The sequence below is a fragment of the Rutidosis leptorrhynchoides genome, chromosome 8 (assembly GCF_046630445.1).
Source record: "Rutidosis leptorrhynchoides isolate AG116_Rl617_1_P2 chromosome 8, CSIRO_AGI_Rlap_v1, whole genome shotgun sequence".
Lineage (NCBI taxonomy): Eukaryota > Viridiplantae > Streptophyta > Magnoliopsida > Asterales > Asteraceae > Rutidosis > Rutidosis leptorrhynchoides.
The window spans coordinates 160,757,516-160,829,604 of record NC_092340.1 but is presented as its reverse complement, the minus strand read 5'-3'; positions in this window follow the sequence as shown (position 1 = coordinate 160,829,604).

Sequence of the window (72,089 nt, the reverse complement as noted above, 5' to 3'; positions counted from 1 at the left end):
GTAAAACAGTTATAAAGTATGCATGTATTCTCAGCCTAAAAATATATAATGCAAAAGCATTTAAAAAGGGAGCTATGAAAACTTACATATCAATATTGTGGTTCAATATTGTAGGAAAAGTGTGCAGACGCAACGGAAATGATAAATGCAAGGTTGGCCTTTGATTCACGAACAATACCCCCGATCAATACCCAAAAACTCCTTATTTAATACCTATGAATTCCTTAGCTTTAAACCATTTGAAAAACCCGTTTTGAAATCATCCGAGCATACCCCCGTCGTAGTATTTTATGTATAATACTAATAATAATACTACTTAATAATAATAATAATAAGATTGATAATAAGTGTAATAATAATAATAATAATAATAATAATAATAATAATAATAATAATAAAAAAAAAAAAAAAAAAAAAAATAATAATAATAATAATAATAATAATAATAATAATAATAATAATAATAATACTAATGATAATGATAATATGCGGAGTAAAAATTAAATGAGCCAGAATGAGAAATCGATCATTCATATATATAGATTAATAAAATAATAATATAATAATTTTGAAATAAAATATAACAATATAAAAATATAAATATAATATAATAATATAATAATAATAATAATAAAAATGTGTGAAATTCATTTTGTCAATTTCTGTCGATAGTTTTCACGGACCGGTATTTCGTACTCTGTTGTTAATAATTGACGGGTAAAAATATGGATAAAAATATCACTTTTTATATTTGAATATATATATATATATATATATATATATATATATATATATATATATATATATATATATATATATATATATATATATATATCTATTTTGGTCTTAAGCTTTATAAAATTAGTTGTAAAAAGGTTTGTTTATAAAGTTTGTATGCGTAATATGTGTTTCCTAGTTCTTGACTGAACAAAGATATATAAAATAATATTAATTTAAATATAATAATGTAATAAATATAATAATATTGAAATAAAATATAATAATATAATAATAAATTTAGAATCAAATTGAATCGTAAATTGTTAAAAAAATCGTATTTATTAAATACTTCAGGAGTATTTTATGTAACTTATAATTAATAATTTCTATCGTATCGCTTTCATGTGAATAGTAAATAAATTAATTTCATTTCATTTACTATTCAATGAATAGTAAATGAATTAATTTAAATTCAACTATTTAAGTTACATGTTGTTGTACGTTGAGCTTTACAAATTGTACATTTTTAATTTAACTTCGTTTCTTAAAAAAATTACAAAAATTATATCATAAAAATAAAATGATTTAATACGTAAAAATTTTAATTTGAAATAGCATCGTTTAATAGTAAATTTTGATCATTTCATATATAAATCATGACGGGTTCGAGTTTTAAATTATAGGTTGTTCGTGAATCGTACGGTAAAGTTCAATGGTTAATTAAATGTATGAAAAAAATATTTTAATACAATACATCAATTTACTTATCTTGTCGGAGTTATCAGAGTTTAAATTTGACCAAAATTTCCGAGTCATGACAGTACCTACCCGTTAAAAGAAATTTCGTCCCGAAATTTGGCTAAAGAAAGTTGATAACGAAAACGAAGATATTTTCGTATCACGAAATATGATATAACTTGAATTATTTAAATGAATTCGATTGTTAGTATAATCATTATCAAAGAAAATGATAAGATCGATGAATGGAGTATTTCGAGTACCCTAAATGGGTCGTGTTCCGTTTTATGATAAGCATCAGTTCAATAAATAGATAATTTCTCACTATTGAGAAATATAAATGAAATGATAAAGATTTCTCCGGAAATACGATAGATATGATTTCAAATGAGCATAACTAGTGTTATAAGCAGAAAGAAAAATGTAATGGCACGATTATATTAGCAAGCTACTGGAATCACGGAAAATATAGAACTATCAAGAAAATACATTCTTGGTATGTTCAGATGTTAAGTAAAATAAAAGAGTCGCGTAACATGGTACATGGTGAGGGTAATGTTGATCAAGTACTACCTTCATCATGTGCCATTAGAACTTCCGCATAACTTACTATAATATAATCACGTTGATCGGGCATCATTATATTACACTAACTCATGCTTTCATTCCAACACTACTCTATAATATCAATGAACTTAAATTTGAATGTTACAAAAATTTTGAAACTAAAATAGTTTCCGTTATGATGTAATACAGATAACGCGAATAGATAATTAATTTTAGACAAGAATAGTTATGGAGGTATTTTTCAGAAATATTGAGGATATTTATAATGGAAGATACGATGATATCTTAGAATTAAAAAAAAATTAAAATCAAAGGATGATGAAGAAAATTCTTCCGCAAGGATTTAGAATACGTAATGAGATTGCATATCTTCTGAGATTTCCATCAGAAACTGAATTATCTAAATTCTTTAGGTACGGGTTTAGTCCTTGTGATTTATCAACTGCCTCCTTCATAGTTTGCTCAATCCATTTTTTAGTTCCAAATTTCTTTTCTAACATACTTTTCTTTATTATTAACTTTTGACTATTAAGACCATCAACAACTTTGGCTGCTTCATCCGCATTCTCATATATAACGAGTCCGATTCGTTGATTTTCAATCTGAGGTGCTTTCAAGAATTTTGAATTGGAGTGTTTGAACGCAGGTTGTATCCGTTAGTATATGATGGTGGAGGTGAAATCATCACGAATTATGAAAGATACGAATAATATTCTCCTCAGTTTTATGAATAACATTTTGAATTCAAAGTATGGTTTCGAAGGATGTATGAATTTAAGATTGATGACAATTCTTAAATCTTGACTTGGATTTTGATTTGTCAAAATTAGAATATGTAATTGAATTGGCATGGAAAATGGTTGTCTTGATTTTTGTGAAATGATGTATATTGCTATGAAAGGGGAGAGTATAATTAACGATTGTCGAAACATCAGCGTAACATATTAATGTGAACTTAAGAATTTCTCGGGTATTACCTACCCGTTAATAATAATACTACTTAATAATAATAATAATAATAATATTGATAATAAGTGTAATAATAATAATAATAATAATAATAATAATAATAATAATAATAATAATAATAATAATAATAATAATAATAATAATAATAAAAATAATAATAATAATAATAATAATAATAATAATAATACTAATGATAATATGCTGAGTAAAAATTGAATGACCCAGAATGAGAAATCGATCATTCATATATATAGATTAATAAAATAATAATATAATAATTTTGAAATAAAATATAATAATATAATAAAGTAATAATATAATAATATAATAAAGTAGTAATATAATAATAATAAAAAAATGTATGAAATTCATTTTGTCAATTTCTGCCGACAGTTTTCACGGATCGATATTTCGTACTCTGTTGTTAATAATTGACGGGTTAAAATATGGATAAAAATTTCACTTTTTATATTTAAAAATATATATATATATATATATATATATATATATATATATATATATATATATATATATATATATATATATATATATATATATATATATATATATCTGTTTTGGTCTTAAGCTTTATAAAATTAGTTGTAAAAAGGTTTGTTTATAAAGTTTGTACGCGTAATATGTGTTTTCCTAGTTCTTGACTGAACAAAGATATATAATATAATATTAATTTAAATATAATAATGTAATAAATATAATAATATAATAATATTGAAATAAAATATAATAATATAATAATAAATTTAGAATCAAATTGAATTGTTTAAAAAGTCGTATTTATTAAATACTTCAGGGGTACTTTATGTAACTTATAATTAATAATTTCTATCGTATCGCTTTCATGCGAATAGTAAATAAATGAATTTCATTTCATTTACTATTCAATGAATAGTTAATGAATTAATTTAAATTTAACTATTTAAGTTACACGTTGTTGTACGTTGTGCTTTACAGATTGTACATTTTTAATTTAACTTTGTTTCTTAAAAAAATTACAAAAATTATATCATAAAAATAAAACGACTTAATACGTAAAATTTTTAATTTGAAATAGCATCGTTTATTAGTAAATTTTTATCATTTCATATATAAATCATGACGGGTTCGAGTTTTAAATTATAGGTTGTTCGTGAATCGTAGAGTATAGTCTAATGGTTAATTAAATGTATGAAAAAATATTTTAATGCAACACATCAATTTACTTATCTTGTCGGAGTTATCAGAATTTAAATTTGACCAAAATTTCCGGGTCATGACATATTACCTACCTGTTAAAATATTTTCACCATTAACAGTTTATACAAAAGAATTTTTAATTACAATCTTTATGAAAACATATATACATATATATTTTCTTCAGATGTAATCATGGATTTAATGAGTTAATATGATATTAATCTCATTTGGTTTACCATCAGAACTAGAATACATAATCTCTAAAACATTAGAGATTACATAATCGCCATGAAGAACGAAGATAATGATGTAGAACGTCATGTAGAACGATGATTATACTCGAGGTACAGAATGAGATATTGAGGCATGTGATGTTGAAACTTAGGTTGTTGGTGGTACTGGTGTTGATGTTGGTGGTACTGTTGGTGCTTGTGATGTTGCTGAGACTGATAAGTTTTGCACCATATTCTCCAAATTGATTACTCGAGCGCGAAGTTCGTTGACTTCTTCTATTATTCCGGGATGATTGTCAGTCAAAATGAGCGGATGAATAAGGTTTAGAATTGTGGATAGAAAATAATCGTGTCAAGCTACTCTGGAAATGAGGCTGAAAATGGTGTTTCGGATAGGTTCGCCGGTAAGTGCTTCAGGTTCTTCACCAAGAGGTGAATTCGGTTGGTGGAAATGATCGCCTTCTTCTTGTCTCCAATGATAATGTAGACTATGAACCCATTTCCAATTCATCCAGAATAGATGATGGCTAATTGGTTAATTCATTCCGGTGACGCTGCTTTCGGAGCTCGAGTGTAATTCCATATCGGAATCCGAGGAACTTGAACTAGTGGTGAGTTCCATTTCATACGGTTGAATAAAGGATTTTTCGATATGAAATGATTTTCGGCTATCGGATGGTATTCTAATTACATAGAACATCCGTATATATAGAATAAAAGATTTCATAGATTACGGAGGAATTTACAGAATATGTCAGGAAAAGTTTACAGTAACAGATACGCTAAGATATGTATTAGCAGATACGCTAAGATATGAATTTTATCTATACACTATTCATGCAATCAATGCAATAAGATGTGTCTAGACTAAGAATGATAAGCATATAATTTCCGACAAGAAATGATAAGCAAAAATTTATGACATGCAACTAAGGTCGAAGTCCAGACTCACTAATGCATCCTAATGACTATCAGTTAGACACACTAATGCAGACATGGTTCGCTAAGACCACCGCTCTGATACCAACAGAAAGGACCCGTTCAAATACATTATAAACGATTCACAATAGTTGATTACATCGTGAGGTATTTGACCTCTATATGATACGTTTTACAAACATTGCATTCATTTTTAAAAGACAAACTTTCTTTACATCGAAAGTTGACAGCATGCATACCATTTCATATTATATCAAACTATCAATGACTTAATAATAATCTTATTGAACTCGACAACTCGAATGCAACGTCTTTTGAAATATGCCATGAATGAGTCCAAGTAATATCCTTAAAATGAGCTAATGCACAGCGGAAGATTTAATTAATACATGAGAATAAACATGCTTTAAAGTGTCAACCAAAAGGTTGGTGAGTTCATTAGTTTATCATAATCGATCATTTCCATAATTTTAATAGACCACAAGATTTTCACATTTATAAGCAGAACCTCTCGTCTGCATAAAGATAAAATCATTCATATGAATTGAACACCTGGTAACCGACTTTAACTTTAATGCATAGAATATCCCCAAACAGAATCTGTCGTCTGTATAATATAATCCCGAAGTACTAAAGCCATCCATAACCTGAATGGGGGTTGTTAGGCCCAATAGATCTATCTTTAGGATTCGCGTCAATTAGGAACAGAACCTCTCGTCTGCCTAATTCTTAGGTTACCAAGCTAAAAGGGGCGATATTCGGTTTAATAATCCAACCATAAAATGTAGTTTTGATTACTAGTGTCTATTTCGTAAAACATTTATAAAAGCAGCGCATGTATTCTCAGTCCCAAAAATATATATTGCAAAAGCATTTAAAAAGGAAGCAAATGAAACTGACAATACGATATTTTGTAGTAAAAATATGCATACGACGGAACTGAACAATGCAGGGTTGGCCTCGGATTCACGAACCTATATCATTTATATATATTAACACATATAATAGTAATCGAACAAATTTATATACTATTAGTGATATACTTGTTATTTTAATAAATTATGTGTTTCATTAATAAGTTAATTAAAGGTATTTATTTTATATACTCTAAATAAATAAAAATATTAATATTGTTTAGTTAAGTATATTTCTATATGACTAATTTTAATTGTAGTGATGATAATAATATTAGTAGTAATATTGATAATAATAATAATAATAATAATAATATGGTTTTTATAAAAATAATTATGATACTAGTAATAATAAAAATGATGATGATAATAATAATAATAATAATAATAATAATAATAATAATAATAATAATAATAATAATAATAATAATGTAAAAATAATAATATAAATGTTTAAAAAATAATAATAGTGATAATAATACTTAAGTTAATAATAAGAATGATAAAATTAATAATAATAATAATAATGATAATAATAATTATGATAAAATAATAATATAATAATTATAATTATAATTATAATAATAAAATTACCTCTCAAAATCAGCTTTTGAAAAGAATTTCCACAACCCGGGCTCGAACCCGTGACCTCTCACTAACCCAACACGCACCCATACCATCCCTCTGTTTCTGTTTTTCTAATATAACCCGTATACCATATATATTTAACTATTTTCTTTCGGCCCAAGTAGAATGGCAGCACAACAACAACTAATATACATAATAGTCCACTAAGTCTTATGGGCTGCAGCAGCCTTCTTTTGTGTTTAAGTGACAGCCCAACAAGCCCAACAACCCCACACAACTTTTATTAAAAAGAAAAAAAAAACATTTCCTTGTAGGCTCTTGGTTTCGAACCTACAACCCCTTGTTAAACTAAACACCTTTAACCATTGAACTGTCATTACTTTTATGTTATAATTAATACCCGAAATCAATTTAACCTCAATATTCCTGCTGTCTTTTTCTATTAATACCCAATTAGTAATATTCACATCTAACTTTGGTTCTTCATTCTCATTGTTCATTATCATCATCATAAACAAATGACTGTCATCATCATCTTATAGTGTCAAAAACAAAAACAAGCTCGACTAATATAAATCAATTTCATCATCCTCGAACATAATCTTGCTCACCATATCACCATCTCGTCATCATCGTGATACCATCCTCATCATCAACATGCCATCCTCAACATCATAATCATCATCACATGATCATTCGTAACATCATCTTCATACTTCCTTCATTCATAGTTTCATAAAAATAGAAAAAGGAGTTGCAATAATATAACTTACGCGTAACGCGTATTCCATCAAGCGAAGAGCGAAATCTTGATTTAAATTACGCGATACGTGGACTAAGATACGAGTAGCGTGTAATCTTTTGGCCAAATTACTGTAGCTTTCATCTTCTTCCTTCAAATCTTAACAGAAACATAATGATTGGAGCTGTAGCAGTGAAAAGGAGGTTGTTTGGTTTGATTATTGAAACAAGAACGTACGTAGTAATAGCTACAATTGGGTTTTAAAAAGGAGATGGGTTTCATTGTTGCAGGCTGTAAATATAAACTGGAAACACTAAATAACTCATACGTTTATAAACATGTATTCAATAAAAAAATGAGTTTGTGTTGGGTTTCCGAAAGAAAAAAATTAAACAGACGGTTTGATGGTGGAGATGGAGGGTTGTAGGGTGGTTGTTTGATCCAATAATAACAGAAAACGCTTGTTTGTTTTAATGGTGGTTGTGTTTGAATGGTGATGGTGTCGGGTTTAAGTGGTGATAGTGGTTGTTCATGGTTCCCGGTGACAAGGTTTAGGGGGAGAGAGAGAGAGAGAGAGAGAGAGAGAGAGAGAGAGAGAGGATGAGAGAGATGGTGACTAGTGGTTGTTGTGGGTGGTAGTGGGTAGTCGGAACAGCAGCAGAGGTGGCCGGAGGTGGTGGTACAATGTGAAATGTCCCGTTCATAATAATTATAAACGTTTCATATTAATTGATTTCATTACGAGGTTTTGACCTCTATATAAGACGTTTTTCAAAGACTGCATTCATTTTTAAAACAAACCATAACCTTTATTTTATCGACAAAGGTTTAAAGGACATAACCTAGGTTATCAAGTAATGATAATCTAAAATATCACGCTTACAAACGACCATTACATAATGGTTTACAATAAATATTATGTTACAACAAAGAAAACTTTCGAATGCAGTTTTTAGACAATATCATACAAGCATGGACTCCAAATCTTGTCCTTAATTTAGTAAGCAACAGCGGAAGCTCTTAACAATCACCTGAGAATAAACATGCTTAAAATGTCAACAAAAATGTTGGTGAGTTATAGGTTTAACCTATATAATTATCAATCATAATAATAGACCACAAGATTTTATTTTTTTAAACACATCTCATATCAGGCATTTCGCAAACTGCATAGAGATAAAAATCAATCATATGTTGAACACCTGGTAACCGACAATAACTTAATGCATAGAATATCGCCAAACAGAACCTCTCGTCTCTATAATAAACTCGAAGTACTAAAGTCATCCATAACCTGAATGGGGGTTGTTAGGCCCAAGAGATCTATCTTTAGGATTCGCGTCAATTAGGGGCCATTTCCCTAATTCTTAGGTTACCAGACTTGAAGGGCGATATTCGATTTAATAATCCAACCATAGAATGTAGTTTCGCATACTTGTGTCTATTTTTTAAAAACATTTATAAAACTGCATGTATTCTCATCCTAAAAATATTAGATTTTAAAAATGGGACTATAACTCACTTTCACATATTTTTACTTCGTCGGAAATTTAAGACTTGGCCACGGATCGATTCACGAACCTATAACAAATATATACATATATATCAAAGTATGATCGAAATATATTCACAACATTTTTTATTACATTTTAATGATTTAAGTTTATTAAGTTAGCGGTCCAACGTTAGTAATCTACAACTAGTTGTCCACAGTTAGATGTACAGAAATAAATCAATATATATTATCTCGAATCAATCCACGACCCAGTGTATACAAGTCTCAGGCTAGATCACAACTCAAAGTATATATATTTTTTTGGAATCAACCTCAACCCTGTATAGCTAACTCAAGCATTACTGCATATAGAGTGTATATGGTTGTTCCAAATAATATATATAGATTGTAGTAACCCGAACTTTTCCAAATTTATATATATTAAATGAAATTGATATTTACATGATTAAGTGTTTCCAACATGTTAAGCAATCAAACTTGTTAAGACTTGATTAATTGAAATAGGTTTCATGTAGACAATTGACCACCCAAGTTGACCGGTGATTCACGAACGTTAACAATTGTAAAAACTATATGATGACATATATATGGATATATATATATATATATATATATATATATATATATATATATATATATATATATATATATATATATATATATATATATATATATATATATATATATAGTTAAAATGATATTATGATAAGTATGTATCTCATTAGGTATTTTAACAATGAGTTATATACATAAAAATGAGCCTATTGAATTAAGAAACTCGAAAACGGTATATATAACGATTATCGTTATATCAACATCTTACTAATTACATATGAATCATATTAAGATATTGATACACTATGTTTAACATGATAAAATTATAATTAAGTATATCATTAAGTATGTTAACAATGAACTACATATGTAAAACAAGACTACTAACTTAATGATTTCGAAACGAGGCATATATGTAACGATTATCGTTGTAACGACATTTAATTGTATATATATATCATATTAAGATATATTAATACATCATAATATCATTATAATGTAATAATTTAACATCTCTTTAGATATAATATGAAATATCCCGTTCTTATTGATTAAAAACGTTCCATATTAATTGATTTCGTTGCGAGGTTTTGACCTCTATATGAGACGTTTTTTTTCAAAGACTGCATTCATTTTTAAAACAAACCATAACTTTTATTTCATAAATAAAGGTTTAAAAAGCTTTACGTATATTATCAAATAATGATAATCTAAAATATCCTATTTACACACGACCATTACATAATGGTTTACAATACAAATATGTTACATCAAAATCAGTTTCTTGAATGCAGTTTTTACACAATATCATACAAACATGGACTCCAAATCTTGTCCTTATTTTAGTATGCAACAGCGGAAGCTCTTAGTATTCACCTGAGAAAAAACATGCTTTAAACGTCAACAAAAATGTTGGTGAGTTATAGGATTAACCTATATATATCAAATCGTAACAATAGACCACAAGATTTCATATTTCAATACACATCCCATACATAGAGATAAAAATCATTCATATGGTGAACACCTGGTAACCGACATTAACAAAATGTATATTTAAGAATATCCCCATCATTCCGGGATCCTCCTTCGGACATGATATAAATTTTGAAGTACTAAAGCATCCGGTACTTTGGATGGGGTTTGTTAGGCCCAATAGATCTATCTTTAGGATTCGCGTCAATTAGGGTGTCTGTTTCCTAATTCTTAGATTACCAGACTTAATAAAAAGGGGCATATTCGATTTCGATAATTCAACCATAGAATGTAGTTTCACGTACTTGTATCTATTTTGTAAATCATTTATAAAACCTGCATGTATTCTCATCCCAAAAATATTAGATTTTAAAAGTGGGACTATAACTCACTTTCAAAAATTTTTACTTCGTCGGGAAGTAAGACTTGGCCACTGGTCGATTCACGAACCTATAACAAATATGTACATATATATCAAAGTATATTCAAAATATATTTACAACACTTTTAATACATTTTGATGTTTTAAGTTTATTAAGTCAGCTGTCCTCGTTAGTAACCTACAACTAGTTGTCCACAGTTAGATGTACAGAAATAAATCGATAAATATTATCTTGAATCAATCCACGACCCAGTGTATACATATCTCAGTATTGATCACAACTCAAACTATATATATATTTTGGAATCAACCTCAACCCTGTATAGCTAACTCCAACATTCACATATAGAGTGTCTATGGTTGTTCCGCAATATATATAAAGATGGGTCGACATGATAGGTTGAAACATTGTATACGTGTCTATGGTATCTCAAGATTACATAATATTTAATATAAGTTGATTAGATTATGGTTGGAATAGATTTATTACTAACTTTCACGTAGGTAAAATGAGTAGTTTTTATCAATCTTGTTTTACTCGCCATTTCTTCGTTTCTAATCCGTTTTGAGTGATTCCAGTGGCCACGGTTTCGTATTGAACTTAACTTTATGAATCTAAATAGAAAAAGTATAAGTTTATAGTCGGAAATACAAGTTACAAGTCATTTTTGAAAGAGTTAGTCATTTCCGTCGAAAGAACGACATCTTGATGACCATTTTGAAAAACATACTTTCACTTTGAGTTTAATCATGATTTTTGGATATAGTTTCATGTTCATAATAAAAATCATTTTTCCAGAAGTATAGCTTTTAAATAAAAGTTCTTCTTAGCTTTTAATTATCCCAACCAAAACAGCCCCCGGTTTTACTACGACGACGTATATCTAGTTTTATGGTGTTTATCGTGTTTTCGGGTTTTAAATCATTAAGTTAGCATATCATATAGATATAGACCATGTGTTTAGTTGATTTTAAAAGTCTAGTTAGAAGGATTAACTTTATTTGCGAACAAGTTTAGAATTAACTAAACTATGTTCTAGTGATTACAAGTTTATAACGTTGAATAAGACAGCTTTTTATGTATGAATCGAATGATGTTATGAACATCATTACTACCTAAAGTTCCTTGGATAAACCTACTAGAAATGAGAAAAATGGATCTAGCTTCAAAGGATCCTTGGATGGCTTGAAAGTTCTTGAAGCAGAATCATGACACGAAAACAATTTCAAGTAAGATTTCCACTCGAAATAAGATTGTTATAGTTATAGAAATTGAATTAAAGTTTGAATATGATTATTACCTTGTATTAGAAAGATAAACTACTATAAGTAACAAAGGTTTCTTGATCTTGGATGATTACTTGGAATGGATTTAGAAAACTTGGAAGTAAACTTGCAATCTTGGAAGTATTCTTGATTTTATGAAACTAGAACTTTTGGAATTTATGAAGAACACTTAGAACTTTAAGATAGAACTTGAGAGAGATCAATTAGATGAAGAAAATTGAAGAATGAAATTGTTTGTAGGTGTTTTTGGTCGTTGGTGTATGGATTAGATATAAAGGATATGTAATTTTATTTTCAGGTAAATAAGTCATGAATGATTACTCATATTTTTGTAATTTTATGAGATATTTCATGCTAGTTGCCAAATGATGATTTCCACATGTGTTAGGTGACTCACATGGGCTGCTAAGAGCTGATCATTGGTGTCACGACCCGAAAAATTTCGACTAAATTTAAACCAAATTCTCGATACGATTCATTATCTTTGACACGATAAGCTAAGTCTGGTAGGTTGAGTCTCAAAATTTTTGAATTGTTTCATTTATCCAATTGACCTTTGACTGTTCTCAATGATTCACGAACCATTATTTGTAAATAGGTACATATATACTTAAATAGATATATATATATATATATATTAAAATACTAAATGATTTAACTGTTAGAATTAATTATGTAAATTGATTACGAAGATTTTAGAGTTGTTAAAGTATTTTTGCCTTTTTAAGTTTAAATAACAGTACTCCGTACATATAAATCGGAACAGAAAATAAATAATTTTCGAACCTTTTTGATCAGGTTTCAAATAGGTAATGAGTGAAATAGTTTAATATGCTTAATCTAAAAATTTGGGATTTTTTTTAGGAACATTTTTATCCCTTAACTGTTTAGCAATGGACACGAAATAATATCCCAAATAAAGTGTCGGCAGTGTATAGTGTTAGATATTTAGTTTTAAACACGTTCTTTAATTATTAATATTATTATAGTATTATTTCTTTGTTTTAAACTTTCTCCATATGAATATATATATCATACAATTACAATTGCATATGACATGATCAAAACCCATTTACAGTTTACTACTACACTTTAAACAACAACTATAATCATAGAAACCCATGAACAAACCACCATCTTTCTTTTTACTCGATCGACTTCACCATCTGCAACCAATATTCTATTTGCACTGTTAATATTATTCTTCTTGTTCATCACCTCATCATCGTCTTCAACTCTTAGTCATCACCATAACTATCACCAATACCATCGGGAACTAATCAACCTCACCATCGTTACCATCCTTAACCTACAACCACCAAGGTCACCACTTGATCACCATAACCACGCCACCACAAACCTCAGCTATCACCACCCCTACAACCCGCCATTAACTTCATCAACCTTCATGAATATCGTTCACCACCACCCTAACCCTTTTGATCATCACCAAGCCAAAACACTAATTCCTTTTATGCACCGCTACTGTTCCAGGGATGATCTCGATCAACCACCACGATTAACCACCACTTTCTTTGCTTTCTTCTTCGTGGCAAACCACCACATCACCATCACCTTACACGACCCCATAACCTTACCACCTAACCCATCTCATTTTCTATTTTCGTAATCAATTACCAAACCATTGTCACCCACCTCAACCACCATAGTAAACCACCAAACCATGAACCTTAAACCTGCTACCGCTACAGCAACTTTTGCCATTCGTGTCTGTTTCAAATCATCATCAATAACCATCCATCACCGAAAACATTACACAACGAGAACTACCACCTTGGTACCACCTTTACGACACCATTAACCGTCACTATAAACAATCACCCCAAAGCGTTGATTAAAATTTTGTTGTTGATCTTCTTTCTCGCTGAGGTGCGGGTCGAAGGAAAACCCATAACCTCCACCATATCACCACCCAATCGAGAACCACTGCTACCAATTCCGTTTACAAATTCAAACCACCATAACAAAACCAAACCGCCACCTTTTGACACCACCATCAACCAACAATTGATACAAGGCTGCGTCTGTTTCTGTTTATAAATCAAACCCCATCATCTTTCTATAATTTTACGAGTTAACACAAAACCCACGATTTATGAAACTGTAAACGAAGAAGAAAGAATGAAGATATCATACGTTGCCACCACCTTTGAGTGCTCTTATAGTTTTAAATCAGATTTAGGAGCTAGGCTAACCAATTGTATTGTTATTCCTTTTTCTTTTGCGGACATTTACCAAACCAACTACCCCACTTAATAATTCTTTGTGGCTAGTGGGTATCAATGAAGAGTGCTAAAAGTTAAACACATGAAAGGTGGATTACTTGTTCCTTTATTTCTTTGGATGACCCACTGATTCGATTAAGAAAAGGAAAGTAGATAGGCCGATATTTTTTTTATTTTATTGGACTAGCATGAAGGTGGGGCCAAGATGGTATCCAATGATAAGTTTATTCCTCTATCATCCTATTGTTTTAAACTGATTCAAACAGTTAGTATAGCAAAAAGGATCGGATCTTCTATTGTTTAAACAAGTTGGGCCGCTTTTCTTTTTCTAGATGGGTTTTTGTGCTAGTTAGGTATTGTGTGAGTGTTGGGCCGTGTTCCATGTACTAGTCCCTATATTGAGCCGTGAACTATTGTGTTGTTGGGCCATATAATCCGGTATCTTAGATGGGCCGAGACTCAATTTAGATTAGAATGGTAATTTTGGTACAACGAGGAATACGGAAGGTGATGATAGTAAGCTGTGATGATTGATGACAATGAAGATGAAGTCAGGCATATAATGGTTAAATAGATTTAATTTAAGAATTATAACAAGAAAAACGGTCACAGAGGAGTGGATAAGCGTTGGTTGTTGAGCAGGAGGTCGTGGGTTCGAGTCCCGTTGTTAGCAATTAATTGTTTTAGCCTTTTTGAGGTAGTTATCTTTATCATTATTATTATTATTATTATTTGCATTTTTTTAAAGTATGTTGTATTATTATAGAAAACTAAATTTTTTACATAAAAATTATCATTTATATTATTAGAATTATTATTATTATTATTATTATTATTAGGATCATCATTATTTTTATCATTATTACTTTTATTATCATTTTTATTATTTTTAACACTAATATTATTATTTTTATCATTTTTAGTATTAAAATATCAAATAAAGATTTTCTATATAAAAATATATTATTTACATAAAACATAACCATATTAAAAATATTTGTAATAAAACTTGTATATAAAAATAAGTATAGTTAATTTAGTTATTAATGAAACGTACAAATTACTAAAATAACAATTAATAATAATACCTAAATCTATTCGATTTCCATTATATGTGTTAATATATATATACCTGATATAGGTTCTTGAATCCGAGGCCAACCTTATACGTGTTCAATGATGTTATATGTATTTTTACTACAAAATACAGTATGGTGAGTATATAGTCCCACTTTTAAACTTTAAATATTTCGGGATGAGAATACATGCATTTTATGATTTACGTTATGGACACAAGTGACCAAAAATAAATTCTACGTTGAGTTGTACCATGGCATATCTCTTTATACTTGGTAACTGCTAATTACGTGAGGAGCGTAAACGCGAATCCTGTTGATAGATCTATCGGGCTGACATCCCCAACCGGGCTGGACGACCAGCATTTAACGGTTGCACAGTACTTCGTTCTCATTACTACACTTTGGTACGGTGTAGGGTTTATTTAAGAGTATGCTGCTGTGACTTTTAGTTAAGTATGGTTACCAAGTGCTCAACGTCTTTTCTATACACGAGGAGTGTATTATGTATAAACTTAAAATCTTGTGGTCCATTGTTATAACGCTGCTAGCATCAAACCTATATATCTCACCAACTTTATGTTGACGTTTTAAAGCATGTTATTCTCAGGTACGAATTAAGTCTTCCGCTGTGCATTTGCTCATGTTAAGGACATTACTTGGAGTCGATCATCGCAATGGAACCAAATGTGGAAGATTTCGTCCAGATGGATAAGGATGGGTCTTTACAGGTGGTATCAGAGCGGTGGTCTTAGTGAACCAGGCCTTACATTAGTGTGTCTAACTAGTAGTTGTTAGGATACATTAGTGAGTCTGGACTTTGACCGTGTCTACATGTCAAAAAGTTTTGCTTATCATTCTAGTCGGAAATCATCTGCTTATCATCCTTAGGAATTACCTGCTCATCATTCTTAAGTCTAGACACGTCTTACTGCATTTAGTGCATCGATAGTGTAAAGACAAAATTCATATCTTAGCATATCTGTTACCTTTGACTGATATCTTTTCAGAGATTCTCCGTAATTTACGGGATTTTGGTATTATATATATACATAAGTAAATTATGTATTGAAGAGTACCAAACCTCACTTCTATAATCTATTTCATACCAAAAATTTATTTCCTCGATTATACAAGATGAATTCCTCATCTAGTTCAAATTCCTCCGATCCCGATAACTATTTCGATATGGATTTTCATTCGAGCTCCGAAGGCAGCGTCACCGGAATGGATCAACCAATTTCCCATCATCTATTCTGGATGGATTGGGGATGGGTTCGTAGAATACTAAATCACTGGAGACAAGAAGAAGGTGATCCATTCCATCCACCAAATTGTCCTCTAGACGATTAATCTGAAGCACTTACCGGCGAACCTGTTCGAGAAACCATTTTCTCTCTCATCTCTAGAGTATCTCGTCACGATTATATACTATCCCATATTTCGAATCTTATTCATTCATTCGTCCCAACCGCCAATCATCCTGGCTTAATAGAAGAAGTTAACGAACTACGCGCTCGTGTGACGGCTTTGGAGAACATGGTGCGAAGGTTGCAAACACCAGCAGCAGCACCAGCAGCATAATCAGTACCACCATCGTCAACGTCGACAGTGTCCTTATCACCCCCAAACCACAACCGCGCCATAAATCTCAACATCACAATCTGTACCTCGAATATCAACATCACACGCCTCAATATCACCATCTGTACTTCGAGTATGATCTTCGCTCTATATATCGTTCTACATCGATTATCTTCGTTTTACGTATCATTCTACCTCAATTATCTTCATTTGACATGATGATTATGTAATTTCTAAAGTTTTAGAGATTATGTAATAACGATAAATCAAATGAGTTTGATATTTTATTGACTCATTAAATCTATAATTACATCCGGAGAAAATATATATGCAAGTATATTTTCATAAAGATTGTAATTAAAAAAAAATTTTCGTACAAACTATTAATGATGAAAATATTTTAACGGTTAGGTAGTACCCGAGGAATATTTAAATTTCACATTAATAAGTTACACTGTACATTCTTCGAATCTGATTCAACGGTCATTTACTATCCTACTTACAACTACCGATATACGTATCCGTTCACCACAGAACAATCATTTTCATTCAAATTACATATTTGGGTTCTGACCTATCAAAATTCAACAAGTGGCATAATGAAGAAACATTGGATAAAATAAAATTTGTTAGAAACAAACGGATTAACTAATTGAAATTTGGTTAGGATTCCACGCTAACTGTTCCGGCTAACTGTTCTCAGCTAACTGATTAACATTTAATTTATCGCAATTTACATTCTCCCAATTTTATTTATTGTCATTTAATTTCTGCATACTGTCGGGACACATGTACAACAATACGTCGGATTAATTCTGAGACAACACGTTATATAATGGGTCATGATATATATTTATTTATTTTACGCACTTTAAATAACGGGACACGTATACAAGGTTTCGACTTATCATATTGACCCATCTATATATATATTTCGGAACAACCATAGACACTCTATATGTGAAGGTGGGAGTTGGCTATACAGGGTCGGAGTTGATTCCAAAATATATATATACTTTGAGTTGTGATCGACATTGAGACCGGTACACGGGTAACGATACGTATTAATTAATTCGAATATTATATATTTAATTTATATATATGAATATATTGGACCATTGGACAATCGGACTATTGGACTGCTAACTTTGGACGATTAAAATGAATTAAAATATTGATTATAACATATGAAACTAAACAGTTCTTCAAGTTTGCCACTTGATTTCATCCTAAACCTCATTGGTACCTCGACAATTACAATTCGCATTCAAATCTTTCATGATTCTTGAAACACCTCGATCGAGAAGTTGAACCAGCTGCACCTCGTCTATGGAAGAAAGATTCATGCATACAGTTATGCACCTGAAAAACTTTCGAAACCAAAAGTATAGTTAAAACGTATCCGCGTCGAATTCCTTATCATTTATTAGCAAAAACAACCTCACAATTCCTTTTCGAAAAGCTGATTTTGTCACAGCTCCACTTCGACTTCTCAGTAAGACTACTCTTATTATAATCTCAATATATATGTATCCTTTCGCCGTTGTTACCAGAGAACCTTTTATATTCCACCATACTACCATCAACGTTTAATCATCTAAAAACACAATTCTCCTGAAACCACCTTGGGTTGGTAACCTATGATCTAAATCCATTAACTTTGAAAATGCTGACGAAGCAGCATGTAGTAAATGGTCTTAATGGCCAAAAGTTGATGATAAAGAAGGAAGTGTTAGGAACGCTCGATTGAAAATTCGGTACTAAAGATCGGATTGAGCACACCATGAAGGAGACCATGGACAAATACAAAGACCAAACCTTATATTCATAGAAGCCAGGTAATTCTGAATCTACCGAAAACTTTAGAGAATATCTTGATCCGAAGTCATGTTAAAATCTTGCGGAAAATCTTTCTTCATCAACCTTCGAACTTAGAAATTCCAAAATATCATCATAAAATATCTTCGATATTTCTGAGGATATTTTCATAAGTATTCTTGTCCGAAATTATCTACCTCTTCGTGTTTTCAGTATTCCATTATATTGAAAACTTCTGTAAAATCTAAGTATAAATTATGAATGAATTGTGGAGAAGTGTTGGAAATTGAAGCATAAGTTAGTATAATATAATGCGCTTGGCCAACGTGATTATATTACAGTAGTTCATGCTGAGTTTCTAATGGAACGTGATGATTCACAGTACCGTCATCATGTGCCATGTTACACGACTCTTTCATTCTACTTAATCTCTAAGTATATCACGAAAATATTTCCTTGATATTTCTGTTCTTCCGTAATTCCAACAGTTTGCTAATAAATCGTGCTATTACATTTTCTTTCTGATTAGAAGATTTTCTTTAAAATCCTTGAATTCTGAAAACCAACCTTGACTATGTCAGAAGTTAAGACGAACCTCTAATCACTTCATTTCACTCTTTTGTGAAAGCTTCACTCGTACGCTTCGCATGATCGAATCGTTTTATCCATATTAATCCAAAATGATAAAACACTATTTATATTCGTCATGAAAAACATTCTTATTGTTAGCCATGACGACCTCACTCAAATTTCGGGACGAAATTTATTTAACGGGTAGGTACTGTCACGACCCGGAAAATTTCGACTAAATTTAAACCAAATTCTCGATACGATTCATTATCTTTGACACGATAAGCTAAGTCTGGTAGGTTGAGTCTCAAAATTTTTGAATTGTTTCATTTATCCAATTGACCTTTGACTGTTCTCAATGATTCACGAACCATTATTTGTAAATAGGTACATATATACTTAAATAGATATATATATATATATATATATATATATATATATATATATATATATATATATATATATATATATATATATATATATTAAAATACTAAATGATTTAACTGTTAGAATTAATTATGTAAATTGATTACGAAGATTTTAGAGTTGTTAAAGTATTTTTGCCTTTTTAAGTTTAAATAACAGTACTCCGTACATATAAATCGGAACAGAAAATAAATAATTTTCGAACCTTTTTGATCAGGTTTCAAATAGGTAATGAGTGAAATAGTTTAATATGCTTAATCTAAAAATTTGGGATTTTTTTTAGGAACATTTTTATCCCTTAACTGTTTAGCAATGGACACGAAATAATATCCCAAATAAAGTGTCGGCAGTGTATAGTGTTAGATATTTAGTTTTAAACACGTTCTTTAATTATTAATATTATTATAGTATTATTTCTTTGTTTTAAACTTTCTCCATATGAATATATATATCATACAATTACAATTGCATATGACATGATCAAAACCCATTTACAGTTTACTACTACACTTTAAACAACAACTATAATCATAGAAACCCATGAACAAACCACCATCTTTCTTTTTACTCGATCGACTTCACCATCTGCAACCAATATTCTATTTGCACTGTTAATATTATTCTTCTTGTTCATCACCTCATCATCGTCTTCAACTCTTAGTCATCACCATAACTATCACCAATACCATCGGGAACTAATCAACCTCACCATCGTTACCATCCTTAACCTACAACCACCAAGGTCACCACTTGATCACCATAACCACGCCACCACAAACCTCGGCTATCACCACCCCTACAACCCGCCATTAACTTCATCAACCTTCATGAATATCGTTCACCACCACCCTAACCCTTTTGATCATCACCAAGCCAAAACACTAATTCCTTTTATGCACCGCTACTGTTCTAGGGATGATCTCGATCAACCACCACGATTAACCACCACTTTCTTTGCTTTCTTCTTCGTGGCAAACCACCACATCACCATCACCTTACACGACCCCATAACCTTACCACCTAACCCATCTCATTTTCTATTTTCGTAATCAATTACCAAACCATCGTCACCCACCTCAACCACCATAGTAAACCACCAAACCATGAACCTTAAACCTGCTACCGCTACAGCAACTTTTGCCATTCGTGTCTGTTTCAAATCATCATCAATAACCATCCATCACCGAAAACATTACACAACGAGAACTACCACCTTGGTACCACCTTTACGACACCATTAACCGTCACTATAAACAATCACCCCAAAGCGTTGATTAAAATTTTGTTGTTGATCTTCTTTCTCGCTGAGGTGCGGGTCGAAGGAAAACCCATAACCTCCACCATATCACCACCCAATCGAGAACCACTGCTACCAATTCCGTTTACAAATTCAAACCACCATAACAAAACCAAACCGCCACCTTTTGACACCACCATCAACCAACAATTGATACAAGGCTGCGTCTGTTTCTGTTTATAAATCAAACCCCATCATCTTTCTATAATTTTACGAGTTAACACAAAACCCACGATCTATGAAACTATAAACGAAGAAGAAAGAATGAAGATATCATACGTTGCCACCACCTTTGAGTGCTCTTATAGTTTTAAATCAGATTTAGGAGCTAGGCTAACCAATTGTATTGTTATTCCTTTTTCTTTTGCAGACATTTACCAAACCAACTACCCCACTTAATAATTCTTTGTGGCTAGTGGGTATCAATGAAGAGTGCTAAAAGTTAAACACATGAAAGGTGGATTACTTGTTCCTTTATTTCTTTGGATGACCCACTGATTCGATTAAGAAAAGGAAAGTAGATAGGCCGATATTTTTTTTATTTTATTGGACTAGCATGAAGGTGGGGCCAAGATGGTATCCAATGATAAGTTTATTCCTCTATCATCCTATTGTTTTAAACCGATTCAAACAGTTAGTATAGCAAAAAGGATCGGATCTTCTATTGTTTAAACAAGTTGGGCCGCTTTTCTTTTTCTAGATGGGTTTTTGTGCTAGTTAGGTATTGTGTGAGTGTTGGGCCGTGTTCCATGTACTAGTCCCTATATTGAGCCGTGAACTATTGTGTTGTTGGGCCATATAATCCGGTATCTTAGATGGGCCGAGACTCAATTTAGATTAGAATGGTAATTTTGGTACAACGAGGAATACGGAATGTGATGATAGTAAGCTGTGATGATTGATGACAATGAAGATGAAGTCAGGCATATAATGGTTAAATAGATTTAATTTAAGAATTATAACAAGAAAAACGGTCACAGAGGAGTGGATAAGCGTTGGTTGTTGAGCAGGAGGTCGTGGGTTCGAGTCCCGTTGTTAGCAATTAATTGTTTTAGCCTTTTTGAGGTAGTTATCTTTATCATTATTATTATTATTATTATTTGCATTTTTTTAAAGTATGTTGTATTATTATAGAAAACTAAATTTTTTACATAAAAATTATCATTTATATTATTAGAATTATTATTATTATTATTATTATTATTATTAGGATCATCATTATTTTTATCATTATTACTTTTATTATCATTTTTATTATTTTTAACACTAATATTATTATTTTTATCATTTTTAGTATTAAAATATCAAATAAAGATTTTCTATATAAAAATATATTATTTACATAAAACATAACCATATTAAAAATATTTGTAATAAAACTTGTATATAAAAATAAGTATAGTTAATTTAGTTATTAATGAAACGTACAAATTACTAAAATAACAATTAATAATAATACCTAAATCTATTCGATTTCCATTATATGTGTTAATATATATATACCTGATATAGGTTCGTGAATCCGAGGCCAACCTTATACGTGTTCAATGATGTTATATGTATTTTTACTACAAAATACAGTATGGTGAGTATATAGTCCCACTTTTAAACTTTAAATATTTCGGGATGAGAATACATGCATTTTATGATTTACGTTATGGACACAAGTGACCAAAAATAAATTCTACGTTGAGTTGTACCATGGCATATCTCTTTATACTTGGTAACTGCTAATTACGTGAGGAGCGTAAACGCGAATCCTGTTGATAGATCTATCGGGCTGACATCCCCAACCGGGCTGGACGACCAGCATTTAACGGTTGCACAGTACTTCGTTCTCATTACTCCACTTTGGTACGGTGTAGGGTTTATTTAAGAGTATGCTGCTGTGACTTTTAGTTAAGTATGGTTACCAAGTGCTCAACGTCTTTTCTATACACGAGGAGTGTATTATGTATAAACTTAAAATCTTGTGGTCCATTGTTATAACGCTGCTAGCATCAAACCTATATATCTCACCAACTTTATGTTGACGTTTTAAAGCATGTTATTCTCAGGTACGAATTAAGTCTTCCGCTGTGCATTTGCTCATGTTAAGGACATTACTTGGAGTCGATCATCGCAATGGAACCAAATGTTGAAGATTTCGTCCAGATGGATAAGGACGGGTCTTTACAATTGGAGTGTATATACCAATAGTACATACATCTAAAAGCTGTGTTTTGTACAAGTACGAATACGGGTGCATACGAGTAGATTTGTTGATGAAACTGAACGAGGATATAATTGTAAGCATTTTTGTTAAGTAGAAGTATTTTGATAAGTGTCTTGAAGTCTTTCAAAATTGTATGAATACATATTAAAACACTACATGTATATACATTTTAACTGAGTTGTTAAGTCATCGTTAGTCATTACATGTAAGTGTTGTTTTGAAACCTTTAGGTTAACGATCTTGTTAAATGTTGTTAACCCATTGTTTATTAAATCAAATGAGATGTTAAATTATTAAATTATCATGATATCATGATGTATTAATATATCTTAATATGATATATATACATTAAATGTTGTTACAACGATAATCGTTACATATATGTCTCGTTTCAAAATCATTAAGTTAGTAGTCTTGTTTTTACATATGTAGTTCATTGTTAATATACTTAATGATATGTTTGCTTATCATAATATCATGTTAACTATATATATATATCCATATATATGTCATCATATAGTTTTTACAAGTTTTAACGTTCGTGAATCACCGGTCAACTTGGGTGGTCAATTGTCTATATGAAACCTATTTCAATTAATCAAGTCTTAACAAGTTTGATTGCTTAACATGTTGGAAACACTTAATCATATAAATATCAATTTCATTTAATATATAGATAAACATGGAAAAGTTCGGGTCACTACAGTACCTACCCGTTAAATAAATTTCGTCCCGAAATTTTAAGCAGTTGGAGGTGTTGACGTATCTTCGGGAAATAATTGTGGGTATTTCTTCTTCATCTGATCTTCTCGTTCCCAGGTGAACTCGGGTCCTCTACGAGCATTTCATCGAACCTTAACAATTGGTATCTTGTTTTGTTTAAGTCTTTTAACCTCACGATCCATTATTTCGACGGGTTCTTCGATGAATTGAAGTTTTTCATTGATTTGGATTTCGTCTAACGGAATAGTGAGATCTTCTTTAGCAAAACATTTCTTCAAATTCGAGACGTGGAAAGTGTTATGTACAGCCGTGAGTTGTTGAGGTAACTCAAGTCGGTAAGCTACTGGTCCGACACGATCAATAATCTTGAATGGTCCAAGGTACCTTGGATTTAGTTTCCCCCGTTTACCAAATCGAACAACGCCTTTCCAAGGTGAAATCTTAAGCATGACCATTTCTCCAATTTCAAACTCTATATCTTTTCTTTTACTGTCCGTGTAGCTCTTTTTTCGACTCTGGGAGGTTTTCAATCTTTGTTGAATTTGGATGATTTTCTTGGTAGTTTCTTGTATTATCTCTGGACCCGTAATCTGTCTATCCCCCACTTCACTCCAGAAAAATTAGAGACCTGCACTTTCTACCATAAAGTGCTTCAAACGGCGCCATCTCAATGCTTGAATGGTAGCTATTGTTGTAGGAAAATTCTGCTAACGGTAGATGTCGATCCCAACTGTTTCCGAAATCAATAACACATGCTCGTAGCATGTCTTCAAGTGTTTGTATCATCCTTTCGCTCTGCCCATCAGTTTGTAGATGATAGGTAGTACTCATGTCTAGACGAGTTCCTAATGCTTGCTGTAATGTCTGCCAGAATCTTGAAATAAATCTGCCATCCCTATCAGAGATAATAAAGATTGGTATTCCATGTCTGGAGACGACTTCCTTCAAATACAGTCGTGCTAACTTCTCCATCTTGTCATCTTCTCTTATTGGCAGGAAGTGTGCTGATTTGGTGAGACGATCAACTATTACCCATATAGTATCAAAACCACTTGCAGTCCTTGGCAATTTAGTGATGAAATCCATGGTAATGTTTTCCCATTTCCATTTCGGGATTTCGGGTTGTTGAAGTAGACCTGATGGTTTTTGATGCTCAACTTTGACCTTAGAACACGTCAAACATTCTCCTACGTATTTAGCAACATTGGCTTTCATACCCGGCCACCAAAAATGTTTCTTGAGATCCTTGTACATCTTCCCCATTCCAGGATGTATTGAGTATCTGGTTTTATGAGCTTCTCTAAGTACCATTTCTCTCATATCTCCAAATTTTGGTACCCAAATCCTTTCAGCCCTATACCGGGTTCCGTCTTCCCGAATATTAAGATGCTTCTCCGATCCTTTGGGTATTTCATCCTTTAAATTTCCCTCTTTTAAAACTCCTTGTTGCGCCTCCTTTATTTGAGTAGTAAGGTTATTGTGAATCATTATATTCACATTTGCTACCTCATTTGCCTTCCACGGGTGGTAACGAATCTCAAAGTCGTAATCATTCAACAATTCAATCCACCTACGCTGCCTCATATTCAGTTTTTTCTGATTAAATATGTGTTGAAGACTTTTGTGGTCGGTATATATAATACTTTTGACCCCATATATGTAGTGCCTCCAAGTCTTTAATGCAAAAACAACCGTGCCTAATTCCAAATCATGCGTCGTATAATTTTGTTCGTGAATCTTCAATTGTCTAGACGCATAAGAAATCACCTTAGTTCATTGCATTAATACACAACCGAGACCTTGCTTTGATGCGTCACAATAAATCACAAAATCATCATTCCCTTCAGGCAATGACAATATAGGTGCCGTAGTTAGCTTTTTCTTCAATAATTGAAACGCCTTCTCTTGTTCATCCTTCCATTCAAATTTCTTCCTTTTATGTGTTAATGCAGTCAAGGGTTTTTCTATTCTGGAAAAGTCTTGGATGAACCTTCTGTAGTAACCAGCTAGTCCTAAAAACTGGCGTATGTGTTTCGGAGTTTTCGGGGTTTCCCACTTTTCAACAGTTTTTATCTTTGCTGGATCCACCTTAATACCTTCTTTGTTCACTATGTGACCGAGGAATTGAACTTCTTCCAACCAAAATGCACACTTTGAAAATTTAGCGTATAATTCTTCCTTCCTCAATACTTCTAACACCTTTCTCAAATGTTCACCGTGTTCTTGGTCATTCTTTGAGTAAATAAGTATGTCATCAATGAAAACAATGACAAACTTGTCAATGTATGGTCCACACACTCGGTTCATAAGGTTCATGAACACAGCTGGTGCATTAGTTAAACCAAACGGCATGACCATAAACTCGTAATAACCGTAACGTGTTCTGAAAGCAGTCTTTGGAATATCATCTTCTTTCACCCGCATTTAATGATACCCGGAATGTAAGTCAATCTTTGAATAAACAGACGAGCCTTGTAGTTGATCAAATAAGTCGTCGATTCTTGGTAGTAGGTAGCGGTTCTTGATGGTAAGTTTGTTCAACTCTCGGTAGTCGATACACAACCTGAATGTACCATCTTTCTTCTTGACAAACAAAACAGGAGCTCCCCACGGTGATGTGCTTGGTCGAATGAAACCACGCTCTAAAAGTTCTTGTAATTGGCTTTGCAGTTCTTTCATCTCGCTGGGTGCGAGTCTGTAAGGAGCACGAGCTATTGGTGCAGCTCCTGGTACAAGATCTATTTGAAATTCAACGGATCAATGTGGGGGTAATCCCGATAATTCTTTCGGAAATACATCGGGAAATTCTTTTGCGACGGGAACATCATTGATGCTCTTTTCTTCAGTTTGTACTTTCTCGACGTGTGCTAGAACAGCATAGCAACCTTTTCTTATTAGTTTTTGTGCCTTCAAATTACTAATAAGATGTAGCTTCGTGTTGCCCTTTTCTCCGTACACCATTAAGGGTTTTCCTTTTTCTCGTATAATACGAATTTCATTTTTGTAACAAACGATCTCTGCTTTCACTTCTTTCAACCAGTCCATACCGATTATGACATCAAAACTCCCCAACTCTACTGGTATCAAGTCAATCTTAAATGTTTCACTAACCAGTTTAATTTCTCGATTCCGACATATATTATCTGCTGAAATTAATTTACCATTTGCTAATTCGAGTAAAAATTTACTATCCAAAGGTGTCAATGGACAACTTAATTTAGCACAAAAATCTTTACTTATATAGCTTCTATCCGCACCCGAATCAAATAAAACGTAAGCAGATTTATTGTCAATAAGAAACGTACCCGTAACAAGCTCCGGGTCTTCCTGTGCCTCTGCCGCATTAATATTGAAAACTCTTCCGTGGCCTTGTCCATTTGTGTTCTCCTGGTTCGGGCAATTTCTAATAATGTGGCTCGGTTTTCCACATTTATAACAAACTACATTGGCATAACTTGCTCCGACACTACTTGCTCCGCCATTACTCGTTCCAACACCATTTGTTCCTTTCGTTCTGTTAACCCCTGGTCCGTAGACCTCACACTTTGTCGCTATTTCTTTTACACTTGTTGCAAAATTTGGTGCAGAACCCCGAGTGATACTTTTCACACCTTTGGCATAGCTGCTTCTGATTGTTGTTGTTGTTGCGGTTATTATTGTTGTTAAGATAATTGTTGTAGTTGCTGTTGTTGTTGTTGTTGTTGTTGCTGTTGTTGTTGTTGTTGTTGTTGTTGTTGTTGTTGTTGTTGTTGTTGTTGTTGTTGTTGTTGTTGTTGTTGTTGGGCCATTTGTTGTAGTTGCGATTGATGTTGCGATTGTTAGGATAGTTGTTGCGATTATTGTTGTAATTGCTGTTGTTGTTGTATTGGTGATTCTTATCAACGTTTTCCTCCCAGTTTCTTTTGACTTGCTTCACATTGGCCTCTTCAGCAGTCTGTTCTTTAATTCTTTCTTCAATCTGGTTCACTAGTTTGTGAGCCATTCTACATGCCTGTTGTATGGAGGCGGGCTCGTGTGAACTTATATCTTCTTGGATTCTTTCCGATAATCCTTTCACAAACGCGTCGATCTTCTCTTCCTCATCTTCGAACGCTCCCGGGCACAATAGGCATAATTCTGTGAATCGTCTTTCGTATGTGGTAATATCAAATCCTTGGGTTCGTAACCCTCTAAGTTCTGTCTTTAGCTTATTGACCTCAGTTCTGGGACGGTACTTCTCGTTCATCAAGTGCTTGAATGCTGACCACGGTAGTGCGTAAGCATCATCTTGTCCCACTTGCTCTAGATAGGTATTCCACCATGTTAACGCAGAACCTGTGAAGGTATGTGTAGCGTACTTCACTTTGTCCTCTTCAGTACACTTACTTATGGCAAACACCGATTCAACCTTCTCGGTCCACCGTTTCAATCCGATCGGTCCTTCGGTTCCATCAAATTCCAAAGGTTTGCAGGCAGTGAATTCTTTGTAGGTGCATCCTACACGATTTCCTGTACTGCTAGATCCAAGGTTATTGTTGGTATGTAGCATGGCCTGTACTGCGGCTATGTTTGAAGCAAGAAAGGCACGAAATTCCTCTTCACTCATATTCAAGGTGTGTCGAGTAGTCGGTGCCATTTCCTTCAAAATAGTCAAATGAAACGAGTTAATCATATAGAATATCAAGAATAGTCAATAGTATTTTGTAGCGTAATATGAACTTATTTATAAAAGCTCTTTCTTCATATTAACATTTTATACTCTTTAATTCGGGTAGTACCTACCCATTAAGTTCATACTTAGTAGCTAACATACCATTTCAACTACTACAATTCTATATGAAAAACTAATCACAAAAAAAATATATATCATATTCAAACCTTTATACAATAACTTGCAAACTTACAATACCGCTATTTTACATATAACATGAAATATAGCACATAAAACTTTGATACAAAATAGTTGCGAAGATAATTCTAGTTAATAAATAAGGCGTTCAGCAAGGGCAACAAAGACACGTAATTCATACGTCCATAAACAAGTCATGCATTCTGGTTTTACTAATACCACTTCCCATCCTTGGTCTTGTGGAACGTAACCGTTGTGACCAATAGTATGACAACGTGTTGTAACGTAGTCAAAAGGACGAAGGTTACGTAATGACCAACAGTCTCGTAATAACCTAAAAACCTCATTTCTTACCCCAATTACCGACTCCGTCATTTGTGGGAACGTTTTGTTTAATAGTTGTAGCCCGATGTTCTTTTTCTCACTTTGGTGAGAAGCGAACATTACTAACCCGTAAGCATAACATGCTTCTTTATGTTGCATGTTAGCCACTTTTTCTAAATCATGAAGTCCTATATTCAGATACATTGAGTCAAAATAATTTCTTAACCCGTTGCGTAAAATAGCATTTGGGTTCCCCGCAATATATGCGTCAAAGTAAACACATCGTAACTTATGGGTTTCCCAATGTGATATCCCCCATCTTTCAAACGAAAGCCTTTTATAAACCAAGGCATTCTTGGAACGTTCTTCGAATGTCTTACAAACTGATTTTGCCATAAATAGTTGTGCCGAGGAATTCTGACCGACTCTAGACAAGATTTCATCAATCATGTCTCCGGGTTAGTCTTCTAAAATATTGGGTTGTCTATCCATTTTGTGTTTTTATACTGTAAAATAGACAAGAGTTAGATTCATAAAAGATACTTATTAATACAAGCAATTTTTACATATATCGTAAAGCATAAGCATACTATATTACATATATTACACTGCACAAATACAAATATCTTATTCCGACTCACTCGTTTCTTCTTTTTTGAACTTGGTTCTTTTTGCTAAGTTTTTAGGAATATATGATGTTCCCCTAATACGAGCCGTCGTTTTCCACATTGGTCTAGAAAAACCTGGTGGTTTAGAGGCTCCCAGGTTATTGTTACAACTTAAGAAATACGGGTGTTGACGATACATATAAAGTTCATCGGGGTTGGAATCAGATTTCTCTATTTTTATGCCCTTTCCCTTATTGTTCTCTTTTGCCTTTTTAAATTCAGTTGGGGTAATTTCTATAACATCATCGGAATCCTCGTCGGGATCCGATTCATCGGAGAATTGGTAATCCTCCCAATATTTTGCTTCCTTGGCGGAAACACCGTTCACCATAATTAACCTTGGTCGGTTGGTTGAGGATTTTCTTTTACTTAACCGTTTTGTTATTTCCCCCACCGGTTCTATTTCTTCTTCCGGTTCCTCCTCCTCCGGTTCCAATTCTTCTTCCGGTTCTGACTCTTCTTCCGGTTCCTCTTCGGGAACTTGTGAATCAGTCCACGAATCATTCCAAATTACATTTGACTCTTCATTATTATTACTTGAGTCAATGGGACTTGTATTAGAGGTAGACATCTATCACATAATATCAAACACGTTAAGAGATTAATATATCACATAATATTCACATGTTAAAAATATATAGTTTCCAACAAAATTTGTTAAGCAATTATTTTTCAAGTAAACACGGTCGAAGTCCAGACTCACTAATGCATCCTAACAAACTTGATAAGACACACTAATGCAAAATTCTGGTTCTCTAAGACCAACGCTCGAATACCAACTGAAATGTCCCGTTCTTATTGATTAAAAACGTTCCATATTAATTGATTTCGTTGCGAGGTTTTGACCTCTATATGAGATGTTTTTTTTTTCAAAGACTGCATTCATTTTTAAAACAAAAAATAACCTTTATTTCATAAATAAAGGTTTAAAAAGCTTTACGTAGATTATCAAATAATGATAATCTAAAATATCCTGTTTACACACGACCATTACATAATGGTTTACAATACAAATATGTTACATCGAAATCAGTTTCTTGAATGCAGTTTTTACACAATATCATACAAACATGGGCTCCAAATCTTGTCCTTATTTTAGTATGCAACAGCGGAAGCTCTTAGTATTCACCTGAGAATAAACATGCTTTAAACGTCAATAAAAATGTTGGTGAGTTATAGGTTTAACCTATATATATCAAATCGTAACAATAGACCACAAGATTTCATATTTCAATACACATCCCATACATAGAGATAAAAATCATTCATATGGTGAACACCTGGTAACCGACATTAACAAGATGTATATTTAAGAATATCCCCATCATTCTGGGATCCTCCTTCGGACATGATATAAATTTCGAAGTACTAAAGCATCCGGTACTTTGGATGGGGTTTGTTAGGCCCAATAGATCTATCTTTAGGATTCGCGTCAATTAGGTGTTTGTTCCCTAATTCTTAGATTACCAGACTTAATAAAAAGGGGCATATTCGATTTCGATAATTCAACCATAGAATGTAGTTTCACGTACTTGTGTCTATTTTGTAAATCGTTTATAAAACCTGCATGTATTCTCATCCCAAAAATATTAGATTTTAAAAGTGGGACTATAACTCACTTTCATAGATTTTTACTTCGTCGGGAAGTAAGACTTGGCCACTGGTCGATTCACGAACCTATAACAAATATGTACATATATATCAAAGTATATTCAAAATATATTTACAACACTTTTAATACATTTTGATGTTTTAAGTTTATTAAGTCAGCTGTCCTCGTTAGTAACCTACAACTAGTTGTCCACAGTTAGATGTACAGAAATAAATCGATAAATATTATCTTGAATCAATCCACGACCCAGTGTATACGTATCTCAGTATTGATCACAACTCAAACTATATATATATTTTGGAATCAACCTCAACCCTGTATAGCTAACTCCAACATTCACATATAGAGTGTCTATGGTTGTTCCGCAATATATATATAGATGGGTCGACATGATAGGTCAAAACATTGTATACGTGTCTATGGTATCTCAAGATTACATAATATACAATATAAGTTGATTAGATTATGGTTGAAATAGATTTATTACTAACTTTCACGTAGGTAAAATGAGTAGTTTTTATCAATCTTGTTTTACTCGCCATTTCTTCGTTTCTAATCCGTTTTAAGTGATTCCAGTGGCCACAGTTTCGTATTGAACTTAAATTTTTGAATCTAAATAGAAAAAGTATAAGTTTATAGTCGGAAATACAAGTTACAAGTCATTTTTGAAAGAGGTAGTCATTTCCGTCGAAAGAACGACATCTTGATGACCATTTTGAAAAACATACTTTCACTTTGAGTTTAACCATGATTTTTGGATATAGTTTCATGTTCATAAGAAAAATCATTTTTCCAAAAGTATAGCTTTTAAATCAAAGTTCTTCTTAGCTTTTAATTATCCCAACCAAAACAGCCCCCGGTTTTACTACGACGGCGTATATCCAGTTTTATGGTGTTTATCGTGTTTTCGGGTTTTAAATCATTAAGTTAGCATATCATATAGATATAGAACATGTGTTTAGTTGATTTTAAAAGTCTAGTTAGAAGGATTAACTTTATTTGCGAACAAGTTTAGAATTAACTAAACTATGTTCTAGTGATTACAAGTTTATAACGTTGAATAAGACAGCTTTTTATGTATGAATCGAATGATGTTATGAACATCATTACTACCTCAAGTTCCTTGGATAAACCTACTGGAAATGATAAAAATGGATCTAGCTTCAAAGGATCCTTGGATGGCTTGAAAGTTCTTGAAGCAGAATCATGACACGAAAACAATTTCAAGTAAGATTTCCACTCGAAATAAGATTGTTATAGTTATAGAAATTGAATTAAAGTTTGAATATGATTATTACATTGTATTCGAAAGATAACCTACTATAAGTAACAAAGGTTTCTTGATCTTGGATGATTACTTGGAATGGATTTAGAAAACTTGGAAGTAAACTTGCAATCTTGGAAGTATTCTTGATTTTATGAAACTAGAACTTTTGGAATTTATGAAGAACACTTAGAACTTGAAGATAGAACTTGAGAGAGATCAATTAGATGAAGAAAATTGAAGAATGAAAGTGTTTGTAGGTGTTTTTGGTCGTTGGTGTATGGATTAGATATAAAGGATATGTAATTTTGTTTTCATGTAAATAAGTCATGAATGGTTACTCATATTTTTGTAATTTTATGAGATATTTCATGCTGGTTGCCAAATGATGGTTCCCACATGTGTTAGGTGACTCACATGGGCTGCTAAGAGCTGATCATTGGAGTGTATATACCAATAGTACATACATCTAAAAGCTGTGTATTGTACGAGTACGAATACGGGTGCATACGAGTAGATTTGTTGATGAAACTGAACGAGGATATAATTGTAAGCATTTTTGTTAAGTAGAAGTATTTTGATAAGTGTCTTGAAGTCTTTCAAAAGTGTATGAATACATATTAAAACACTACATGTATATACATTTTAACTGAGTCGTTAAGTCTTCGTTAGTCGTTACATGTAAGTGCTGTTTTGAAACCTTTAGGTTAACGATCTTGTTAAATGTTGTTAACCCGTTGTTTATTAAATCAAATGAGATGTTAAATTATTACATTATCATGATATCATGATGTATTAATATATCTTAATATGATATATATACATTAAATGTTGTTACAACGATAATCGTTACATATATGTCTCGTTTCAAAATCATTAAGTTAGTAGTCTTGTTTTTACATATGTAGTTCATTGTTAATATACTTAATGATATGTTTACTTATCATAATATCATGTTAACTATATATATATATCCATATATATGTCATCATATAGTTTTTACAAGTTTTAACGTTCGTGAATCACCGGTCAACTTGGGTGGTCAATTGTCTATATGAAACCTATTTCAATTAATCAAGTCTTAACAAGTTTGATTGCTTAACATGTTGGAAACACTTAATCATATAAATATCAATTTCATTTAATATATATATATAAACATGGAAAAGTTCGGGTCACTACATAATAAACAATGGGTTAACAACATTTAACATGATCGTTAACCTAAAGGTTTCAAAACCACACTTACATGTAACGACTAACGATGACTTAACGACTCAGTTAAAATGTATATACATGTAGTGTTTTAATATGTATTTATACACTTTTGAAAGACTTCAAGACACTTATAAAAATACTTCTACTTAACAAAAATGCTTACAATTACATCCTCGTTCAGTTTCATCAACAATTCTACTCGTATGTACCCGTATTCGTACTCGTACAATACACAGCTTTTAGATGTATGTACTATTGGTATATACACTCCAATGATCAGCTCTTAGCAACCCATGTGAGTCACCTAACATATGTGGGAACCATCATTTAGCAACTAGCATGAAATATCTCATAAAATTACAAAAATATTAGTAATCATTCATGACTTATTTACATGTAAACAAAATTACACATCCTTTATATCTAATCCATATACCAATGACCAAAAACACCTATAAAAACTTTCATTCTTCAATTTTCTTCATCTAATTGATCTCTCTCAAGTTCTATCTTCAAGTTCTAAGTGTTCTTCATAAATTCTACAAGTTCTAGTTTCATAAAATCAAGAATACTTCCAAGTTTACTAGCTCACTTCCAATCTTGTAAAGTGATCATCCAACCTCAAGAAATCCTTGTTGTTTACATTAATATATCATTCTAAATTAAGGTAATACTCATATACAAAATTTGATTCAATTCCTAAAACTATAACTATCTTAATTCGAGTGATAATCTTACTTGAACTTGTTTTTGTGTCATGATTCTACTTCAAGAATTTTCAAGTTATCCAAGATCTTTTGAAGCTAGATCATTTCTTGTCACTTCCAGTAGGTTTACCTACTAAAATTGAGGTAGTAATTATGTTCATAACATCATTCAATTAATACATATAAAACTATCTTATTCGAAGATTTGAACATGTAATCACTAGAACATAGTTTAGTTAATTCTAAACTTGTTCGCAAATAAAAGTTAATCCTTCTAACTTGACTTTTAAAATCAACTAAACACATATTCTATATCTATATGATATGCTAACTTAATGATTTAAAATCGAAAAACACGAAAAACACTGTAAAACCGGATATACGCCGTCGTAGTAACACAGCGGGCTGTTTTGGGTTAGTTAATTAAAAACTATGATAAACTTTGATTTAAAAGTTGTTCTTCTGGGAAAATGATTTTTCTTATGAACATGAAACTATATCCAAAAATCATGGTTAAACTCAAAGTGGAAGTATGTTTTCCAAAATGGTCATCTAGACGTCGTTCTTTCGACTGAAATGACTACCTTTACAAAAACAACTTATAACCTGTATTTCCGACTATAAACTTATAATTTTTCTATTTAGATTCATAAACTTAAGTTTAATATGAAACCATAGCAACTTGAAACACTCAAAACGGATTTAAAACGAAGAAGTTATGGGTAAAACAAGATTGGATATTTTTGCTTGTTGTAGCTACGTGAAAATTGGTAACAAATTTATATTAATCATATCCTAGCTAACTTATATTGTATTATACATGTATTCTAATATATTATGTAATCTTGGGATACCATAGACACGTATGCAAATGTTTTGACATATCATATCGATCCATATATATATATTATTTGGAACAACCATAGACACTCTATATGCAGTAATGTTGGAGTTAGCTATACAGGGTTGAGGTTGATTCCAAAAATATATATACTTTGAGTTGTGATCTATCCTGAGACGTGTATACACTGGGTCGTGGATTGAGTTAAGATAATATATATCGATTTATTTCTGTACATCTAATTGTGGACAACTAGTTGTAGGTTACTAACGAGGACAGCTAACTTAATAAACTTAAAATATTAAAACGTATTAAAAATGTTGTAAATATATTTTGAACATACTTTGATATATTTGTACATATTTGTTATAGGTTCGTGAATCGACCAGTGTCCAAGTCTTACTTCCCGACGAAGTAAAAATCTGTGAAAGTGAGTTATAGTCCCACTTTTAAAATCTAATATTTTGGGATGAGAATACGTGTAGTTTTATAAATGTTTTACGAAATAGACACAAGTAATTGAAACTACATTATATGGGTGAATGATCGAAGCCGAATATGCCCCTTTTGCTTGGTAACCTAAGAATTAGTAAACCGGTCTACTAATTGACGCGAATCCTAAAGATAGATCTATTGGGCCTAACGAACCCCATCCAAAGTACCGTATGCTTTAGTACTTCGAATTCGTTTTTATCATGTCCGAAGGATTTCCTGGAATGATAGGGGATATTCTTATATGCATCTTGTTAATGTCGGTTACCAGGTGTTTACCATATGAATGAATTTTATCTCTATGTATGGAATATACATTGAAATATGAAATCTTGTGGTCTATTATTATGATTTGATAATATATAGGTTAAACCTATAACTCACCAACATTTATGTTGACGTTTAAGCATGTTTATTCTCAGGTGATTATTAAGAGCTTCCGCTGTTGCATACTAAAATAAGGACAAGATTTGGAGTCCATGCTTGTATGATATTATGTAAAAACTGCATTCAAGAAATTTATTTTTTATATAATATATTCTTATTGTAAACCATTATGTAATGGTCGTGTGTAAACGGTATATTTTAGATTATCATTATTTGATAATCTACGTAATGCTTTTTAAACCTTTATCGATAAAATCTTTTTAAACCTTTATCGATAAAATAAAGGTTATGGTTGTTTTAAAAATGAATGCAGTCTTTGAAAAACGTCTCATATAGAGGTCAAAACCTCTCGACGAAATCAATTAATATGGAACGTTTATATTCAATATGAACGGGACATTTCAGTTGGTATCCGAGCGTTGGTCTTAGAGAACCAGAAAATTGCATTAGTGTGTCTTACCGAGTTTGTTAGGATGCATTAGTGAGTCTGGACTTCGACCGTGTTTTTCTTCCAAAACGATTGCTTAACATTTTTTGTTGTTGGAAACTATATATTATTAACATGTAAATATTATGTGATATATTAATCTCTTAACCTGTTTGATATTGTGTGAGAGATGTCTACCTCTAGTACAAATCCCATTGATTCACCTAATAATAATGAAGAGTCGAATATATTTTGGGAAGATTCACAAATTCTCGAAGAGGAACCGGAAGAGGAGGAACCGGAAGAAGAGGAACCAGAAGAGGAGGAATCGGAAGAGGAGGAACCAGAAGAAGAGGAGGTTCCGGAGGAATAAATATTGATACCTATAGTAAATCGATTAAATAAAAGAAAATCCTCAACCAACGGACCAAAGTTAATAATAGTCAATGGTGTTTCCGCCGATGAAGCAAAATATTGGAAAGATTACCAATTTTCCGATGAATCGGATCCCGATGAGGATTCCGATGATGTTATAGAAATTATCTCGACCGAATTTAATAAAGCGAAAGAAAATAATAAGGGAAAAGGTATAAAAATAGAGAAACCCGATTCCAACCCCGTTGAACTTTATATGTATCGACAACATCCGTATTTCCTAAAATGTAACAATGACCCGGGAACCTCTAAACCACCAGGTTTTTCTAAACCATTATGGAAAATGAGGGTTCGTATTAGAGGAACACCATATATTCCTAGAAAATTAGGAAAACGAACCAAGTCCGAAGAAGAAGAAACCAGTGATTCAGATTAGAGGGTTGTAATCATGTTGTGTATTATATGTATTGTAGTGTGCTTGTACTTTTATGTTCTATGTAAAAATTGCTTGTATTGTTTGTTAATTATCTTTTACGAATCTAATCCTTGTCTATTTTACAGTATAAAAACAAAATGGACGTTAAGGGTAGACAACCGAATATTTTAGAAGACCAACCAGAGGATATGATTGAGGAAATCTTGTCTAGAGTCGGTCAGAATTCGTCAGCACATTTAGTTATGGCGAAATTAACTTGTCAAACATTTGAAAGACTTTCCAGAAATGCCTTAGTTTATAAAAGGCTTTCCTTTAATAGGTGGGGTATATCACATTGGGGAGACCGTAAGTTACGCCGTGTTTTCTTTAAAGCATTAAATGCGGGGAACCCAAATGCAATTTTACGCTATGGGTTAAGAACCTATTTTGACTCAACATATCCCAACATAGGATTTCGTGAATTAGAAAGAGCTTCTAACATGCAACATAAAGAAGCATGTTATGCTTACGGGTTAGTGATGTTCGCTTCTTACCAAAGTGAGAAAAAGAACATCGGATTGCAACTTTTAAATAAAACCTTCCCACAAGTAACGGATTCAGTAGTTGGGGTGAGAAACAAGGTTTTTAGATTATTACGGGGCTGTTGGACATTACGAAACCCTCGTCCTTTTGACGACATTACAACATGCTGCCTAGCCAATGGTCATAATGGTTATTTTTCCACAAGACCAAGGATGGGAAGTCGTCTTAGTAAAACCAGAATGCATGAATTGTTTCTGGACTTATGAATTACGTGTCTTTATTTCCTTTGCTGAACAACTTGCGTATTAACTAGATTCATCTTCAAAACTGTCATGTATCATAGTGTACTATATTTCATGTTATATGTAATATAGCGAAGTTGTAAGTTTGAAGAATATTTGTATGTGATATATTATTATAATCAGTTTTTCATATGGAATTATAGTAGTTGAATTGTATATTAGCTACTAAGTATGAACTTAACGGGTAGGTAGTACCCGAATTTAAACTTATAAAACGCTAATATGAAGAAAAAGCTTTTATAAAAAAGTTCATATTACGCTACGAAATAATATTGACTACTCTTAATATTCTGTATGATTAACTCGATTCAGTTGGCTATTTTGAAGGAAATGGCACCGACTACTCGACAAACCATGAATATGATTGAAGAGGAATTTCGTACCTTTCTTGCTGCAAACATAGCCGCAGTACAGGCTGCGCTACATACCAACAATAACTCTGAATCTAGCAATGCAGCTAACTGCGCAAGAAATAGTGTAGGATACTCCTACAAAGAATTCACTGCCTGCAAACCTTTGGAATTTGATGGAACCGAAGGACCAATTGGATTGAAACGGTGGACCGAGAAAGTAGAATCGGTGTTTACCATAAGTAAGTGTACTAAAGAGGACAAAGTTAAGTATGCTACGCATACCTTCACAGGTACTGCGTTAACGTGGTGGAACACCTATCTTGAACAGGTAGGACAAAATGCGGCTTACGCACTACCATGGTCGGCATTCAAGCAATTGATGAACGAGCAGTACCGTCCTAGAAACGAAGTCAATAAACTCAAGGTAGAACTTAGAGAGTTACGAACACAAGGGTTCGACGTTACCACATATGAGCGACGATTCACAGAGTTGTGCCTATTGTGTCCGGGAGCATTCAAAGATGAAGAAGAGAAGATCGACGCGTTTGTAAAAGGGTTACCAGTAAGGATTCAAGAAGATGTGAGTTCACACGAGCCCGCTTCTATACAGAAGGCAAGTCGAATGGCTCATAAACTCATAAATCAGATTGAGGGAAGAATTAAAGAGCAGGCGGCCGAAGAAGCCCACACGAAACAACTCAAGAGGAAGTGGGAGGAAAACGGTGAAAAGAGTCACCAGTACAACAACAACAACAACAATTACAACCACAATCGCAACAACTATCCCAACAACCGCAACAACAATCGCAACAATAACCGCAATCCTAACAATAACTACAACAAACATCCCAACAACAACAACAACTACAACAACCGTTTCAACAACAATAATAATCCCAACAACAACTTCAATAACAACAACGGCAACAAAAACCAAAAACAGCCATGTCATAGGTGTGAAGAAAATCATCAAGGGTTTTGCACGACATTTTGCAACAGGTGTAAAATAAATGGTCATAGCGCGACAAAGTGTGAGGTCTACGGACCAAAGTTTAACAGAACTAAAGGAACAAATAATGTCGGAACAAGTAATGCCGAAACGAATAGTGTCGGAGCAAGTAATACCAACGCTGTTTATTATAAATGTGGAAAACCGGGTCACATTATTAGAAATTGCCCGAATCAGGGGAATACTAATGGGCAGGGCTGTGGAAGAGTTTTCAATATTAATGCGGTAGAAGCACAGGAAGACCCGGAGCTTGTTACGGGTACGTTTCTTATTGACGATAAATCTGCTTATGTTTTATTTGATTCGGGTGCGGATAGAAGCTATATGAGTAGAGAATTTTGTGCTAAATTAAGTTACCCATTGACACCTTTGGATAGTAAATTTTCACTCGAATTAGCAAACGGTAAATTAATTTCAGCAGATAATATATGTCGGGAGAGAGAAATTAAACTAGGGGTTGAAACGTTTAAAATTGATTTAATACCAGTCGAGTTAGGGAGTTTTGATGTAATAATTGGCATGGACTGGTTGAAAAAGGTGAGAGCAGAGGTCGCTTGTTACAAAAATGTGATTCGCATTATGCGTGAAAAAGGAAAACCTTTAATGGTGTACGGAGAAAAGAACAACGCAAAATTAAATCTTATTAGTAGTTTGAAGGCGCAAAAACTAATAATAAAAGGTTGTTACGTCATTCTAGCACTCATCGAGGAAGTTAAACCTGAAGAAAAGAACATCAGTGATGTTCCCGTCGCAAAAGAATTTCCTGATGTATTTCCGAAAGAATTACCGGGATTACCCCCACATCGATCCATTGAATTTCAAATAGTCCTTGTACCAGGAGCTGCACCAATAGCTCGTGCTCCATACAGACTCGCACCCAGCAAAATGAAAGAATTACAAAGTCAGTTACAGGAACTTTTAGAGCGTGGTTTCATTCGACCAAGCACATCACCATGGGGAGCTCCTGTTTTGTTTGTCAAGAAGAAATATGGTACATTCAGGTTATGTATCGACTACCGAGAGTTGAACAAACTTACCATCAAGAACCGCTACCCACTACCGAGAATCGACGACTTATTTGATCAACTACAAGGCTCATCTATTTATTCGAAGATCGATTTACGTTCAGGATATAATCAAATGCGGGTGAAGGAGGATGATATTCCAAAGACTACTTTTAGGATGCGTTACGGTCATTACGAGTTTATAGTTATGCCATTTGGATTGACTAACGCACCAGCTGTGTTCATGGACCTCATGAACCGAGTGTGTGGGCCATATCTTGACAAGTTTGTCATTGTTTTCATCGATGACATACTTATTTACTCGAAGAATGATCAAGAGCACGAAGAACATTTGAGAAAAGTGCTAGAGTTGCAGAGAAAAGAAAAACTGTACGCTAAGTTTTCAAAGTGTGCATTTTGGTTGGAAGAAGTTCAATTCCTCGGTCACATAGTGAACAAAGAAGGTATTCAGGTGGATCCAGCAAAGATTGAAACCTTTGAAAAGTGGGAAATCCCGAAAACTCCGAAACACATACGCCAGTTTTTAGGACTAGCTGGTTACTACAGAAGGTTCATCCAAGACTTTTCCAGAATAGCAAAACCCTTGACTGCATTAACGCATAAAGGGAAGAAATTTAAATGGAAAGATGGACAAGAGAAAGCATTTCAATTGTTAAAGAAAAAGTTAACTACGGCACCTATATTGTCATTACCTGAAGGGAATGATGATTTTGTGATATATTGTGATGCCTCAAAGCAAGGTCTCGGTTGTGTATTAATGCAACGAACGAAAGTAATTGCTTATGCGTCTAGACAATTGAAGATTCACGAACGGAATTATACGACGCATGATTTGGAATTAGGCGTGGTTTTTTTTGCATTAAAGACTTGGAGACACTACTTATATGGGGTCAAAAATATTATATATACCGACCAAAAAAGTCTTCAACACATATTTAATCAGAAACAACTGAATATGAGGCAGCGTAGGTGGATTGAATTGTTGAATGATTACAACTTTGAGATTCGTTACCACCCAGGGAAGGCAAATGTGGTAGCCGACTCCTTGAGCAGAAAGGACAGAGAACCTATTCGAGTAAAAGCTATGAATATAATGATTCACACTAACCTTACTACTCAAATAAAGGAGGCGTAACAAGGAGTTTTAAAAGAGAGAAATTTAAAGGATGAAATACCCAAAGGATCGGAGAAGCATCTTAATATTCGGGAAGACGGAATCACGTATAGGGCTGAAAGAATTTGGGTACCAAAATTTGGAGATATGAGAGAAATGGTACTTTGAGAAGCTCATAAAACCCGATACTCAATACATCCTGGAACGGGAAAGATGTACAAGGATCTTAAGAAACATTTTTGGTGGCCGGGTATGAAAGCCGATGTTGCTAAATATGTAGGAGAATGTTTGACGTGTTCTAAGGTCAAAGTTGAGCATCAAAAACCATCACGTCTACTTCAGCAACCTGAAATCCCGGAATGGAAATGGTAAAACATTACCATGGATTTCATCATTAAATTGCCAAGGACTGTAAGTGGTTTTGATACTATTTGGGTAATAGTTGATCATCTCACCAAATCAGCACACTTCCTGCCAATAAGAGAAGATGACAAGATGGAGAAGTTAGCACGTCTCTATTTGAAAGAAGTCGTCTCCAGACATGGAATACCAATCTCTATTATCTCTGATAGGGATGGCAGATTTATTTCAAGATTCTGGCAGACATTACAACAAGCATTAGGAACTCGTCTAGACATGAGTACTGCTTATCATCCACAAACTAATGGGCAGAGTGAAAGGACGATATAAACGCTTGAAGACATGCTATGAGCATGTATTATTGATTTCGGAAATATTTGGGATCGACACCTTCCGTTAGCAGAATTTTCCTACAATAACAGCTACCATTCAAGCATTGAGATGGCGCCGTTTGAAGCACTTTATGGTAGAAAGTGCAGGTCTCTGATTTGTTGGAGTGAAGTGGGGGATAGACAGATTACGGATCCGGAAATAATACAAGAAACTACCAAGAAGATCATCCAAATTCAACAACGGTTGAAAACCGCCCAAAGTCGACAAAAGAGCTACGCTGATAAAGGCGTTGTTCGATTTGGTAAACGAGGGAAATTAAATCCAAGGTATATTGGACCATTCAAGATTATTGATTGTGTCGGACCAGTAGCTTACCGACTTGAGTTACCTCAACAACTCGCAGCTGTACATAACACTTTCCACGTCTCGAATTTGAAGAAATGTTTTGCTAAAGAAGATCTCACTATTTCGTTAGACGAAATCCAAATCAACGAAAAACTTCAATTCATCGAGGAACCCGTCGAAATAATGGATCGTGAGGTTAAAAGACTTAAGCAAAACAAGATACCAATTGTTAAGGTTCGATGGAATGCCCGTAGAGGACCCGAGTTCACCTAGGAATGAGAAGATCAGATGAAGAAGAAATACCCGCACTTATTTCCAGAAGATACGTCAACACCTCCAACTGCTTAAAATTTCGGGACGAAATTTATTTAACGCGTAGGTACTGTAGTGACCCGAACTTTTCCATGTTTATATATATTAAATGAAATTGATATTTACATGATTAAGTGTTTCCAACATGTTAAGAAATCAAACTTGTTAAGACTTGATTAATTGAAATAGGTTTCATGTAGACAATTGACCACCCAAGTTGACCGGTGATTCACGAACGTTAACACTTGTAAAAACTATATGATGACATATATATAGATATATATATATATATATATATATATATATATATATATATATATATATATATATATATATATATATATATATATATATATATATATATATATATATATATATATATATATATATATATATATATATATAGTTAACATGATATTATGATAAGTATGTATCTCATTAGGTATTTTAACAATGAGTTATATACATAAAAATGAGCCTATTAAATTAAGAAACTCGAAAACGGTATATATAACGATTATCGTTATATCAACGTCTTACTAATTACATATGAATCATATTAAGATATTGATACACTATGTTTAACGTGATAAAATGATAATTAAGTATATCATTAAGTATGTTAACAATGAACTACATATGTAAAACAAGACTACTAACTTAATGATTTCAAAACGAGGCATATACGTAACGATTATCGTTGTAACGACATTTAATTATATATATATCATATTAAAATATATTAATACATCATAATATCATTATAATGTAGTAATTTAACATCTCTTTATATATAATAAACAATGGGTTAACAACATTTAACATGATCGTTAACCTAAAGGTTTCAAAACAACACTTACATGTAACGACTAACGATGACTTAACGACTCAGTTAAAATGTATATACATGTAGTGTTTTAATATGTATTTATACAATTTTGAAAGACTTCAAGACACTTATCAAAATACTTCTACTTAACAAAAATGCTTACAATTACATCCTCATTCAGTTTCATCAACAATTATACTCGTATGCACCCGTATTCGTACTCGTACAATACACAGCTTTTAGATGTATGTACTATTGTTATATACACTACAATGATCAGCTATTAGCAGCTCATGTGAGTCACCTAACACATGTGGGAATCATCATTTGGCAACTAGCATGAAATATCTCATAAAATTACAAAAATATTAGTAATCATTCATGACTTATTTACATGTAAACAAAATGACACATCCTTTATATCTAATCCATATACCAACGACTAAAAACACCTACAAACACTTTCATTCTTCAATTTTCTTCATCTAATTGATCTCTCTCAAGTTCTATCTTCAAGTTCTAAGTGTTCTTCATAAATTCTACAAGTTCTAGTTTCATAAAATCAAGAATACTTTCAAGTTTACTAGCTCACTTCCAATCTTGTAAAGTGATCATCCAACCTCAAGAAATCCTTGTTGTTTACAGTAAGATATCATTCTAAATCAAGGTAATACTCATATATAAACTTTGATTCAATTCCTATAACTATAACTATCTTAATTCGAGTGATAATCTTACTTGAACTTGTTTTTGTGTCATGATTCTACTTCAAGAACTTTCAAGCTATCCAAGATCCTTTGAAGCTAGATCATTTCTTGTCACTTACAGTAGGTTTACCTACTAAAATTAAGGTATTAATGATGTTCATAACATCATTCGATTAATACATATAAAACTATCTTATTCAAAGATTTGAACATGTAATCACTAGAACATAGTTTAGTTAATTCTAAACTTGTTCGCAAATAAAAGTTAATCCTTCTAAATTGACTTTTAAAATCAACTAAACACATGTTCTATATCTATATTATATGCTAACTTAATGATTTAAAATCGAAAAACACGAAAAACACCGTAAAACCGGATATACGCCGTCGTAGTAACACAGCGGGCTGTTTTGGGTTAGTTAATTAAAAACTATGATAAACTTTGATTTAAAAGTTGTTCTTATGGGAAAATGATTTTTCTTATGAACATGAAACTATATCCAAAAATCATGGTTAAACTCAAAGTGGAAGTATGTTTTCCAAAATGGTCATCTAGACGTCGTTCTTTCGACTGAAATGACTACCTTTACAAAAACGACTTGTAACCTGTATTTCCTACTATAAACTTATACTTTTTCTGTTTATATTCAAAAACTTGAGTTCAATATAAAATCATAGCAACTTGAAACACTCAAAACGGATTTAAAACGAAGAAGTTATGGGTAAAACAAGATTGGATATTTTTGCTTGTTGTAGCTACGTCAAAATTGGTAACAAATTTATATTAATCATACCCTAGCTAAATTATATTGTATTATATATGTATTCTAATATATTATGTAATCTTGGGATACCATAGACACGTATGCAAATATTTTGACATATCATATCGACCCATCTATATATATTATTTGGAACAACCATAGACACTCTATATGCAGTAATGTTGGAGTTAGCTATACAGGGTTGAGGTTGATTCCAAAAATATATATAATTTGAGTTGTGATCTAGCCTGAGACGTGTATACACTGGGTCGTGGATTTATTCAAGATAATATATATCGATTTATTTCTGTACATCTAATTGTGGACAACTAGTTGTAGGTTACTAACGAGGACAGCTGACTTAATAAACTTAAAACATTAAAACGTATTAAAAATGTTGTAAATATATTTTGAACATACTTTGATATATATGTACATATTTGTTATAGGTTCGTGAATCGACCAGTGGCCAAGTCTTACTTCCCGACTAAGTAAAAATCTGTGAAAGTGAGTTATAGTCCCACTTTTAAAATCTAATATTTTGGGATAAGAATACGTGCAGTTTTATAAATGTTTTATGAAATAGACACAAGTAATTGAAACTACATTATATTGGTGAATGATCGAAGCCGAATATGCCCCTTTTGCTTGGTAACCTAAGAATTAGTAAACCGATCTACTAATTGACGCGAATCCTAAAGATAGATCTATTGGGCCTAACGAACCCCATCCAAAGTACCGGATGCTTTAGTACTTCGAATTTGTTTTTATCATGTCCGAAGGATTTCCCGGAATGATAGGGGATATTCTTATATGCATCTTGTTAATGTCGGTTACCAGGTGTTCACCATATGAATGAATTTTATCTCTATGTATGGGATGTATATTGAAATATGAAATCTTGTGGTCTATTATTATGATTTGATAATATATAGGTTAAACCTATAACTCACCAACATTTTTGTTGACGTTTTAAGTATGTTTATTCTCAGGTGATTATTAAGAGCTTCCGCTATTGCATACTAAAATAAGGACAAGATTTGGAGTCCATGCTTGTATGATATTATGTAAAAACTGCATTCAAGAAATTTATTTTTGATGTAATATATTCTTATTGTAAACCATTATGTAATATAATTTAGCTAGGATATGATTAATATAAATTTGTTACCAATTTTTACGTAGCTACAACAAGCAAAAATATCCAATTTTGTTTTACCCGTCATTTCTTCGTTTCAAATCCGTTTTGAGTGATTCAAGTTGCTATGGTTTCATAATGAACTGAAATTTATGAAACTAAACAGAAAAAGTATAAGTTTATAGTCAAAAATACAGGTTACAAGTTATTTTTTAAAGAGGTAGTCATTTCCGTCGAAAAAACGACATCTTGATGACCATTTTGAAAAACATACTTCAACTTTGTGTTTAACCATGATTTTTGGATATAGTATCATATTCATATGAAATATCACTTTTCCAAAAAACAAACTTTCAATTCAAATATTAAGATAGTTTTTATTTTTCTAACCCAAAACAGCCCCCGGTTTCTCTACGACGGCGTATGTCCGGTTTTACGGTGTTCTTCGTGTTTTCAGGTTTTTAAATCATTAAGATAGCATATCATATAGATATAGAACATGTGTTTAATTGATTTTAAAAGTTATGTTAGAAGGATTAACTTTGTTTGCGAACAAGTTTAGAATTAATTAAACTATGTTCTAGTGATTACAAGTTTAAATCTTCGAATAAGATAGTTATATATATATATGAATCGAATGATGTTATGAACATCATTACTACCTTAAGTTTAGTAGGTAAACCTACTGGAAGTGACAAAAATTGATCTAGCTTCAAAGGATCTTGGATGGCTTGAAAGTTCTTGAAGTAGAATCATGACACAAAAACAAGTTCAAGTAAGATTTTTACTCGAATTAAGATAGTTTATAGTTATAGAAATCGAATCAAAGTTTGAATATGAATATTACCTTAAATTAGAATGATAACCTACTATAAATAATAGAGGTTTTTTGATCTTAGATGATTACTTAGAATGGATTAGAAAGCTTGGAAGTAGACTTGTAAACTTGAAAGTATTCTTGATTTTATGAAACTAGAACTTATAGAATTTATGAAGAACACTTAGAACTTGAAGATAGAACTTGAGAGAGATCAATTAGATAAATAAAATTGAAGAATGAAAGTGTTTGCAGGTGTTTTTGGTCGTTGGTATATGGATTAGATATAAAGGATGTGTAAGTTTGTTTTCTTATAAATAATTCATGAATGATTTATAATATTTTTTGTAATTTTGTGAGATATTTCATGCTAGTTGCCAAATGATGGTTCCTACATGTTTAGGTGACTCACAAGGGCTACTAAAAGCTAATAATTGAAGTGTATATATCAATAGTAAATACATCTAGAAGTTGTGTATTGTACGAGTATGAATACGGGTGCATACGAGTAGAATTGTTGATGAAAATGAATGAGGATGTAATTGTAAGCATTTTTGTTAAGTAGAAGTACTTTAATATGTGTCTTGAAGTCTTTCAAAAGTGTACTAATACATATAAATACACTACATGTATATACATTTTAACTGAGTCGTTAAGTCATCGTTAGTCGTTACATGTAAGTGTTGTTTTGAAACCTTTAAGTTAACGATCTTGTTAAATGTAATTAATTCATTGTTATTATACTTAAATGAGATGTTAAATTGTTATGTTAACATGATAACATATTGTATGAATATATCTTAACATCATATATATATATGTTAAAATACTATTACAACGATAATGGTTACATATATATATTGTTTCGAAATCCTTAAGTTAGTAGTCTCATCTTACTTATATAGTTCATTGTTAATACACTAAATGATATAATTAATTATCATTTTATCATGTTAAATATAGTATATCAATATCTTAATACAATACATATGTATTTAGTAAGACGTTGTTATAGCGATAATCGTTATGTATATCGTTTCGAGCTTCATAATTCAATATTCTCATTTTTTATGTGTATCACACATTGTTAATATACTTAGTGAGATACTTACTTATCATAATCTCATGTTAACCATATATATGTCCATATATATATCATCATGTCGTTTTTACAAGTTTTAACGTTCGTGAATCGCCGGTCAACTTGGGTGGTCAATTGTCTACATGAAACTCATTTCAAATAATCAAGTCTTAACAAGTTTGATTACTTAACATGTTGGAAACATTTAATCATGCAAATATAGTTTTCATTTAATATATAATCATGGAATAATCATGGAAAAGTTCGGGTCACTACAGTACCTACCCGTTAAATAAATTTCGTCCCGAAATTTCAAGCTGTTGGAAGTGTTGACGCATCTTCTGGAAATAGGTGTGGGTATTTCTTCTTCGTCTTATCTTCACGTTCCTAGGTGAACTCGGGCCCTCTACGAGCATTCCATCGAACCTTAACAATTGGTATTTTATTTTGCTTAAGTCTTTTAACCTCACGATCCATTATTTCGACGGGTTCTTCGATGAATTGAAGTTTTTCATTGATTTGGATTTCTTCTAACGGAATAGTGATATCTTATTTAGCAAAACATTTCTTCAGATTCGAGACATGAAAGGTATTATGTACCCCAGCGAGTTGTGGTGGTAAGTTAAGTCGGTAAGCTACTGGTCCAACACGATCTATAATCTTGAATGGCCCAATGCACCTTGGATTTAGTTTCCCCCATTTACCAAATTGAACAATGCCTTTCTAAGGTGAAACCTTAAGCATGACCATCTCCCCAATTTCAAATTCTATATCCTTTCTTTTAATGTCCGCGTAACTCTTTTGTTGACTTTGGGCGGTTTTCAACCGTTGTTGAATCTGGATGATCTTTGATAATGCTAAAAACGAACATATATTTCATAGCATTATCCCTCAAGAAAGACAAGCTTTTAGTTGCAATTGTTCTATTTACAAGTGATATTCGTTTAAATAATAAAAGGTGAAGACAAAAGACAGATTCGACGAATTGAAGACGCAAATGACCAAAAAGCTCAAAAGTACAAAGTACAATCAAAGTGGTTCAAATTATTGATGAGAAACGTCTCAAAATTATAAGAGTACAAGACGCAAAACGCAAAATACAAGATATTAAATTGTACGCAAGGACGTTCAAAAATCCGGAACCGGGACCAGAGTCAACTCTCAACGCTCGACGCAACGGACTAAAAATTACAAGTCAACTATGCACATAAATATAATATAATATTTAAATAATTCTTAAAATTATTTATATATTATATTTATTTATTAAACCGTCGGCAAGCTAGGAAACAGAGTCACATGAGCTGGAAAAAGTGGCCATGCGATCAGAGCAAATTCCATGCGATCGCATGGCAGTAGGTACCAGGCCACATCTATAAATTTCGCAGTTTTTGGTCGAATATTATCATCTTTTTCTCTTCCATCATTCAACGTATATATATATATATATATATATATACATATATATATATATATATATATATATATATATATATATATATATATATATATATATATATATATATATATATATATATATATATATATATATATATATATATATATATATATATATATATATTTTAATTATAATTATAATTTTAATTTTAATTTTAATTTTAATTCTATTAATAAGGGTATGTTAGCGAATGTTGTAAGGGTGTAAATCGAAATTCTGTCCGTGTAACGCTACGCTATTTTTAATCATTGTAAGTTATGTTCAACCTTTTAATTTAATGTGTCGTAGCTAAGTTATTATTATGCTTATTTAATGCCGAAGTAATCGTGATGTTGGGCTAAATATTAAAATTGGGTAATTGGGCTTTGTACCATAATTGGGGTTTGGATAAAAGAACGACACTTGTAGAAATTAGACTATGGGCTATTAATGGGTTTTATATTAACTAAATGACACCTCGTTGATTTAATATATAGACTTATAATTTGACGTATTTATATATAACCACATACGCTTGACTGGGCACGGTGGGCGGGATATCTATAAATACCAATAATTGTTCATTTTACCGGACACGGAACTGGATTAATAGTTAATAGACTTGTTGAAACAGGGGTGGATTACATTCAAGGGTAATTAGTGTAATTGTTAACAAAGTAGTAAAACCTTGGACTACACGCAGTCGATAACCTGGTGTATTCATTAAATAAAGTATTAAGACCTTGTTACAATTCGAATCCCCAATTAGTTGGAATATTTGACTTTGGGAATAAGAATAATTTAACGAAGACTTTCGCATTTTATGATTATGACTGATGGACTATTATGGACAAATCCGTATGGACATATTGAATAATCCAGGACAAAGAACAATTAACCCATTGGAATAAACTAAAATCAACACGTCGAACATCATGATTACGGAAGTTTAAAAAGCATAATTTATATATTTCATATTTAATTGCACTTTTAATTATCGCACTTTTATTTATTGTCATTTTATTTAATTGCATTTTTAATTATCGTACTCTTTAATTATCGCAATTTTATTTTATCGCACTTTTATTTATCGTAATTTCATTATCGTTATTTACTTTACGCTTTAAATTAAGTTATATTTATTTTTAATATTTTACATTAGGTTTTAACTGCGACTAAAGTTTTAAAATCGACAAACCGGTCATTAAACGGTAAAAACCCCCTTTTTATAATAATAATATTACTTATATATTTTTGTATTTTTACAAATATAGTTTTTAAAAATATAGCGTTACGCTTGTTTTAAAGATCACTGTGGAACGAACCGGACTTACTAAAAACTACATTACTGTACGATTAGGTACACTGCCTATAAGTGCTGTAGCAAGGTTTAGGTATATCCACTCTATAAATAAATAAATCACTTGTGTAAAATTGTATCGTATTTAATAGTATTTCCTTGTAAAAAATATAACTATTTTATACACCACCTCGCACGCATCAAGTATTTTTGGCGCCACTGCCGGGGACACTAAAACGCCGGAAGCGAAATGCTATATATATATAAAAAAAAGGATTTTTAGTTTACTTTTGTAAAAATACGTTTTTGTAAAAATACGTTTTAATATAAAAATATAAAAAGAAAAACAAAATAAATTATATATATTTTTTTGTTTAAAATACATAAATTATAAAGTACTTTTATTTTCTATTTTAGTTTTTAAAATTTAAGTTTTTATTTATTTTATATAAATAATTTATATAATTATAAAACATAATTAGAAAACAGAAAAAAAAAATATATAAGTTTCGGCCTGGTACTGTAGCAGCCCATATACTGGCCCGAAACCCTAGCCCATGTGATCGCATGAGCACGAAGGCAAAAGTCCATGCAACCGCATAAACGTACCAGACACGCCACATTTTGACTTCCCACAGCAATAATTACGTAATAATTATTATTATTATAATTTAAACCCTAATTAGGGTTATATTTAATATTTATTTGTTTTAGTTTATTTATAATTTGTATTTTAAGTTTAATTAGTTTTTATTAATATATAAAATTAATACTTTTATAAAATAAATAATATTTTTATAAAATTGTACTTTTTACAACTTTAAGTTTATTTTTATATTTTGTTTCTTTTTATTCGTTTTAGCATAATATTTGTATTTTTCGCTCGTATTTAGTTTTAAGTCATAGTTTTTTCCGTAGTTATTTTTATTTCTAGATTTCTAGGCTTTGCCGTAAAATCCCTTAAGTGCTTTTTCTTTAGACTAAGATTTAGGTGCTTTAGAATTTTGCGACGCGTTTTTATATTTTGGTACCTTTTTAAGTAATTGCCGTTTTTGAATATAGAATTCATTTTTAAGCTTTAATATCTTTAGACGCAACTTTTAATTCTTAGTTTTTAGTTCCTTTTTAAGTTTCGACGCGCTACTTTTTATTTTTCGACGCCTATTATTTTTTTCGACTATTTATTTTTCGACGTTTTTCGACGCGCTCTTTTTCTTTCTTATTTTTCGCCGCTCTAGTTTTTAGGACTTAGTTTTTTTCTATTTCTTCTCTAAAATTTCTTTAAATTTCAACGAAAAATTATTTTAAGCGGTTAAATTGATAGACATCCAAATTTTCTGCTTCGTAGTAATAGTTGGATTTGTTAGTGGCTGAGTTGTGAGCTTCCGATTTAAAGGGTTCTGGCTCCCTGCTACATATTTTGGCTATTCGAAACGTGGGAAAAAGCAGAAAAGTCTGTTAATTTGATAACTTTAATAATTTTTATCTTTTATAAAAAATAGGATATTCAGTGAATGCACCGAGCAAAACATTCACCACCTTTTGTACGTTCACCACCTGTAACTCGATCAAGACATCTAGCAAATATTGTCGCAGTTGATTTTTCTTTAGAATCGTCATCCAGTCAACCAAGAACTCCAAATCAAATTTCCGATAATCCATTTTTTGAACCCGACCTCACAATTGAGAATCCGGAGAATATTCAGGGACAATTCATAGATCCTGAACCACTAATCTTTCCGCCGGAACCACCAATCATTCAAACAGAGATTGTCGAAGAAGCAACTATTAAATCAGAATCATCTAGTGATTCAGATTCAACAAATTTAATTATGGAGAATCTGGAATTGTTAAGTATGGAAGACCGAATGTGAGCTAAACGCACTGGCCAAGGTCACGCAATTACTCAACCTGACATTAATGCGCCAGATTATGAAATCAAAGGACAAATCCTACACATGGTAACTAATCAATGCCAATTTAGTGGTGCGCCGAAGGAAGATCCAAATGAACATCTTCGTACATTTAATAGGATCTGTACACTATTTAAAATTCGAGAAGTGGAGGATGAACAGATATATCTCATGTTATTTCCCTGGACTTTAAAGGGAGAAGCCAAAGATTGGTTAGAATCGTTACTTGAAGGGGCGATTGATACATGGGACGTTTTAGTAGAAAATTTTCTTAAACAATTCTTTCCGGCATCTAAAGCCGTGAGACTTCAAGGAGAAATTGTCACGTTTACACAAAAGCCAAATGAAACTTTATATGAAGCATGGACAAGATTTGGAAAATTATTGAGAGGATGTCGGCAACATGGTTTAGACACTTGTCAAATAGTACAAATATTCTACCAAGGATGCGACATCACTACAAGAAAAGATATCGATATAGTAGCTGGTGGTTCTATTATGAAGGACACCGCAACTGATGCTTACAAAATTATTGATAACACTGCTTCCTACTCACATGAGTGGATCCAAGAAAAATATATCGTTAGATCATCTAAAGCAGCTAGAGCCGATTCTAGCCATGACTTAGATTCCATTTCTGCAAAGATAGATGCTGTCGAGAGACGAATGGAAAAGATGACTAAAGATATTCACTCAATACGAATTAGTTGTGAACAGTGTGGAGGACCACATTTGACAAAAGATTGTCCCAGTATTGAACTAACAATGGAACAAAGAGAGAATGTTTCATACATAAACCAAAGGCCTGGAAATAATTATCAGAATAATTATCAACCGCCAAGACCAATCTACAATTAAAACCAGAATTATAATCGAAATGTTCCATACAACAACCAACAAGGTCCTAATAATCAGCAAGTATCCAATAATACTTACAATCAGTAAAGACCTGTTTTTCAAAATAAACCACCACAAACCGATGATAAAAAAGCAAAATTTAGAAGATATGATGACAAAGCTAGTTGAATCTCAAACTCAGTTTTTCACATCTCAGAAACAAACCAATGAACAAAATGATCAAGCATTTAGAAATCAACAAGCTTCTATTCAAAATCTGGAACAAGAAGTATGTAACCTAGCAAGGTTAATAGGTGAAAGAAAACCGAGAAGTCTACCTAGTGATACAAATGCTAACCCCCGGAATGAAACAGCTAAAGGTATTACCACAAGAAGTGGTATTACACTTAAACCACCTGAAATACCTGTAATTTCTGATGATGCTATTCCTACTTCACAAGAACCACAACCTGAGCAAGATAAGGAAAAAGAACCGGTAGTTGAAAAGGTTAATGAAGATAACACAGTTAAGGCTAAACCTTATGTTAAACCATACCAACCACCACTTCCTTACCTGAATAAAATGAGAAGAGAGACTTGAAGCCGAGCAATTCAAATTTTTGGATATGTTTAAACAAATAAATGTAAATCTTCCTTTCATTGATGTGATTTCAGGAATGCCTAGATATGCTAAATTTCTGAAAGATTTAATCACAAATAGAAAGAAAATGGAAGAACTCTCGGCTGTTACTATGAATGCTAATTGTTCTGCAGTGCTGTTGAATAAGATACCAGAAAAATTATCTGATCCAGGAAGTTTCACAATTCCATATTTTCTGGGAAGTCTTAGTTCAATAGAAGCATTGGCAGACTTAGGTGCTAGTATAAATCTAATGCCATATTCGTTATACGCTAAACTAGACCTTGGAGAATTGAAACCAACACGAATAAGCATACAACTAGCCGATCGATCAGTAAAATATCCTAGAGGGATAATGGAGAACATGCTAGTTAAAGTTGGTACTTTAGTATTTCCAGTAGATTTTGTTATTCAGGACATGGAAGAAGATTCTCGAGTTCTTCTCATATTAGGAAGACCATTCTTAAACACGGCTAAAGCAATAATAGACGTGTTTGGTAAGAAACTGACCCTAAGTATAGAGGACGAGAGTGTTACCTTTTCTGTTGATAGAGCCATGCAACAACCTCAATCTGCAGATGATACATGTTATTATATTTAAACTATAGAATCACATGCAGAATTGTTAGAAGAATTTCCAAAATTACAAGGAACAGGAGAATGTTCTTTAGGAGAAGGAACTGAACCAATTGATGAAACTGAAATGTTAGCTACACTTATGGCTAATAGATATGAACTAACAACAGAAGAAATTCAAATGCTAAAAGAAGAAGACAGATATCGATATAAATCATCGATAGAAGAACCACCGACATTAGAGTTAAAGCCACTTCCAAACCATTTGAAATACGCTTATTTACATGGTGAATCTGAATTACCTGTAATAATATCGTCTTCTCTTACTGAAAATGAAAAATCTCAACTTATTACTGTGCTAAAAGCTCATAAACCAGCTATTGCATGGAAAATTCACGATATTAAAGGCATAAGTCCTTCGTATTGCACACATAAAATCCTTATGGAAGAAGGTCATAAAACGTATGTGCAACGCCAACGAAGACTAAATCCTAATATGCAAGATGTTATTAAGAAAGAGATTATTAAACTGCTTGATGCAGGTTTAATTTATCCAATCTCTTATAGTCCATAGGTAAGCCCAGTTCAATGCGTGCCTAAGAAAGGTGGCATGACTGTCATCACAAATGAGAAAAATGAGCTTATTCCTACTAGGACTGTAACAGGATGACGTGTTTGTATTGATTATAGAAAATTAAATGACGCCACCAGAAAAGATCAGTTTCCCTTACCTTTTATTGATAAAATGTTGGAAAGATTAGCCGGAAATAGTTACTATTGTTTTCTTGATGGTTTTTTCGGATATTTTCAAATTCCAATAGCACCCGAGGACCAAGAGAAAACCACGTTCACGTGCCCTTATGGTACTTTTGCTTACAAACGCATGCCATTTGGACTTTGCAATGCCCCTGCAACCTTTCAAAGGTGCATGATGGCGATTTTTCACGACATGATAGAAGAATGCATGGAAGTTTTCATGGATGACTTTTCAGTCTTCGGTGATACTTTTGAAACATGTCTAGTTAATCTTGAACGAATGCTTATTAAATGTGAACAGTTAAAAACAAGATATGAACGAAATTTGTCAAAAGGAGGCCTTGGAGTTCTTTTTCAAAATAGGTATCTAAGAGTAAGATCCAACGGATTAATGTGAACCATTCTGCTCTTAGATACCTATTTTCGAAACAAGATGCTAAACCACGATTAATCCGTTGGATCTTACTCTTACAAGAGTTAGATATTGAAATCCAAGATAAAAAGGGAGCAGAAAATCTCGCCGCTGATCATCTTTCTCGTCTTGAAAATCCCGAATTAGAAGTTCTGAATGAATCGGTCATACAAGACAACTTTCCTGACGAATATCTATTGAAGATAAATTATAATGAAATTCTATGGTTTGCAGACTATGCAAACTACTTAGTATGTGGATTCCTTGAAAAAGGATTATCGTATCAAAAACGAAAGAAAATCTTTAGTGATATAAAACACTATTTCTGGGAAGATCCACATTTATTCAAAAGTTGTCCCTATGGAATAATACGCCGATGTGTATTCGGAGATGAAGCTAGTCAAATCTTAAACCATTATCACACAGGACCAACAGGAGGGCATTATGGGCCTCAACTCACAGTAAGAAAAGTTTACGATGCTGGATTCTATTGGCCTACAATTTTCAAAGACGCACACCTTCTTTGCAAATCCTGTGATGCTTGTCAAAGGGCTGGAAAAATAAGTCAACGTGATGAAATGCCACAAAATGTCATTCAAGTATGTGAAGTATTTGACATTTGGGGTATTGACTTTATGGGTCCATTTCCAAAATCTCATAATAATCTCTACATTCTCGTTGCCATTGATTATGTATCTAAATGGGCGGAAGCACAAGCTCTCCCAACTAACAATGCACGAGTTGTAGTCAACTTCTTAAAATATCTTTTTGCAAGGTTCAGAACACCGAAAGCTTTAATAAGTGATCGGGGTACTCATTTTTGTAACAATCAACTTGAGAAAGTTCTCAAAAGATATGGAGTAACTCATAAAATCTCAACCGTTTATCATCCACAAACAAGTGGACAAGTTGAAAATACCAACCGAGCATTAAAACGTTTTCTAGAGAAAATCATAGGATTAAATCCGAAGGAATGGTCCATGAAATTGGAGGATGCACTCTGGGCTTTTAGAACAGCCTACAATACTCCAATTGGAACCACACCTTTTAAAATCGTTTATGGAAAAGCATGTCATCTTCAAGTAAAAATTGAACACAAAGCATTTTGGGCTTTGAAGACATGTAATCTTGATTTACATGAAGCTGGATGTCTACGATTAAGTCAACTAAACGAAATAGAAGAATTGAGACATGAAGCATACGAAAATTCGTTAATCTATAAAGAAAGAACGAAGAAATGGCATGATAGAAGAATTAGAATTTCAAAAGAATTTAAGGAAGGAGACAGAGTTCTTCTTTTCAATTCACGATTCAAGCTATTTCCTGGAAAATTGAAATCAAGATGGTCTGGACCATTCTTTGTCAAAAGATTTTTCCCATATGGAACAATAGAGTTAATAAATTCAAATGGGATTGAATTTAAAGTTAATGGTTACAGAGTTAAACATTACGTACATGATCCGATGGAAGTTGACAACGAAGTTAATCACAATTTCAACACCACAGCTAACTATGTGTGGGGAGGTTCGAATATTTTTAGGGTAATATATATTTCTGTTAGAGTTAGATTTTCTGTTTTCGTGTAGTTCTCGAGAATGGAATCCGAATGGTCTTTCCCTAGCAGACCCTAAAGAACTAGTCTTCTCCCCCCATTCTGAATTTTTATTTTTTTAGGTTTTACGAGATGAAGAATTCCTTTGATCTAAACCATGGTCTAATGCTACACGCTTTGATCACCAAACGTAATAATGACACACTCCCGAGTGACCTGGTATCAGTAATAAGAGTCAAATTGGACGAAGTAAGAAAAGAACTCAGGAATGAACATAATAAGTTACATTTTGGTAAAGTAAAATCAAAATCCGCAGCGAAAAGAAGAGCACGACACCTTGAAAGATGTCACAAATGCGGAAAATGGTCACACGAAGGAAAATGCTCGACGAATCAGACATATTCCAATACCGAGTTCGTTACTTTATGCAGAGAAGGACCGTTCATATGTTTCGAAGAAAAATCGTTGAATGCTCGAGGTTACGCCTATGCAGCTATGGAAAACCAATTAGTCCGACTATCTTATGAGTGGGCTAAAGCAGGTAACTGAGAATTCTATCTCACGGGTAAGTATGTACAGTTTTTATTTTTATTTTATTGCTTTTAACCTTTTGATAATAAACGCTAAATTGTTCGCTATAAAGTATTAAATTGGTATTCAATAAAATTAGGTTTTGCGACCGAAATTATTGATATCATACAAAAATTTATTACATCACGGCGAAATTTACCATTTACACTTAAGGTATAAATATCTTTAATCGATCAAACCAAAATATTTCAAAAATTCGTCATGAGTTAAACTAGGTTATGGAACCGAAATTACTTTACCGAAAAGAGGGGCGTATATTTTTGATAATATTTGATTGATTAAATTGGGATAAAAGACCAAAAAGATTTTTAATTTTTAATTTTTCTTTGTTTTTAAAATTAATATATTAATATTAAATTATTATTATAAACTTTTTAAAATCAATATATTTAAGTTTGTAAATAATTGAAAAATTAATATTTTTAATATAAGTTTGTATGTATAAAAACAAAAATGTAATATTAGTTTGGTGTGAATTTTTAATTTTAATAATATGAATTTTTAATTTTATGCATTTTAAATTTAAGTTTGGTGTGAATTTAAAAACAAAAATTTACTTTATTTCGTTAAGTTAAAAATGTGATTTTTAAAATTCGTCGTGAGTTGAAAACTAGGTCGTTGAACCGAAATTACTCTACCCAAGGGAGGGATGAGAACTTTTATTATCATTATTTTTAATCTTATTGAATTAAAGTATGCCAAAAACATTAAAAAACCCAAAAATCTTTACTTTTAAAACCGCGCTTAAAAATGACAAATTTTAAAACTTTGTCGAGGGGCAGACTAGGACAACAATCCGAAACGCCCTCATCCTAAAAAGAAATAAAATTTTAATTTTTAATTTTTAATTAAATATATGTTTTATTAAGTACGGGTTTTTAAAAAATAAAAAAATAAAAAAAATACAGGCCCCATGCGATCGCATGGGGTTCCTTCACAAACCTCATGCGGTCGCATGAGGCTGGAATTCTGGACAGAAAGAAAAGGCCAGCGAGTTCTGCTCTCTGCCTCACTTCAAACCCCAACACACACACGAACATACACACATATACACTCCTAAAATCACCATTTTTTTCACCAAATTCAACCAAATTTCTCGCAACAATCCGCTCTAAACATGAATTTGATAAGGAGTCTATCAAAAAGGGTAACAATTTCATCCCTAAACCTCTTTAAATTTGATTTTTAGTGTTCTTGAGCTATATTTCACCTAATTTGATTTTGTTAATTTCTAGTGTAATTAGTGTTAAATTGTTAGTATATTATGCATGTATAACCTAGATTGATGCTATTTAACATGATTTGAAGCCAAAAACTTCAAAAATTTTAGGAAACTAGGGTTTGTATTCTTGAGCAATTTGGGGCTTTTTGATATAAACAGGTTATGGACGATTTTTGTCATGAATTGTTGCTAAATTAAGTAATGTAACATGTTTAGGTAGCTAAATGATCCAAACTTTGATCCTAAACATGATTTTTGAGAATTAAAGTAGACTTTTTAGGTATAAAATTCATGAACTTGATTAATTTGATATAATTGCCATTCGAGACTTGTTTAATTGTTAGTAATGGATGTTTTAACATGTTATTTGAGTTGAATGCTTATGAACTTTGTAAACATTTTCATATATGCTTATTTGAAAAAGTGTAAAATTGTTAAAATTGTGAAAATGTGTATAAGTTTAATTTTGATTTAACATGTTATTGTAATTGTGTTAATTTGTTATTTTGCTAACACTAATGCATATTTGGATGCACAAATTTTGTGTTTATTGTGTTTTGCAGAGATTTTCTAATACTGAAACTGGAGGTTCATCATCATCATCTAGACGACCTGCTCCAGAACCTGAACCAGAAATGCAATATGAACCTGAACCGGAGCAACAACAGGAACCACAACAATAGCCTGATCAACACGTACCTTATTATGATCCGCTACAATTTGTTGATGCCTTCATAGTATTTCCGATACATCCACCAGTAGAATACCCAACGATTCCTGAACACACGTTGCATCCTAATCTGAGATTCGATAGAAGCTGGAGGGATTACCCGGCATATCAAAGTAACAAATTCAAACTGCTACCGAAAAATGTAGAGGTGCCAAGGGTAATCGATTGGGATCCTTTGGAAAGGGTCCAACTAGCTAACTCAGTTAGGGAGCATCTGATCCAAAGGTATGGCAGTTCTTCTTTTACCTATTGGAAACGTCTATTCACCATTCGTAGACCTGTATATAAGGAATGGTGTGTTGAGCTGATGAGTACTATAGCATTAAATGTAGATGTAGATAGATTAGATGATAGAAGTTTTCTTAGATTTATACTTGGCCGTAGGATGTACAGGATATCCATGATGGACATGGCCAGAGCATTACAGATTTACACTCCTAGTGAATTGCTACTACGCGATTGTATGAATTTGATTTATCGTGGTGAAAGGGTAGATAGGAATTTTGACGCGAACGCCGTCTGGAGGCGTATGTCAAACTATAATGTTTTTACGCTGGGAGGAAAACACTCCTACTTACATATTAACAAAGCCGAGCTTCGTATAATTCATAGATTTCTGGCTAACTAGATTACACAGAGAGGTCACAATAAATAGAAAATGACCTTACATGATTTATTTGACCTAAAGTGTATTCGAGACCCAAGAAGCTTTGTTAATATCCCCTACTGTGTTGGTTTTTATTTGTCTAAGATGGTGGAAGGAATACAGGAATGGGGGATTATAGGAGGAGGTATTTTTGTTACTCTCATTGGAGAGTATTTGGGTGTAGATAGGGACCAAGGGGGTCCACTTTTGGAATGTAGGGAACAGGTTGAGCCTTTAGGATTGAAGGTCTATCAGGGTGCTAAGGTATTAAAGAGCAGACGCAACCAGCCAGTACCCTATGAAGGTAGTCATCCTCAGGTAGAGAGAGTTTCAGATGAGGAAATGGAGGAAGCGGATGACATTAGGAATGTCATTAGGGAGGCTATGACTGACGTCTACCAGCATGTAGATGAGGTAGATATGACAAACGGGGAGAGATTTAGTCGGATGGAGCAGTGGCAAGCCCGGAATGATTACGAGCATTCCAGGAAACGACAGCATGATAGATGAGACTATCATCAGCGTCAGATTATGAGCTGGATGTCACCTCAGGATCACTACGTCCCAACCCGACCCGCTTACTATCCTCCACACCAACCCGAGATGAGACCACCATATACTCTCAACAACCCTAACCAGGCCTACCAGTACACCTATCATCAACCATGGAACCCGGACGACGACATGAACTGGAACCCCTATCCAGATTGACATAGTTCCTGTTGGTGATTTCTATGATTTTTATCTTTTTATTATTTTTATTTATTTATGTTTAAACATATGATATTGTGATACATTAATGTATTGTTTAATATTTTTATTATTTGGTACTAATATTTCATATTTGATTTGAAAGTGGGATTTTAAGTCCCATTTCAAATTACCGTGCATCTTTATATTTGTATGTATGTATATTGTCAATTATACACAACAGGGTAAAACAGCGCATTTTCAAAGACTGGCATTAAGTTCAGCAAAAGCTAGTACTTTTGATGACAAAACGAAAAACAAATGTGATGTAACAACAAGACGGAATGAACAAATGAAGTGCACCATTTATCATTCAGCAAACAAACGCCAATATGTTTGGAAACTTTGGTAAAATTTAATCATTTTTCTACTCTAATCACCCTCAATAATTTAAATTGTTACTGATTTCTTGCAAATGAGGGCATTGCAAGATCTTGAGTGTGGAAAGGGGTTAAATTCTTTCGGATTTTTAAATATTTTAACTTATACACTTGGTTACCATTAAAAATACTAGTAACGCAGTAGTTGTATTAGAATCTAGTGCTCTCTGATAATAAAGAACATCCCTAGTCTTATATACTGACTACCCAATTCTAGTAAAAATTTTCAAAATTTTCAATTAAATGAATTCAAATTCATGTTTATACATATTTATGAATGATAAAACTAGGTGTTAACACCAAAATTATTGTTACCTCGGAAAGGACATTAATTGAGAAACAACCCAAAATGTTAGAATTCATTTAAAATGGAATAGAGGACAATAAAAAGGCAAAGAAAGGAAAATAAAAGTCAAGTGTGGAAAAAATTACCAAGTTATTTAAAACATATATCACATATTTCTGTAACAAATAATTGAAGATACTTTTGCTTTGGACTAATTTAATCTGTTTTACCCGGGAAAATTGTAATATATTTAAAAGAAAGATGGATCTACACGATGAATCAATTCCATCATTAAAAGGAAGTAAAGTATTCCGAAAAAGACACGCGCTTCTTGATTTAGGTCAGGAAGTTGTCGTCCAGACCAGCTGTAGGTTGACGAAAAATCTAGAAAAGTTTTCTCGAAAATCAGCTGGAAATCCACAGACCTCAGCATCAAACAGGGTCGCCAAGTGGTCAGACTTATCCTAACCATGAGAGGATCTGTCTCGTAAAATGGGGAGGGCGCCGTGCAAATTAGCTTGATAAGACTAATGAATCAGACCCCCAGAAAGGATAATCTCCTTAAAGATTAAAAATCAGCTTTAAAGCCTGATATTACTCAATCCTTGAGATTGACTTTAAAGATTGAGAATTACAAACTCATGGAATTCAATGATATCTAAACTCGAGCTTGAACGAGAAAATATTTTGATCAAAATTACAAACCGATTTGTTTTCTGAAAACCCATTTTTAATGCGTTCATTACCATTGAACGTAAAATCCTAGGAATTCACCTGGAATTCATTAGGTCACCTGAACCAAATCGGGTGTCAACAGTAAGAACGGTGGTTGCATAGCATGGTCAAAGACAGGACCTTGTGCCAGACCGAAAAACTATAGGGTGAGCTTTACTATTGCTCCTACCAAGGATAGTAATTGCATCCGACACGTTATATACCAAAATTAAAAGCATGTCAGGGGACATTGCCTTAACAGTTGCTTGTTCAACGCTTTCCTTTACAACCGGACGGTAGTTTACCGAAAGGTAATATACGGAGCAAGTATACTGGACATGTTGCTTTCCCAATACAAGGTTAGCAAGTGGGTGACACAATACTGCAAGTTTTGAGCTAAAATTTTCAAATCTGAAACCCACCAAACCCACAAAAACATCGGTGAATGGTTATTCCGGAAAACTTATCTAGGGTAAAAGCTAGATCGTATTTTCAGAAGATCAAATGTTTTCATAAAGATCCAATTTCCTTAAGGATCTAAATTTTTATAGTCATGTGGGACTGTAAACCACATCGTTACTACCATTGTTCATACCGCCGTATAGAAATCACTGATGTACAAAGTGTGAAGAATAAAGAAGTGATTCTAGTATTTTTATTTCAAAACTATATTTCTTGAGGACAAGCAACGCTCAAGTGTGGGAATATTTGATAATGCTAAAAACGAACATATATTTCATAGCATTATCCTTCAAGAAAGACAAGCTTTTAGTTGCAATTGTTCTATTTACAAGTGATATTCGTTTAAATAATAAAAGGTGAAGACAAAAGATAGATTCGACGAATTGAAGATGCAAACGACCAAAAAGCTCAAAAGTACAAAGTACAATCAAAGTGGTTCAAATTATTGATGAGAAACGTCTCAAAATTACAAGAGTACATGACGCAAAACGCAAAATACAAGATATTAAATTGTACGCAAGGACGTTCGAAAATCCGGAACCGGGACCAGAGTCAACTCTCAACGCTCGACGCAACGGACTAAAAATTACAAGTCAACTATGCACATAAATATAATATAATATTTAAATAATTCTTAAAATTATTTATATATTATATTTATTTATTAAACCGTCGGAAAGCTAGGAAACAAAGTCACATGAGCTGGAAAAAGTGGCCATGCGATCGCATGGCTTGGAAGAGCAAATTCCATGCGATCGCATGGCAGTAGGTACCAGGCCACATCTATAAATTTCACAGTTTTTGGTCGAATATTATCATCTTTTTCTCTTCCATCATTCAACGTATATATATATATATATATATATATATATATATATATATATATATATATATATATATATATATATATATATATATATATTAATTTTAATTTTAATTTTAATTTTCATTCTAATAATAAGGGTATGTTAGCGAATGTTGTAAGGGTGTAAATCGAAATTCCGTCCGTGTAACGCTACGTTATTTTTAATCATTGTAAGTTATGTTAAACCTTTTAATTTAATGTCTCGTAGCTAAGTTATTATTATTCTTATTTAATGCCGAAGTAATCGTGATGTTGGGCTAAATATTAAATTGGGTAATTGGGCTTTGTACCATAATTGGGTTTTGGATAAAAGAACGACACTTGTAGAAATTAGACTATGGGCTATTAATGGGTTTTATATTAACTAAATGATACCTCGTTGATTTAATATATTGACTTATAATTTGACGTATTTATATATAACCACATACGCTTGACTGGGCACGGTGGGCGGGATATCTATAAATACCAATAATTGTTCATTTTACCGGACACGGAACTGGATTAATAGTTAATAGACTTGTTGAAACAGGGGTGGATTACATTCAAGGGTAATTGGTGTAATTGTTAACAAAGTAGTAAAACCTTGGACTACACGCAGTCGATAACCTGGTGTATTCATTAAACAAAGTATTAAGACCTTGTTACAATTCGAATCCCCAATTAGTTGGAATATTTGACTTCGGGAATAAGATTAATTTGACGAAGACTTCCGCATTTTATGATTATGACTGATGGACTATTATGGAGAAATCCGTATGGACATATTGAATAATCCAGGACAAAGAACAATTAACCCATGGGAATAAACTAAAATCAACACGTCGAACATCATGATTACAGAAGCTTAAATAAGCATAATTTATATATTTCATATTTAATTGCACTTTTAATTATCGCACTTTTATTTATTGTCATTTTATTAAATTGTATTTTTAATTATCGTACTCTTTAATTATCGCAATTTTATTTTATAGCACTTTTATTTATCGCAATTTCATTATCGTTATTTACTTTACGCTTTAAATTAAGTTATATTTATTTTTAATATTTTACATTAGGTTTTAACTGCGACTAAAGTTTTAAAATCAACAAACTGGTCATTAAACGGTAAAAACCCCCTTTTTATAATAATAATATTACTTATATATTTTTGTATTTTTACAAATATAGTTTTTAAAAATATAGCGTTAAACTTGTTTTAAAGATCCCTGTGGAACGAACCGGACTTACTAAAACTACACTACTGTACGATTAGGTACACTGCCTATAAGTGTTGTAGCAAGGTTTAGGTATATCCACTCTATAAATAAATAAATCACTTGTGTAAAATTGTATCGTATTTAATAGTATTTCCTTGTAAAAAAATATAACTATTTTATACACCACCTCGCACACATCAATCTTCTCGGTAGTTTCTTGAATTATCTCCGGACCCGTAATTTGTCTATCCCCAACTTCACTCCAACAAATCAGAGACCTGCACTTTCTACCATAAAGTGCCTCAAACGGTGCCATCTCGATACTTGAGTGATAACTGTTGTTGTAGGAAAATTCTACTAACGGTAGGTGTCGATCCCAGCTATTTTCAAAGTCAATAACACATGCTCGTAGCATGTCTTCAAGAGTTTGTATAGTCCTCTCACTTTGCCCATCGGTTTGTGGATGATAGACAGTACTCATGTCTAGACGAGTTCCCAATGCTTGTTGCAACGTCTGCCAGAATCTTGCCATCCCTATTAGAGATAATATAGATTGGTATTCCATGTCTGGAGACAACTTCTTTCAAGTATAATCACACCAACTTCTCCATTTTTTCATCTTCTCTCATTGGCAGAAAATGTGCTGATTTGGTGAGACGATCGACTATTACCCAAATAGTATCATAACCACTTGCAGTCCTTGGCAATTTAGTAATGAAATCCATGGTAATGTTTTCCCATTTCCATTCCGGGATTTCGGGTTCTTGAAGTAGACCTGATGGTTTCTGATGTTCAGCTTTGACCTTAGAACACGTCAAACATTCTCCTACGTATCTAGCAATATCGGCTTTCATACCCGGCCACCAAAAGTGTTTCTTGAGATCTTTGTACATCTTCCCCACTCCGGGATGTATTGAATATCTAGTTTTATGTGCTTCCTTAAGTACCATTTCTCTCATGTCTCCAAACTTTGGTACCAAATTCTTTCAGCCCTATACCGGGTTCCATCTTCCTGAATATTTAGATGTTTTTCCGATCCTTTGGGTATTTCATTCTTCAACTTTCCTTCCTTTAAAACTCCCTGCTGCGCCTCCTTTATTTGAGTAGTAAGGTTAGTACGAATAATTATATTCATAGCTTTTACCCGCATAGGTTGTCTGTCTTTTCTACTCAAAGCGTCGGCTACCACATTCGCCTTTCCCGGGTGGTAACGAATCTAAAAATCGTAATCATTTAACAATTCAATCCAACTACGCTGCCTCATGTTCAGTTGTTTCTGATTGAATATATGTTGAAGACTTTTGTGGTCAGTATATATAATACTTTTGACCCCATATAAGTAGTGCCTCCAAGTCTTTAATGCAAAAACAACAGCGCCCAATTCCAAATCGTGAGTCGTATAATTTTGCTCGTGAATCTTCAATTGTCTGTACACATAAGCAATTACCTTCATTCGTTGCATTAATATACAACCGAGACCTTGCTTTAAGGCATCACAATATATCACAAAATCATCATTCCCTTCAGGCAATGACAATATAGGTTCCGTAGTTAACTTTTTCTTCAACAATTGAAACGCTTTCTCCTGCTCATCCTTCCATTCAAATTTCTTCCCTTTATGCGTTAATGCAGTCAAGGGTTTTGCTATTTTGGAAAAATCTTGGATGAACCCTCTGTAGTAACCAGCCAGTCCTAAAAATTGGCGTATATGCTTCGGAGTTTTTGGGGTTTCCCACTTTTCAACGGTTTCAATCTTTGCCGGATCCACCTGAATACCTTCTTTGTTCACTATGTGGCCGAGAAATTGAACTTCTTTTAACCAAAATGCACACTTTGAAAACTTAGAGTACAACTTTTCCTTCCTCAATAATTCTAACACCTTCCTCAAATGCTCACCGTGCTCTTGATCATTCTTTGAGTAAATAAGTATGTCATCGATGAAGACAATGACAAATTTTTCAAGATATGGCCCACACATGAAAGGACCCGTTCATATACATTATAAACGATTCACAATAGTTGATTACATTGCGAGGTATTTGACCTCTATATGATACATTTTACAAACATTGCATTCGTTTTTAAAAGACAATCTTTCTTTACATCAAAAATTGATAGGCATGCATACCATTTCATAATATCCACTATCCAACTATAAATTGATTTAATAATAATCTTTGATGAACTCAATGACTCGAATGCAACGTTCTTCGAAATATGCTATGAAAGACTCCAAGTAATATCTTTAAAATGAGCAAATGCACAGCGAAAGATTTCTTTAACACCTGAGAATAAACATGCTTTAAAGTGTCAACCAAAAGGTTGGTGAGTTCATTAGTTTATCATAATCATTTATTTCCATCATTTTAATAGACCACAAGAATTTCATTTCCAGTTCTCATAAATATACGTCCCATGCATAGAGACAAAAAATAATCATTCATATGGTGAACACCTGGTAACCGACATTCACAATATGCATATAAGAATATCCCCATCATTCCGGGATCCTCCTTCGGACATGATATAAATTTCGACGTACTAAAGCATCCGGTACTTTGGATGGGGCTTGTTGGGCCCGATAGATCTATCTTTAGAGTTCGCGTCAATTAGGGTGTCTGTTCCCTAATTCTTAGATTACCAGACTTAATAAAAAGGGGCATATTTGATTTCGATAATTCAACCATAGAATGTAGTTTCGATTACTCGTGTCTATATCGTAAAACATTTATAAAAATAGCGCATGTATTCTCAGTCCCAAAAAATATATTGCAAAAGCTTTTAAAAAGGGAGCAAATGAAACTCACCATACTGTATTTCGTAGTAAAAATACATATAACGTCATTGAACAAGTGCAAGGTTGGCCTCGGATTCACGAACCTAAATTAATTATATATATTTATGTGTTGGTCAATATTTGTCTAACAAATTAGGTCAAGTCAAAGTGTACCACAATCCTAATGCTCGAGACTAATATGCAAAAGTCAACAAAAGTAAATTTGACTCAAAATAATTTCCAAAAATCTATACATGATTAATATATAGTTTAAATATCGTCATTTTATATTTTTAAATATTTTTAAAAGATTTATTAGAGTAAATAATATAATTTATTTATTAATAAATAAAATTTTATATTATATTTATATAATAAAATATACTTTTATATATATTAAGTAATAAAATTTATAGGGTTCATTTAATATTATAAAGATAATATGATAGGTATTATTAAAGTAAGTTATTACACGTAGTAAAATATGTTTGTATCAAATATTTATTTGATAAAATAATATCTATAATGATAGTAAGTAAAAGTTGTATTATTTTGTAATAATTATTATTATTATAAAATATCAATATTTATAATTACTAAGATGACATTATGATAAAACGATAATTCTAATTATGATAACTTTAATATTTACGATAATTTTTAATATTATCTTTAAAATAATAATTCTATTTAAAATAATAATAATGATGATATTTTATAGTAACAATGACATTTCTATTAAAATGATAATTTTTGTTAAAATGATAGTTTTAATACTAACGATAATTTTAATAATAATAGTACTGATAAAAATAATAAGAACGATAATTTTATCTAAATCAATATCTTATAATATTTTAATTTCATCATGATACTCTTACCCATTATTTTCTAATCGTTTCGTTTAATAGCTTTTAATCGTCTTTTATATCGTGTTCGTAATAATGATAATAATAGTAATTAAAATAATTAGGTGTTACAAATATTTGTTTTAATTACACTAATATTAATAATGATAGTTACTATAACATTATTAACGATAATACTAATAATTATCTTAATGATAATATAGTAATAATAATAATAACAATAACAATAACCATTTTTAAATAATGATATATATATATATTAATAATGATAATAATAATAATAATACCAATAATAATAATAATAATAATAATAATAATAATAATTGGATAATAATAATAATACTAATTATAACTTTAACGATAATAACGATAGTAATAATAAAAAAAATAACAATTTTTAAATATAAATCCTTTTATTGATAAAGATAATAATAATAATAAGATAAAACTAGAACGACGATAATAACGACGATAATAATAATCATTTTTAATAATAATACAAAAATTCGATGGACTATAACTTCAAATCCGTTCATCGAAATCATTCGATATCTAAATGAAAAGTTCTTAATTTTTCGCTAGCTTTCCAACGACATGCATATCTTATACCTTATCTCAGTCGCATATATAACTAATTCAGGATTCAACATAACCTAACTAAAGGCAATATCAAAAGTACAAACATGCATAATCCTATATACTCGAGCACTAGTCAGGGATACACTATTAGTATGTAAAAGTTAAATTATGAGTACTCACGTATCAATATTGAGATTCAATATTACAGGAAAGGTACATAGACGCAACGGAGATGATAAACACTATATTGACCTCACGAGCATACCCATGAACCATACCCAATCACCTCCATAGCTATAACCCATAATTTCCTTAATCCAATCCCACTCGAAAAACAATTTCGAAATCACTCGGACAGCACTCTGACGTAATATTTTATGTATACTAATAATATCTTGAAATAATACGGAGTAAATATATATATATATATATATATATATATATATATATATATATATATATATATATATATATATATATATATATATATATATATATATATATATATGTAAATCGATTGAGAGAGTTTAGAGAAAAATATTTTCAAGTTTCTATGAAATAATAAAACCTATTGAACTCTATTTATAATAGATTTTTGAATTATTAAAGTGAATTATTAAAGTATGAATTATTAAAGTGAATTATTAAAGTATGAATTATTAAAGTGAATTATTAAAGTTAAAGTAAAGTAAAAATAAAGTAAAGGTAAAGTTTAAGTATAGTAAAAGTATAAAACTATGTACGTATAATACGCGTATAAATATATATAATATTAATTTAAATCGTTATATATATTTAATAAAATAAAATATAAATATCATTATCTTTATCATACTGGTTAAGTAATGAGTTGTCAAAAGTGGTTCTAGATATTTATAAAAGTTATATACGTTTTAATAATAAAGTTCTTTTTAAACTGAAAACGTTTTTGTACGTTTGAAACTAAATAAAATAAATATAATAATTTTGTTTTCCAAAACCAAATATATTTTTAAGAATCATTTTGTTTAAAAGTTAAAATAATGGAAATCGTTATATCATAAAATGCTTTAGAAAAGTAGAATCATATATATTCATAATAGGTTTCAAGTTTTTAAATTACAGTTTGTTGGTGAAGCATGGGATAAAGTTCAAAGGTTAAATAAACGTATGAAATCATCTTAATGAATAATGTCGAGTTACTTAACTTGTCGATATCCAACATCTAAGTTATTTACACTTCACGTTCTTACTTATAAATCACTTTACCATTTTCAAAATGTTGTCAAAAAGAATAGATTTCTTAAATCACAGTGGACCTCATAACATAGACCCGTAATGATATCATAATGTATCTGATAAATCAATCATTTGATATTATCTTCTAATTCCATCGATAAACATATTGAAACAAATACGTTCATGTAAAGTATTATACGTTTAATACTTTATTAATATTCTCAAGTTATAATATATATATACATATATATATATACATATTTATTTATATATAACGGTTCGTGAATCGTCAGAATTTGGTCGAGGTTATAATGAATGTATGAACACAATTTAAAATTCTTTAGATTTAACTTAACAAACTTTGCTTATCGTGTCGGAATAATATAAATTTAAAGTTTAAATTTGGTTGGAAATTTCCGGGTTGTCACAGTACCTACCTGTTAAAGAAATTTCGTCCCGAAATTTGAGTGGAAAGGTCGTGAATGATTATAAGTATGTTTTCATGATGCAT